General features: G+C 42.0%; 2 protein-coding genes across 4 annotated transcripts; one reads left to right on the top strand and one right to left on the bottom strand.

Moving 5' to 3' along the window:
* Window positions 1-27442: 27442 nt before the first annotated feature.
* On the bottom strand, window positions 27443-36150 carry DYDC2 (DPY30 domain containing 2). 3 transcript variants are annotated; one of them, XM_068548897.1, is made up of 6 exons: window positions 36062-36081; window positions 31983-32011; window positions 31411-31557; window positions 31098-31292; window positions 30631-30756; window positions 27443-27703 (listed from the first exon to the last, which is right to left on the bottom strand). In XM_068548897.1, the coding sequence occupies exons 4-6, from the start codon at window positions 31242-31244 to the stop codon at window positions 27443-27445; spliced, it is 534 nt and encodes a 177-aa protein (XP_068404998.1). In that variant the 5' UTR covers window positions 31245-31292; window positions 31411-31557; window positions 31983-32011; window positions 36062-36081. The 3 variants fall into 3 exon arrangements, with proteins under 3 accessions (XP_068404998.1, XP_068404996.1, XP_068404997.1); XM_068548895.1 differs by having other exon boundaries at window positions 31098-31245; XM_068548896.1 differs by lacking the exon at window positions 31983-32011 and having other exon boundaries at window positions 31098-31245; window positions 31411-31577; window positions 36062-36150.
* A 685-nt stretch (window positions 36151-36835) lies between these two features.
* Window positions 36836-56154, top strand: DYDC1 (DPY30 domain containing 1). The gene is made up of 7 exons (XM_068547988.1): window positions 36836-36975; window positions 39810-39979; window positions 41931-42032; window positions 49578-49670; window positions 53047-53103; window positions 53584-53685; window positions 56064-56154. The coding sequence occupies exons 2-7, from the start codon at window positions 39833-39835 to the stop codon at window positions 56091-56093; spliced, it is 531 nt and encodes a 176-aa protein (XP_068404089.1). The 5' UTR covers window positions 36836-36975; window positions 39810-39832; the 3' UTR covers window positions 56094-56154.
* Window positions 56155-68786: the final 12632 nt, after the last annotated feature.

Raw genomic sequence — 68786 nt, 5'->3', positions numbered from 1 at the left:
TTCAAGAGATTTGGGAAATTTTCCATTGCATTACAATCCTTTTGCATGGATCTTGTAGTGAAAGATAATAGACTTCATATGTGTGTGAAGGGAGTTTGGAGGTAGCTTTATTTCTTGGTTCTATAAACCTCTTGATTTTGCTTTGCAAGAAAACAGAAAAATGAAGTCATTCCCTTGATAACAAAATTCCCTTTACTAATATAAATTTATTTTCCACTTGCTGTTTCCATGAATTTCTGTGTTCACAATAACTTTTTCACTTTAGTGCCAAATCCTAATGTAATCTCTTAGAAGATTTTTATACAGCAATTAAACTCAACTCATGGAATATAAACAATGTGCACTTGCAACTGGAGGCAACTTAACTAACACAGAATCCAAGCTTTATAAGGAAAACAAACGTCTGAAAGTAGTTGTGAAAGTTACATGAAAAAACAGTGAGACAAAATTTGCCTTACCAAATATCAAAATACACCATAAAGTCATTGTAATTCAAATTAATACGGTATTTTCGAAAAACTCTGCTTTATCTATAACTATATCCCAATTTTCAATCCTGGTATCGATTTCCTTCTCACTTCTTTTGCTGGACACCAGGGTCCAGGTGAGCTTCTCTGGTTGCCAATACTCTATGCATATTGTCACACATCACTGCTGGAAAAGTAACACTTTTCATGACTCCATAGTTAGAGGAAGACCAGAAGTTCTGAGTTTGGTACTTTCTTAGACTCTGCCCTGTGCACTTCTTCCCTTGGCTAATTTCAATCAGTATCTTTTCCTATAATAAAAAATATAACCGTGAGCATAATGGCATTCAGTGAGTTCTATGAGTTCCCCTAGTGAATTATCAAACCTAGGTGTGGTCTCAGGGACCCTAAACTTGAAATTGGTGTCAGAAGTCTTGCTCCCTCAAACTCCTCACTGTCCTTGATAGGTTTAGGGGCATCTGGGTTATCTAGCATAGTAAACCCCGTTAAGAACTTTTTTGTTGATTCAGTTTACTGTTATATTTTTCTGAAAAAATTGTCCATTTCAACTAAGTTTTAAGATGTATTTATTTAAAGTTGTTCCCTAATGATTTTCTAAAAACTCTTCTTTTCCTGTAGTTATATGCCATTTCTCAGTCTGGTTAGCACTTTCCTTCTCACCTATTTTTGCTTGAATTAAAAAAATGTTTTGGGGACTTCCCTGGTGGCGCAGTGGTTAAGAATCCGCCTGCCAATGCAGGGGACCCGGGTTCGAGCCCTGATCTGGGAAGATCCCACATGCTGTGGAGCAACTAAGCGCGTGTGCCACAGCTACTGAGCCTGTGCTCTAGAGCCCACGAGCCACAACTACTGAAGCCCGTGCGCCTAGAGCCCGTGCTCCACAATAAGAGAAGCCACCGCAATGAGAAGCCCACGCACCGCAACGAAGAGTAGCCCCCGCTTGCCGCAGCTAGAGAAAGCCGGCGCGCAGCAACGAAGACCCAACGCAGCCAAAAATAAATAAATAAATAAATAAATTTATTTTAAAAAAACTTTCTGTCAGCTTTAGTAAAGTACAATTTTTTATGAAGTTAGAGTTGAGGTAAAATTCACCAATTTTAACTGCTGAATTTGAAGAGTTGGAACACATATGCAAACATCTACCATCACCACCACCATCATCACATAGAAGATTTCTATTACCCCCAATAGTTCTCTCATGGCCCTTGTGGTCAATTCCTTCCCCAGACCCCTAGCCTCAGGAGATCACTGATCTGCTTCCTACCACTATAGTTTTGCTTTTTGTAGAATCTCATATAAATGGAATCATGCAGCATGTAGTATTTTGTTTGGCTTTTTTCACTTAGAATAATGCTTTTGAGATTCACCCATGTTGCTATGTACAGCAGTACTTCATTACTTCTTACTGCTAAGAAGTATTCCATTGTATAGGTATGCCAAATTTTGTTTCTCCATTCACCAGTTGATGGATATATTTGGGTTGTTTCTAGCTTTTTGGCAGCTATGAATAAAGCTGCTGGGAACATTTGTATGCAACCTCTGGACGTATGTTGTCATTTCTCTTGGATCAATGTCTAGGAGTGGTCATATGGTCAGTGTATGATCAACTTTATAAGACACTCTCAAACTGTTTTCTAAAGTGCCTATATGATTTTCATTCTAATTCTAAGAATTCCAGTTGCTCCACATCCTCCCCAAATTTAGTATTTTCCATCATCCCCTGTGGTTTCCTCCACTGACAGCACACTTGCCATTAGACCCTTGAAGCCACCCTCAATGCTTTAGGGCATATGGTCAAGTTCCTACAAAGATCCTGCAGCAATCCAGGGACAGAGAGGGCTCAGGCCCTCCGTCATGTCTGGTAACCCTAGACCCATCTCTTCCGTTTGTCTTAGAAATCTCAACATCACCATGGGTCTGGCTTCTCCAGCCTCTCCTTCCTCCCAGGTATTGGCTTGTTTCCCCCAATGTAACTGCTCAGCTGCCTGGAAACAGAAAATGTGTACTCCTCACTCCCTGTTCCCAAGAGCTAAACTCTTCTATTCTCTGTTCCTGATGAACAGGAAAGGACAACTGACATCAGCTGTGTCTCTATCCTTATCTGTATCCCAGTTCTGCTCCTGTCTGTCTATCTCTTCATCTAGCTATGTGTAGGTCTGTATTGACACATGCTGACGCCCTATGGGCATAGAACAAAGTCTAGAAGGAGACCCCACAAATTGATAGCAATTGTTCCACTTTGGGAAGGAGGAAGGTGAGAGGAAGATATACTTTTCGACGTGTAGACTCATGTTGGTATTTTTAAAGCAATATAACTAAAAAGAAAATAGCTACAATGATTAAAAAAAAAACCTGTTTCCTCATACATCACACTTTGGGCATCCCCCTGCTCTGGGAGTTCTCTATAGTTCTTCCCAGCTCTGCCTACCTCTGATTAAATTATTAATTATTATTTTAAAAAATCACCTACAGTTTCTGGAGGCTAGAGAAGACACTCAGAACTCCCAGACAAAGAGAAATCTGTCTAGAGAGACAGGTTCTCCATATTCATTCAAGGTTCTCCCAGGAGACTCAGTTTCAGTCTAAAAATGTTTAGAAGGAAGAGCACCCCAGAGAGAGTCTAGGTTTGCCTAACACTGTCTAATTTTTCTCTCGTTTCCTAGTGTCCCGTTCAGTATAGCTCGTGTCCCAGATAGAAGAGCTGTGGTTGCGATGATAAAAAGCATTGTCTCCGAAACCACAGGTAACCTGCTTTGGACAATAGCAGGCTGCCATCAGCCAGTCCTTCTGAGAGAAAACGAAAGCTTCCTCCCCGCCTGCAGTCACCTTGCCTTATGTTCTCTTGCTGCTGTCTCAAAGTGTCACCTTCCCCTCGTTGGCATGCTGCCAGGACACCCAGGGACCTGGTGGGAGCCAGTGGATGCCGTTTCTGCATCCCAGGAATGTTGGTGAGCTTCAGGTCAGTGGCTGGGATGGCCAGGGCTGCTGCAGGAAGGAGCCGAGAGGTGAGTATTCTTCACACTCTCCTCAGCCTCACCGGAGGAAACCTCCCCTCAAAGCTGGCAAGGTCTCCTCTTTGGTGATTGAGTGCCTCCTCCCCACACATGGCCATGAACGTGGTGCCTGTGCCACCCATGAAGCAATGCCTTCTCCACCCTTGGTTCTGGGCACACAGCTGCACAGTGTAAGCTGTGGCTTCTCCCTGGTCAGACGCTGTGGGCAGCCAGGGAGACCAGGAATGGGATCGCATCCACCCAGAGCTCCTGGCAAGGGTACGGCGGGCCTGTTCTGGAGTTCTCACACTTCATTAAGAGGCCTTCCCAAGTCTCAACCTCACCCTCAACCCTCTGCTATTCAGCCATCATGCCATTCTTACGCATTTCTAAACATCGAGATATCTTTGCACACGTGCTGTTTCCCCCTGCCTAGACTGCCTTTCCTTGTGCTTTTCTGCCTGTAAAACTTCTCCTCATCCTTCAACACCCAGGTCAGAAGTCATCTGTGCGATGCTCTTCCTCACACTCTGCCTGAGTTAGTTCTGCTCTTCTGGGCTCCCAAGGCTTGTTCCTACTTCTGTTCCCACACTGCTTACTAACACACTGCCCACACCCCCCTACTAATTTGGGGGCTGCTCCTACTGTTTTACAAATGGTGCAAAGATTTGCCCAAGGTCATCATCCACTTTCAAGGTGACCTGACTCACGGCTGGATGCTTTCCATGCTCCAGCAGCCTGCCTCTTCAGCAGCTCTAGTGAGTTTCCCCTCCTCCTTCATTAGGGAAGGGAGGAGCCCAAGGCCCCCCATGGTGGTCCCAAGCGAGCCAGGGCAGTGGGGGAGGCCCTGCGAGACACTAAATTCTCATCAGTTCCACTGTCTTCTCCTCATCATCCTCCTCTGTCTCCCCCACTGGACTAGGACCTTGAGGGTAGAGACTGTGCTTATCACAGCCACACTCCCAGACAAGGGCTTGGCAACTGTTATTAAGAAGAATGGCTTGGCTCTCCCACTACCATCCTGAGATAGGCATTCTCATTGTGGAAACGAACCCAGGGAGGAGAGTTCCAATGGATCAGCCGGGTTTCACTACAGTTTTCTCTAAAGAGGATTCTGTGATTAGCGATTTAAGTTACTCCTGCACCCCAACCAGCAGGCACACCTACACTGAAACATTAATCATCTAACAAACGCCCACCACCCCACTGAGTCATCGTGCTGAAGGCAGAGGTCCCAGTATTTAGTAACATGCCTGCCAGGCTGATTGTTGGCCAGACCTTTCAACCATGCTATTCAGGAGAGGAAAAGCAAACCTTTCTTTCAAGGGAAACTGTATAGATCCTAAATGTTTTTCCCTGGGGGTATAGTATACGTGACTGAATTTGAAGAATGTTTTTCCTGCACACCTGGCATGTAATCTCCCGTATTTTCCAACAAGTCAATGCATAACTCATCCAGCAAATGATTTATATTAATAGATACCCATTATCTCCGCTGAAAGGGTTTCCTACATAATGTTGTGACTGAAGTTCATAATGATGCCGGGACTTTCTCTGCAAGGCCCCAGTTTAGGGCTATTCTAGCTCCTTCTGGTGGTGCAGCTTTGGGACTTTGTTGAGTGTCAAAATCTTAGCTTTGAGTGTCCAAACTTCCCACATTAACGTCACCCTACAGCATCTGGAGTGTTCATCTCAATTAGTTCACTCTTCAAAAGGATCCATGTTTGTTTATTTGTTTTGTTTGTTTAAAGAAAGCAGTAATAAAACACGCAACCGAACTAATTGCATCTTAAACCTGAGAGTCAAACTGGGTCTTGAAAAGATATTTGCACACCCATGTTCATAGCAACATTATTCACAATAGCCAAGAGGTGGATGCAACCAAATGTCTGTCAGCTGGTGACAGGATAAACAAAATGTGGCATATATATATACAATGGAATATTATTCAGCCTTAAAAATGATACCGAGCAGGGCCCTTTGGGGCTCCTGGGCACAAAGCCATTCTGTGTTCCCCCATTTCTTTGACTACAGGAAATATCCTTCAATCAGCCTACATGACCTTCCCTGAGTTCCAGTGGGCAGATTCAAGCAGTTGTTAATTAGGGAAGGGAGGGGATGCGAGACCAGGGAGAAAAAAACAGTCAAGAGAAACAATAGTGCAGCCTTGGGACAAGGTCCCCGTTCCCCATCAAAGGATACACACAACAATATCTTTGAGCTGTTTTGCAGATACTGAAACCCCTTCCGGGCGGGAGAAGTTAACGATTAACGATGGTATGCTGCCCGCAAGCATGTAGACCCCAGACCAGTTGGAACCTGAAGGTTGATGATGCTGACTCCTACTTACCTCACCACCAACCCATCAGAAGAATGTCCACGGGCTGATCATGCCCTCTTTGAACCACTGCTATAAAACTTCTCACTATCCTCTCCAAGTGGGGACACATCGTTTTTTGAGTCAGGAGCCCGCTGTGTCCCCCTTTGCCTGGCAAAGTAATAAAGCTACCCTTTGCTCCTTCACCCAAAACTCTGTCTCCGAGATTTGATTTGGCACTGATGTACAGAGAAGCTGAGCTTTCGGCATCAAAAAAATCCTGTCTCATGCTATAATATGGATGAACCTTGAGGACATTATACTAAGTGAAGTAAGCCAGCCACAAAGAGACAAACATTGTATGATTCCACTTATACGATATATCTAAAGTGGTCTAACTCATAGAAAGAGAACATAACATGGTGGTTACCAAGCAGAAGGGGGTTGGACACGGGAGTTCTTGTTTAATGGAGTTTCAATTTTGCAAGAGGAAAAATTCTGTAGATCTGTTGCACAACAGTGTGAATATACTTAACACCACTGAACTGTATACTTGAAAATGGTTAAGATGGTAAATTTTATGTTATGCATTTTTTTAACCACAAAACAACAACAACAAAACAAAGTTTCTTCAGGATCACCTGGTTTGTCCTACTGTTTTACAAATGGCGCAAAGATTTGCCCAAGGTCATCATCTACATTCAAGGTGACCTGACTCACAGCTGGATGCTTTCCATGCTCCAGCAGCCTGCCTCTCCAGCAGCTCTAGTGAGTTTCCCCTCCTCCTTCATTAGGGAAGGGAGGAGCCCAAGGCCCCCCATGGTGGTCCCAAGCGAGCCAGGGCAGTGGGGGAGGCCCTGCGAGACACTAAATTCTCATCAGTTCTACTCTCTTCTCCTCATCAGCCTCCTGGGTAGCTCATTTTTACTGGCAAAAATATGTATAACCATGGAAACAAGTCACATGGTCCTTTGGGTCTAAAGATGACAGAAGCCCAGACTGTTGTCCAAGAGTGGCAGAATGAACACACCCAGCACCTGGGAAGACTTCTCCTGTGCCCTGGATCTGGAGTCACACTCCCAGCAGACACCACCTTATCTCAAATCAGAGTTTTTCTGCTCCCCAGTTTCGGTTGTGTGTTGGCTTGGGTCTGCATGTACCTTTCTGCTCAGGCTTAAGGAGATTCCACCACAACCTTGGATATTTCCAAAATGTTCTCACTCCAGAGCTTGAGCTACCCTGAATGCAATATTCTTTGCTAGGTATTCAAGGCCCTCTCTGACCCAACCCTAAGGTACTTTTCCAATCATATTGGAAGCTAAGATTGCACAGTGACTTAAGCTGAGACTTAGGGTCAGGGATGAATTCCAGTTTAACAGGCTTTATCTCTGTAGCCTTAGATAGTCACTTATCTCACTCAGGCTTTCTTAAAGAAAAACAGAGATAACAGTATCTAGTGTGTGAGGACTTGATGAGATAAGGCATGCCGGACCTGAGCCTAGAACCCGGTACAATGTAAGCACTCTCTGAAGCACTTGGAAACGGGACTTATTGTCAACAGTACAGGTGTCCTCTGCTCCAGCAGAGTAGGATAATTTACCAGATGTACACTGTATACATGGTCTGTGCATTCCAGCCTCTGCCTCTGTCTTACTTCTCTCTTCTCTCTTTCTAGAGCATCTTCCCCAAATCCCCCCCAAGGCCCAGATCAAAGTCACCTCATTCTTGAAGACTTCATTGACCCTCCCAGCAGGAAAGTATCTGTGCTAGAGGTCGATTTGTGTAGCTCTGGGCTATAAAGACACTGTGTTACAGAGGGGGTTTGCTGAATGTGTCCTCAGGTGGTCATGAACGCAGGAGGCTCTGGGACCTGAGATAGGGGCTTAGTCTTTCTCTGGCACTTTGGAAATTTCTGTGAGCAGACCCACAGTTCCTCTCTTCACAGGGTGTCTGTGAGACCTTAAGGGGGCACCTATATGACCCAGTTTGTCAGCTACTGCAAGCCTTGGAGAAGAAGGAAGCTTTCTTGAGGATATTGCATGGGCACTCCTAGTAGGCTGCCGCCTGTGTTCTGTTTTTCCCAGTAAAAGCAACCCTGGGTGGTGGAGTTGGCTCCCTCCGCACCATCTTGGGTCCATGGGTCTGACCTTTGCCCTTCCATCCCCCACTTGTGTTTAGATCAAAGGTCTAGGCTAATTCTCCTTTCCTACATTCACAGCAACTCTCCTGCCTTGGATTCTCTTACAATTTGTGGTTCCTCTCTTGGCACATGATTCCAGTCAGTCTGTATGATCATTATTTGGTGTATTATTTGCTCCTCTATTGAATTAGAAGCTCTTTCAGTGCAAGGATTATGTTGGATTGATTTCTCTGCTCTGTGCAGAGCCAAGCACGGTACCTGGCTCATGCTTGGTGGTTTTGGGTTAACTTAATTGTTATAATAATGAAGCTAATAACTACCAATTACCATGTGTTCATGATCTGTCTGGCCCAGTGCTAAGTGGTCTATATACATTATCTCAGGTAATCCTCACCTCAGTTCTGTAAAGAAAGCCTTGCGATCCTCCACTTAAAGATGAGCACTGAAGGCCTAGAGAGGATAAGTGACTTGGCCAAGGTCATGGAGCAAGGAAAAGGTAGAGCTGGGGTTTCAATTCATCTCCACATGACTGGATAGATGCACGGATGACCAAAGGAAACACACACACAGACACATCATCGCATTTGCAAAATTTTCACCTCACATCTGAAACAAGTCACATAAGCCTGAGGATATCTGGCTCCCCCTAGACAACCTGACCCAGCGTCATGACGAGGGCTGCCTGTTTGGGGGCTGCTATCGGTTCAGACCCAGGTTGGGGCTGGCCAAATTTATAAGATCCTGAGCTATACAAGGTGATCTGCACCGTGGCTTCTGTCCTTCCTCTAGCTTCATCTTCATCATTGGCTCAGCTTACTCTGTAAGCTCCAGGAGGGCAGAGACTTTGTCTCTCCTAGGACAGTGCCCGCACCTGGCAGGCGTTCAATAAATTACCATTATTATTTTCAAGTTGCTCCTTGGTGTGCTTATAGCTTCTCAGTGTAATTAACAAGAAATATGGAGGCTAAAGCAGAGGTACTTTACACAAAATTCAGTGCTAAATACATCTCCATGAAAACACACATAAAAAGGAAATGTTTCTGCAATCCACGGAAAGATCTGTCTGATGAGGCTTGGCTTTTTGTATAAACAGAGGCATGATCCTGATACTCCTGAAATTAACAACCAGCCACTTCAGATGAACCTTTGTGAAGTGCTGGTGACACCACATGGCTGTGAAAGGAAACACAGGCTGGAACTTTCGTAAAGGGAGAAAGAAAAATCGTGGAAGTGGTGGGGAGCTGGGGGAAAGCCCCTGCAGTAACACAACTGCAGGTTTAGAATTACGTGGTTCTAGCACAACAGCAACAACAATAGTGATAATAGCAGCATCAGCAGCTGATGTTATTGAGGATTTCCTACGTTCCAGGCACACCACTCTGGGAGCTTTATGTGAATTAACTCATTTAAGTGTCGCAGGGGGTACTGGAAGTTGGAGGTGGATGTTCATGGGTGGAATAACCAGAGGCTGACTTTTTACAAAATTTATTTGATTGAAGTATAGTTGATTTACAATGTTGTGTTAGTTTCTGGTGTACAGCAAAGTAATTCAGTTTTATATATATACATATATATATATATTCTTTTTCATATTCTTTTCCTTTACGGTTTATCACAGGATATTGAATATAGTTCCCTGTGCTCTACAGTAGGACCTTGTTGTTTTTCCATCCTATATATACTAGTGTGCATCTGCTAACCCCAAATCCCAATACATCCCTCCCCCACTGCTCCTCCCTCTTGCAACCACAAGTCTGTTCTCTATGTCTGTGAGTCTGTTTCTGTTTCACAGATAAGTTCATTTGTGTCATATTTTATATTCCACATATGAATGATATCCTATGGTATTTGTCTTTCTCTGTCTGACTTACTTCACTTCACTTAGTATGATAATCTTTAGGTCCATCCACGTTTCTGCAAATGGCATTATTTCATTCCTTTTTATGGCTGAGTAGTATTCCATTGTATATATGTACCACATCTTCTTTATCCATTCATCTGTGGATGGACATTTAGGTTGCTTCCATGTTTCGGCTATTGTAAATAGTGCTGCTATGAACATTGGGGTGGGTGTATCTTTTCCAATTAGAGTTTTCTCTGGATATATGCCCAGGAGTAGGATTTCTGGATCATATGGCAACTCTATATGTAGTTTTCTGGGGAACCTCCATACTGTTTTCCATAGTGGCTGCAGCAATTTACATTCTCACTAACAGTGTAGGAGGGTTCCTTTTTCTCCACACCCTCTCCAGCATTTGTTATTTGTAGACATTTTAATGAAGGCCATTTTGACCAGTGTGAGGTGATACCTCATTGTAGTTTTGATTTGCATTTCTCTAATAATTAGTAATGTTGAGCACCTTTTCATGTGCCTATTGGCCATCTATATGTCTTCTTTGGAGAAATGTCTATTTAGCAGAGACTGACTTCTTGAGCATGAGACCCCTGAAGGACTATGCCTGGTAGGAAAGAGTTAGAAGCATTTAGCTAATGATGGTTATATTAGTGATCATTATACTATTCATGAGCAATGTATAATGGCAACTGCAAAGGCCATTATAATAATAATAATAATCTGAAGGGCAGTGTTATGACAAGAGAGCAGTTTCAATGGGTTCTCCTTGCATTTCAGTGGAGCGATAGTTTATTTAAGATTGTGTTCAGAGAGATAGGTAAGCTGCTGAATGAAGAATGTGGTAGTGTCTCCCATCTCCCTCCACAAGCCTGATTTTCCCACCAAATTGTAGGTGGAGAAGCCGAAACCAAGAGCGTGAAGACCTGCTGAGCCTCTGACAAGTACTGACAGGTTAAAGGGACCAGGGAGAAAAAGAAATCCCAAACAGTGTGACATTTAATACATTCCCTCTGCCCAGCAGAGAAATGTGACCCCAAGACTAGCAGGCACCTAAAGATCTCAACAACCAGAGAGGTCAATTTTCCTCCTAGAGGGAGGACTGCTGGAGCAAGTAACCAGAAGAGTTCACTCCATTACTGTCCCATCTGGAGGTTGGTCTAGAAGAATTCTGTGGAAACACAAAGACTGGGAATTAAGCATCCATTTAGCAATCACAGTGAAAGCTCAAGTTTAAATGTACATTTTACACTTAAAAAAAAATTTGGGCTTCTCAGGTTCATATTGATACATTTTACTCTTAAAAAATAAATTTTATTTCCCCAATGGAGAAAATAGTTTTATTTCTTTTTTTTTCTTTTTAATTTTATGAAAGATTTATGATCATTGTAAAGAAGTTTGTGATGCAGAAAAGTATAACAAAATATAAATTCAGCAGTATTCCTATCACTTAAATGACCATCGTTCTATATATTTCTCTATGCACAGACACACATGCACACTCTAAGATAATACATTTGCTATGCCAACACATATCTTTCTACATTATTGCTTTTAATGGCTGCGTAATAGTCATAGTGGAATGTTTCCATGATGAATTCCAGTAATGCCTTTTGTACTATCTATCTTTTATCTATCTATCTATCTCTGAAATATACAAGAAATTAAATACCAAATCAAAGTACTCTTTTTGTAATCAGCTCTCAAAATTGTTGTCAGTCTATGTTTGTGTGTTTTTGCTTTTGTTCTGTGAAGTTGTTTGGGAAATGTTCAAATCTTTAAGAAAAGTTTAGATGTTAAGCAGATTGGAACCGGGGATAGAATAACACAAGATTCTGGAGTTCATTTGGCCACTTATGTAAAACAAAACCCTTAGATGGAAAGGTGGGCAGGCAGGGCTTGAAAAAGTTCAGAAAGGTGGAGCTCCTCGCAGGCCCCCCTGCCCTTGTCTCTCTGATGCTGCCCCCTGGTGGTGGGCTATCAAGGTTGGGCCCTGCAACCTCCAGTCATGTCTGTCTTTTCGCCTCTTCCCCTTCCCTTGGGTTCTTGAAGGGCACTACTTAGGCAGGAGGAAGAAATATTAAAAAGGAGATAAGCTTTCTTTTTAGTCATGTAGATTCTGAGTCTAATAAAATAGTTTTCAAATAAGGAGAAGAAATCCACCCTTTTTTACAGCATCCTTTCAAACCCCTCTTATTTCTCCCACCTGTCTCTCTCTCTCTCTCTCTCACACACACACACACACACACATTCACACATACATACCAAAATCATATGATCATTTAACTGTACCACATTCTCCCTATTGGTGGACATTCTGATTGCTCCGGGTTTCTCATTTTTATAAACTTATTTTAATGAACAACTCTGTATACACATCTTTATACAGCTTGATAAATTAAAAAGCTCTTTCTCATGTCTTACTTACTTTGTGAGAGCAGAGGGGCTGCCATCAGAAGCTGGAAGAGCTATTTCCAAAGAGAATTCTTCCAGACTGGGGGCAACAATGACCAGGTGAAAACGGGTGGCACAAAGCGGCCAGAGGTCCACTTCTGCCAGAAGGCCCCACAGCCCCTGGCTCTGCCTCTGGGGACGCGGTGCTGTGTTAGCCCTTGGAGGGTGAGCAGAGCGGCGGCAGCAGCCATGAGGTGGAAGGGAGCAGCAACTGCTTTGGTGGCAGAAACCTTCAAACCACTCCTCAGAGAGCAGAGGCCTGGGGAGCAAACTCACTGAGTGGGAGAGGCATTACATGGCATTGTGCGTGAGCTCACCTGGCATATCACTAGGGATGACAAAAATAATCTAGGGAAGAGTCTGAACTAATAGGCGGAATAAGGCAATAAAATAACATATGCATAATCACTTTTAATGCAATGGTTTTCAGAGGCCAGTTTAGGCTGCGGAAACATGGCCAATAGCTATTGTGTATTGTATATACTGCCTCATGGAAACCCCAAAACAACTTTACGTGGTGAAGTTTATTAGAATTCTAATTTTAGGAAGGGCAGGCATATGTGGCATGGAGTGTTTAAGTAACTTGCTCATGGTCATACAGCTAGTAAGTGCCAGGGTGTGGATTTGCACCCAGGTCTTGTGGAGGCCAAAATTCTTGCTCTTAATCCTTAGGTTATGCTGCTTGCTTTCCAAATAAATAACAATTCACTTGAGATGAAAATCAAGTAGAAATTGGCCAATCTTATCATCAATTCTTTATTTTTGTTTTGTCTCCATTATTCACTGAGAGAAGGAGCTACACTCCTCTCATTTATCCGTTAGGTACCCATACAGTCATTTGCTTTTTCTTCTGGAGTTTCTGAAGTACTTGATGCATCTTTAGACCTGATATTTTGTTATATTTTTGGTTGATAATCTCTTAAGAAATAGCCTTTTAGATAATTTCACCATCATCTTTTATCTCTAAGGAATAACACTGAACCATAGTAGGAAAGTTACAGTTACCCATAAAATAATCACTTTCAAGAAGGAATTTGACTCAGATTGGTGGATATCAGGAGCAATTCAATTTTGATGAACAGCCTCCAGCATACTTGTCTCTTGTGATAAAACTTCCTCATGAAGTATGGCTGGATTCTTTTATCTCTCCTCCATGGTGTCTGTTCACCGTCTTTACCTTGATATTTACCTCTCCCCCTCTCAGCTACTGTCTTGTCTCTGAAGGAAGAAACACTGTGGGAACTTGACCACTTTTTCAAGGAAATTCTTTGGGAATCACTCCTTGGGTAACTTCATCCTGACTGACCTCATTCTCTGATGCTGTGACTTTCATTTCTGTTTGCTGTTATCAGCTTTGTTAACCTTAGTCTGGAGTTACCTCTCGTGATAACTTCTGAACAGATTTTTTTTGAATCACTAAAGGCAAGTAAATTAAACTTGAAGTGGAGAAAATCTTCATGCCTTCATGGCTCTCCAGAAATGGGTCATAGAATACAGAAGGAAGACCTAAAGCTTTAGCTTGGGTGACACTGATTACAGGGTTTGCACTACAAGATGACATCTGTGGAACTACTTGGCCTGGATTTACTTTACCTTGGCTATCTGTTTTTCCTGAAAAGAAATGAATTGAGATAATGGAGTTTACCTCAGGAGAGGTCATTTCTGCAGCAGAGAATGTGCAGAGCACTTCTTTCTGATGGGCTACAAACATAGGGCATCGTGAGCTCATGTCAGCTCAGCCTTGCTCCAAACTATTCCCAATTCCTAAGACGTTTTGTCTTGGCTACCTTTTTCTAAAGATTTTCTTCCTTTGAATAGTGTTTGCCAGGGAACTTCACTGAGTTGGATCCTCTCCATAGATTTTCTGACAGCATTTGCTGGGGAGAATTTTGTGGCTCAAAGTATGCATTACTTGTTCCTCTCCTAAAGAATTGCTTGCAAGATTTTTATCCTGACTAATCATACGCTTGAACCTTTTTTTTTAATCTCCAGATGGCATCATTTGACTAGACTTACCTACTATTATTTGTGATGACTTTTGCTGAGAAATGTGTTCTTTATTTAAGGTTCTTTATTTGGTTTGGTAGCTTTACCCATGACAATGATAATTCTTTTGATATTTTGTGTTGAAGGGATCTAGTGATGAATACTAATGTGCCCCAAGGCATGTTCTCAGGAATATCACCCTGCAGAACCTCTTCAGTAAACCTGACTACTGACTGTTCTGAGGAATAACCCTAACAACCTCTGCCCTGGGGCTTGCCCTTAAACAATTGTTAAATATCTCCAGATTTCAAGGTTTTCTTTCTTTCTTTTTTTTTTAAATTAATTAATTATTTTTGGCTGCGTTGGGTCTTTGTTGCTGTGCAGGCTTTCTCTAGTTGCAGCGAGCGGGGGCTACTCTTCGTTGCAGTGCACGGGTTTCTCATTGCAGTGGCTTCTCTTGTTGCGGAGCATGGGCTCTAGGAGTGCGGGCTTCAGTAGTTGTGGAGTGTTGGCTCAGTAGTTGTGGCTCACGGGCTTAGTTGCTCCTCAGCATGTGGGATCTTCCCGGACCAGGCTCGAACCCATGTCCCCTGCATTGGCAGGCAAATTCTTAACCACTGCGCCACCAGGGAAGTCCCTCAAGGTTTTCTTAGTTTTATCATTTCTCATTGAGTCAACAAACCATTCTTCAGATCCTGCCTCTTTTGAGGGTTTTATTCTAAACATCTTGACCTCTGGGCATTATTTTTCTATATGACCTTTCTGAGCATCTATTCTGGCCAATCCTCTTGGTAGAAACTTCTCTTTCTAAGGCCAGCAACTGATTTTTGAGGCATCTCATAAACACTGGTTTTATACACTGATTGTGACAGTGATGAATACTGAGGAATTTTTCCCCTGGTTAACTTTTCTCATGAAATTGCTTTCTATTGGCCATTATTCATGAGGATTTCCCTTAGCCAGGCTCATCTGCAGAATTTATCTCCCCTAGTGATAATTCTTGCAAAGTCTCTCCTCAGCTAGTTGTGTCCATGTAGTTCGTTTTTCAGACAAATGATCTGGAGGTAATTCATTCTGGCCCATTATGGTCTTGGAACATGTCCCCAGTGGTGACTTTTTTTGGGCTGTAGGGAATTATTGCAGTCTGGCTTAAAATAGACTTGTGTTTCATCATTAGGGGCAATGATTCCTGACCAGTTTCTCCCTTCTTGGCATTATGTATGTGGACTTTTCTTTTCTGGTGCCTCTTATGGAGCAATTTTTGTCCCAATAACCGGTATCCGTGAACTGTATTTCTCCTGAAATTTTTGATTATTTCATTTCACTTTAGCTAAACTTATCTACAGGTGTAATATTTTTAGACAATATTTTTGGATGCTATCTTTTTAGTCCTGGAGGTCATCCTTTTCGACAATGGCAACCAACTTCTTTTTTTCTTTTCTAATAATTTCTTTGAGGTGGGAAGACCCAAGAAATCCCTGACACTAGGGTGTCAGGATGACTTCTGACCATGGCTTCCAAAAGTCTGCTTTCTGGGAACACTTAATGGGACTTTCTGCCATCTGTGACGTTCAGACTTGCCTTTTGTTGAAAGGCATCAGAAGAAGTTTCTTCTTGACAAATAGAACTCAAACATGAACACAGAAAGACCCAGAGAACTTTCCCTTTAGTAATATGAGACATGCAACAGGGTTCAGAGCTGTTCCTTGAGGAACTGTTGGCGCAAGCATTGAACTCTCTTCATACAAATCATAAATTTTAATCCTGCCCAGAAAATCACTCACCAGTTTTTCTTTGCTGACAAGCATCTTCTTTTTTTCTTTTTTTTTTTTTTAATTTATTTATTTTTATTTATTTATGGCTGTGTTGGGTCTTCGTTTCTGTGCAAGGGCTTTCTCTAGTTGCGGCAAGCGAGGGCCACTCTTCACCGCGGTGCGCGGGCCTCTCACTATCGCGGCCTCTCTTGTTGCGGAGCACAGGCTCCAGACGCGCAGGCTCAGTAATTGTGGCTCACGGGCCCAGTCGCTCCGCGGCACGTGGGATCCTCCCAGACCAGGGCCCAAACCCGCGTCCCCTGCATTGGCAGGCAGACTCCCAACCACTGCGCCACCAGGGAAGCCCAAGCATCTTCTTATAACCACATTTTTAGTTGATCTAAGCCATTTCATTCTCAAATTCTGAAAATATCTGGTTGTGACATCACAGGTTTTGCATTTGTTCCCCCAAAGTCATTCTTCGTGTTCTCTTTCCAAAGATAGAAAAGTGAGATTTATCCACCCCACAGGATATTATTCAACCGTTTGAAAAATATTTACAATCTACATAAAAATATAACAATGATATTACTAGTTATTCAAAAGAATATTTTCACTGGATGGTATTACTCTGTCACTGGGAAGAGCTTTAGTGATGGACTTTACCACTTATATGGTTATCACAGTGTCCCTAAAGGGTCTAACATGAATTTTTGAAGTATCCTGTTTGGGATTTTAAATGTTTAGAGTGTTGGTTAATTTTGGCTGATAATCAAGACAATAAAATATGAATGAGTGAGCTTAAACGCATCTGGATGACAATGATCATTTGAAAGCTCTTTGAAGATTTGATTTCATCTGAGAGGTAAGAAAAAGACTGTAATTGACTTGAAGCAAAATATCCACGGACAGAGGAATTAAAATTCCTTCATTAGAAAGTGTTAGGCAGCACCGCCTGGCGGTCAAGTGTGTGGGCTCCTGACAGACAGACCCGAGTGCCACTGCCTTGCTCTCTGACCTTGGGCCAGCCATCAACTTCTGAACCTAAATTGTTTCCTCATCCATAACATGGGGATTATTCAAGTATCCAACTTGTGGAGTGTTGTGAGACATAAATGAGGTAATGCAATTAAGCACTTAGCATAGTGCCTGGCTCATATTCAACATCCAACATAAGTCAGATACTATTATTGAAAATGAAGATCATGCTTTTAAACTATGTCCCTTTCTTTCTTTAAACATGTGTGGAGGAATGAACTTGAGTGGAAAGTGGGGATTTCCATATTCCCTTTTGAAGGGTACGGAAAGTCTGATGAGCACATACCCTTCGGGGGAAGATGTGCTCCATCCTAGACCCCAGCTCTTTGGGAGACGCCCTGATTTTAAAGTCCCTTCAAAAGCAGACATTAGGGCTTCCCTGGTGGCGCAGTGGTTGAGAGTCTGCCTGCCAATGTAGGGGACACGTGTTCGAGCCCTGGTCTGGGAAGATCCCACATGCCGTGGAGCAACTGGGCCCGTGCGCCACAACTACTGAGCCTGCGCGTCTGGAGCCTGTGCTCCGCAACAGGAGAGGCCGCGATAGTGAGAGGCCCGTGCGCCACGATGAAGAGTGGCCCTCACTCGCCGCAACTAGAGAAAGCCCTTGCACAGAAACGAAGACCCAACACAGCAAAAATAAATAAATAAATTAATTTAAAAAAAAAAAACAGACATTATTTTGGGGTGAATTTACTCAGCCCCTTAATTTCCCCCTAAACAAATAAAAGCTGGAAGCCGTTTTGGACTTCTCTCCCACTCACTGTAGATTCCTCTCAGATCCAGCCCTTTCCCTGCACCCTGAGCCTCTCTGGCAGTTCCTCACACACACCCTGCTTATGCTTCAGAGAGTCTTCACTCCTGTCTTCGTGCCTTTGCACGTGCCCTTCTCCTGCTCTGAAATGCTCTTTGTGGTGTTGTTCACCTGCCTTTGTTTATGCCGTCATCTCTCCTTGCACTGGCCCATTACTGTGGTCATTGAACGTTTCCCATGCACTCAACACTGAATCCCTTACTGCTTCTGTCCATCACAGCTGCTCTTGATCGATAGACAGGATAAGTGAAGAAAGCTGCCAACCACAAGAGCCAGAGGGTGAGGAAAATAAGAAAGTCTTTCTTCAGTTGCTTGTCAGTTGCTCAGCAAGAGCAAAGCAAGCCTGGTCAGAGGTGAGACACATAATGTAAGCTTAGAGGGAGAAGTGAGAAAGACTAGAACCTGAGTGAAGGCATTCAGCTCCCTTTAGAAAGAATGTGTGCATCAGGAGGGGGCAGCACAAGCCCTGGCAGTGACCTCCAAGCATTGCCCTGCGTCGGAGGGGAGAGGGCTTGGTCATTTCACTTTGCCATTTTCAACCCCTGGGCCAGGCTAGCCCCGGGAAAGCCTGTGAGAGTCTGGTAACCAGTCATGACTTGGTCTGTCCTGGACTGCAGGGTAGAGCCATCTCAGCTGGGAGAGGACGAGGCTTCTGAGCCAAGTGCCCTTAACCCTTTGTTTCTGAGCCTGCTCTTCTGAGGACAGTGCTGGTGAGTGAGTTCAAGCCCTCCCTTTGGAACCAAAATGTTGGGATTTGAACACTGGCTCTCCCCCTCCTAGCCACACGGGCTCAGGCAGGCTACCTAATGTCTTTGTGCCTCAGTTTCTTCACTGGTAAAATGGGGATAATAACAGTATGTATTTGCAAAACCTATATCTGATAAGGGTTTAGTATCCAGAATATACATAAAGAACTTTACTATTTTTCATGTATGATTGGCAGAAAATAAAAGTAAAATAACTAGCTCAGCCTGGAGCCACAACTAAGGAGCCCACCTGCCGCAACTAAGGAGCCCACCTGCTGTAACTAAGACCCAGCACAACCAAAAAAAAATAAAACTAGCTCAGTGTAGCAAGAGTATAAAGAAATGGCCACTTTCATGTAGGAGTGTAAATTAGTCTAGACTTTCCAGATGACAACTTGGCAAAATTGATTGCAATTAAAAATAAAAGTTTATTTTAAAAATAAATAATAATAAATAAATAAAAGTTAAAATACGTTATGGGGATAATTGAAGATGTTTGAAAATGGACTGTACATAAGGTAAGCATTTTACAACTTTTAAATTTTTAAACTTTTAATTTTGAGATAATTATAGACTTACATGCAGTTGTATGAAATAATATAGAGAGATCTCATGTACAAATGGTAACATCTTGCAAAACTATGGAACTACTATGATACTGACATTGGTACAATTTACCAATCTGGTTCAGATTTCCCCTGTTTACTTGTACTTATTTGTATATGTGTGTGTTTAATTCTAAGCAATTTTTTTCAGATATGTAGCTTTGTGTATCCATCACCACAATCAAAATATGAAACAGTTCTATCATCACAAGAATTTCTCTTGTTGCCCTTTTATAACCACATCCATCTCCCTCCTTCCCCAACCCCTGTCCCTAAGCCTTGGCAATCACTAATCTAGTCTGCATCTCTGTAATTTTGTCATTTCAAGAATGTTATATAAGTGGATTCCTAGAACATGTAAAAACACTTAGCATAATTTCCTTCAGATTCATCCAAGTTGTTCATGTATCAATATTTCGCTCCTTTTTACTGCTGAGTAATATTCCATGATATGAATGTACCACAGTTGGTTTAACTATTCACCCACTGAAGAACACTTGGGTTATTTCCAGTTTTTGCCTATTATGAATAAAGCTTTTATAAACACTCACATAAAGTTTATATGTAAACATAAGTTTTAATTTTTCTGGGATATGTGCCCAAGAGTACAATTGCTGGGTTGTATGGCAATTAATTATATGCTTAGTTTCATAAGAAACTGCTAAACTATTTTCCAGAGTAACTGTATCACTTTACATTCCCACCAGCAAAGTATGAGTGATCTGGTTTCTCCTCATCCTCGCCATTGACATTTGGTATTGTCATTATCTTTTAACTTTAGCCATTATGACATATGTGTAGTGATATCATTGTGATTTTAATTTGCATTTCCCTAATGGTTACTGATGTTGAACATATGTTCATGTGCTTATTTGTCATGTGTCCATCCTCTTTGATGAAATGTCTATTCATTCCTGTCTTTTGCCCCCCAAATGCAAATTTTTTTGATTTAGCAATCCATAGATATATCAGTGGAGATTTACTCAGATACGTGTACAAGAAAGTTCACTGTAACAATTTTTTAGTAATAAAACAACAACAAAAAAGTCAATGTAAAGAACATTGGTAGTGATTGATTAAATTATCACCGCCCAGTGATATAATCCAAAATTGGGGCCAAATAATGTAACAAAGGCAAAAAAGCATGGAATCCTTTAAAGCAGGCAAAGGTTACACTTCCCTCACACAGATTGTGATGCCCAGGAGACAGCAGCTCCCAGATGGAGGACAAGCTACCTGGACTTCACCTTCCCACTGAGGTGCTGCAGATCCACCAAGGAGTCCACTGGGTCTTCTACAAAGCTGTTTGCTCTGTGTGGGGTTGTGGGATTCCTTGACCTTTTCCAGCTACTCTGGAAAGTCTGGCTGCATGCCTTCCCACCAGGTGCAAATTAGATGCAATGACCTCAGCACATGGTCAAGGTCACTCAAAGTTTCCCAGGGTTGTCCTCTGTAGCGGAGTCTGGCTCCATTTTTTTTTTTTTTTTTTTTTTTTAGTAAATTTATTTATTTATTTATTTTTTGGCTGCGTTGGGTCTTCGTTGCTGCTCGTGGGCTTTCTTCAGTTGCGGCGAGCGGGAGACTACTCTTCGTTGAGGTGCGCCGGCTTCTCATTGCGGTGCCTTCTCTTGTTGTGGAGCACGGGCTCTAGGCTCGCGGGCTTCCGTAGCTGTGGTTCCCGGGCTCTAGAGCGCAGGCTCAGTACTTGCGGCACATGGGTTTAGCTGCTCCGCGGTATGTGGGATCTTCCCGGACCAGGGCTCGAACCCGTGTTCCCTTCATTGGCAGGTGGATTCTTGACCACTGTGCCACCAGGGAAATCCCTGGCTCCATATTTTGATGTTCGACTTCTGACAGCTTTTGGTTTCAACTCTTTCTCTTCTCCTTGTGCCTGGCATCATCCGGGCCAGCTGATAAGCTCAGGTGCTCCCAACTTTGGCACAGCAGGAGTTTCAAACCACACAAGCCCCTCCCCATGTATGGTAGCTCCTACCTGGGCCCCTCCCCTAAACACAATACAAACCCCAAGCCGGTCTCCTTTCCTAGCTGTCTTAAGCCATTTTCAAACCTGTTTTGGGAAGCCTGAAAGCCTCATTACGTGAGTAATAAACCTTTTCATACCTTCTTGCTGTGTGGCCACAACATCCTGAAGGTGTTGAGTCCATGCCTCAGGCCCTTTTCCTATAACCCATAACTGAGATCTAGTCCTATAACCCATCCCTGACCTAGGATTTAATACTTTTTCACTAGGAACCAGTAGGTCTAATCATTTTTACACTTATTTATTTATTTTTGTTTTTATTTTAGAAGGAGGCAATTCTTTTTTCTTTTTTTAATAAATTTATTTATTTATTTTATTTTTGGCTGCCTTGGGTCTTTGTTGCTGCACGCGGGTTTTCTCTAGTCATGGTGAGCGGGGACTACTCTTCATTGTGGTGCACGGGCTTCTCATTGCCGTGGCTTCTCTTGTTGCGGAGCATGGGCTCCAGGTGCACAGCCTTCAGTAGTTGTGGCACGTGGGCTCAGTAGTTGTGGCTCGTGGGCTCCAGAGCACAGGCTCGAAGTTGTGGCGCACGGGCTTAGTTGCTCTGCAGCATGTGGGATCTTCCCAGACCAGGGCTAGAACCCATGTCCCCTGCACTGGCAGGTGGGTTCCTAACCACTGCACCACCAGGGAAGCCCTACATTTTTTATAAAAAAATAAAATGTTCTTGCATCTCAGGTAGAAAAAAAAGAAAAACACGTTGCCTTTTCATTACCACAGGAACTACCTGAAGTAAATGAGGAATCAATTATACAAATTATAGTATTTCACATTTCTTTGCCCATGAATGGTTTGTTCCTCCCAACCCCACTCCACCTTTTTTTTTTTTTTTTTTTGGCCACATGGCACAGCTTGTGGGATCTTACTTCCCTGACCAGGGATTGAACCTGGGCCCTTGGCAGTGAAAGCGCCCAGTCATAACCACTGGACTGCCAGGGAATTCCCCTGCTTCCCCCATTTTAAAAAAAATTTTATTTATTTATTTATGGCTGTGTTGGGTCTTCGTTTCTGTGCCAGGGCTTTCTCTAGTTGCGGCAAGCGGGGGCCGCTCTTCATCGCGGTGCGCGGGCCTCTCACCATCGCGGCCTCTCTTGTTGCGGAGCACAGGCTCCAGACGCGCAGGCTCAGTAGTTGTGGCTCACGGGCCCAGCTGCTCCGTGGCATGTGGGATCTTCCCAGACCAGGGCTCGAACCCGTGTCCCCTGCATTGGCAGGCAGATTCTCAACCACTGCGCCACCAGGGAAGCCCCTCCCCCATTTTTTATAAAAGAAAATGGCTACTGTAACCTGCGTTGGAAGATTTCACTTTCCTCTAGCACAGTGGTTCTCAAATGGAGGCAATTTTGTCTCCCAGGTGGGGTGACCAACAGTCCAAGTTTGCCTAGGTCTTTCCTGACTTTAGCACTGAAAGTCTGTGTTCTAGGAAAACTTCCAGTCCCGGGTAAACTGGGATCATGGGTCACCCTACCCCCAGGGGACATTTGTCAGTATCTGGGGACATTTTTGATTTTTAAACTGGGGTATATGTGTGTGTACTACTGGCATCTTTTTTTTTTTTTTAATTGAAGTGTAGTTGATTTACAATGTTGTATTAGTTTCTGTGCAGCAAAGTGATTCAAATATATATATATGTATATATATATATATCTGATTCTTTTGCATTATAGGTTATTATAAGATATTGAATATAGGTCCCTGTGCTATACAGTAGGACCTTGTTGTTTATCTATTTTATATATAGTAGTGTGTATCTGTTAATCCCAAGCTCTTAATTTATCCCTCCCACCACTTTCCCTTTTGGTAACTGTAAGTTTGTTTTCTATGTCTGTGAGTCTGTTTATGTTTCATAAATAAGTTCATTTGGGTCATATTTTATTTATTTTTCTTTATTTTTTATTTTTTAAATTTAGTTATTTTATTTATTAATTTTGGCTGCATTGGGTCTTAGTTGCTGCACGCGGGCTTTCTCTAGTTGCGGTGAGCGGGGGCTACTCTTCGTTGTGGTGCACGGGCTTCTCATTGCAGTGGCTTCTCTTGTTGCAGAACACGGCTCTAGGTGCATGGGCTTCAGTAGTTGTGGAACGTGGGCTCAGTAGTTGTGGCATGTGGGCTCAGTAGTTGTGGCACACAGGCTTAGTTGCTCTGTGGCATGTGGGATCTTCCCAGACCATGGCTTGAACCCATGTCCCCTGCGTTGGCAGGCGGATTCTTAACCGCTGTGCCACCATGGAAGCCCCTGGGTCATATTTTAGATTCCACATATAAGTGATATCATCTGATATTTGTCTTTCTCTATCTGACTTAACTTCACTTAATCTCTTGGTCCATCCATGTTGCTGCAAATGGCATTATTTCATTCTTTTTTATGGCTGAGTAATATTCCATTGTGTGTGTGTGTGTGTGTGTGTGTGTGTGTGTATACATATATATACACCACATCTTCTTTATCCATTCATCTGTCATTGGACATTTAGGTTGCTTCCATGTCTTGGCTATTATAAATAGTGCTGCTATGAACACTGGGGTGCATGTATCTTTTCAAATTACAGTTTTCATCTTTTCTGGATGTACGCCCAGGAATGGAATTGCTGGATCATATGGTAACTCTATTTTTAGTTTTTTAAGGAACCTTCCTACTGTTCTCCATAGTGACTGCACCAATTTACATTCCCACCAACAGTGTAGGAGGTTTCCTTTTTCTCCACACCCTCTCCAGCATTTATTATTTGTAGACTTTTTGATAATGGCCATTCTGACCAGTGTGAAGTAATACCTCATTGTAGTTTTGATTTGCATTTCTCTAGTAGCATCCTGAATGCTACTAACATCTTACAACATACAAAACAGCTCATTACAACAAAGAATGTCCAAAATGTCAGTAGTGCTAAGGCTGTGAGAGTCTGCTCTAGCATTTGACTACTCTAAGTGTGGTCTTTGGACAGACGGCTTGGGCATGGTGGAGAAAACTGTTGGAAATGCAGAGTCTCAGATCCCCCCTGAATCTAGTAAATCAGAATCAGCGACATTTAACAAGCTCCCCAGGTGATTTGTATGCACATTAAGGCTTGAGAGTGCTGTTTTTACACTTATTGTTTATTCTTTCTGATTGTCAGCATGACTGTATGGTTTTCCACAGGCTCCAAGAGTTCTGATTAATTATAAGCACCAGTTTCTGAGGAGAGCGCATTTCCATCTCAGGAGAGACGTGGGCTAGCCATCCACACCCATGAGACAGAGGGGATGTGCATTCCAAAGTTCTGAGCGCTTCCCTTAAGCTTGGCACGTGTGGGGTACTGCATGTGGCAGCCTTGGATTGATTTATGTGTGTGAGTGTGGGGGAAGGCTGGGGGAGATTTCACCCTGAAGAGGGTAGTAGTGAGATCTTTGATATACTTGATCTGCCCATCCTAAGGCCTAAACATATGGTTGGGGAAGACAAGCCCTTGTCATAGATATTCCATGTGGGCGGCAGCGCTTGCTGCAGCAGGGCCAACTTCATGAGCATGCAACCTGTACAGTCACACAGGATCTGAATTTGGAAAGGCTGCACACTTGGTTTAATGCTCTGCTGTCATCATCTTGAAGCACATAATTCTGATCGAGGCAGCCCACATTTTCATTTCGCATTGGGCCCTGCATATTATGTAGCCAATCCTGAGCTAGTGGAATGGGTCAGGGGTCTGGAATTGCAACCTAACCCTTGTGCCAATCAAAACTGGCTAGCTCGTCATTTTCACATGTCTGCTATGAGTTGCGAGCCCTTATATAAGTTCATTCATTTACTTATTCAGCAAATATTTACTGGCCACTTCTTGTGCACTGGACACTCTTTTAGGTGCTGGAGACACCAAAGTAAACAGACAAAATCCCTGCCCTCATGGAGCTCACATTCTCCTGAGGGGGACTGACAGGGAAGAGGGCATGAAATGTTGTGGGTTGCAGTACAAATAGGATGTATATATAGGAAATGTAGATAGGATGGCTGAAAAGGCCTCATTGAAAAGGCAACTTTTGAGTGAAGATCTAAATGAAGAGAGTGTCAACTTTAATAACAGAATAGACAGTTATTTTACCAGAAACAGTATTTATTAGGGAATAGCAGAGGAATTGCAATTCAGATCATAAGCAATTCCAGAGAAGAAGGAAAGGGAACTTGCTTTTATAGAGAAAAGGAGGGAATTGGGAGGGGCTGTGATAATCAAAGAGTCCATTGGAGGAAGCGGGGAGTCCAAAGTATGGAGGCTTCTCATTGGTTGTGCTACTACAGTCTCTTACTGGCTGGGCTGCCACTGGGTGGAGAGAAGTTTTATTCCCCCTGCTGGATAGTTAAGTAGAGGCACTTCAGTTGGAGATGTGGGCAAATTTTGTCTCTTCCTACTTGGAGCAATTGGTGATGCATGGAGGGGCATGAGAGCTCCCCCTACAGTCCTGTCCCAACTCCAACTTTGGCTGAGGTTTCTTTAATTCCACAAGAGAATCTGCAGAAATCCAGGGGTGTGGGGAGATGGGAGCTTTCCAAGTGGAGAGAAGAGAAAGCAAAAGTTCTGAGATTGAACCATGTCTGGCATGTTTGAAGAACAGGAGGTTGGCTAGCTGGCATGGAGAGAACAATACAGAGAGTAAAAAGGTGGTGGGGAATCACTCTTATAGTCTGGTAGGTCATGGTAGGGGCCTTAAATGTTTCTGTGACTGAGATGGGAAGCTGCTCATTAGACATGATCTGACTTAATGTTTTACCAAGATCATCCTGACTTTAAAGTTGAGGATAGACTAGAAAGGTCAAGGGCAGAAGAAGGGAGTTCAGTTAACAGGCTGTTGTAATAATTTAGGCAAAAGATGATTGTGGCTTAGGCATTCAAGTGGGTGAATTCTGTCTTTATTTTAAATGGAAAGCCAACAGACCAGATTTAGGGCTAACAAAAAAAGAGTAGAGCCAAGGATGGCACCACGAGTTTTGACTGAGCAAATTTTTAAAAATGGTAGAAACTGATTCAGGGAGGATATAAGGGATTCCATTTGGATTGCAGTTGACCCTTGAGCAACATGGGTTCAAACTGCACAGGTCCATTTATATGCGGGTATTTTTCAATAGTAAATACTACACTACTATACAGTCAGTGGTTGGTTGAATCCGAGGGTATGGAGGAACCTTGGGTATGGATGGCCAACTATAAGTTATATGTGGATTAAGCCCTGTGTTGTTCAAGCGTCAACTGTAGTTAGGTTTGAGATGTCCATTGGTTATCCAAGTAGAAAAGTCAAACAGGCAGTCAAGTTCAAGGAAATCTTGATTAAAGATATAAATCTCAAGTCATCAGCATATAGATGATATTTGAATGAATACAGATAGAAAATAATTGAAAAAAATGTCAAACTTTTAACTTTTACTGTCATTGGAGCTGTTTCAAAAATAAGGACATGTGTAAACACTCCAAGAGGCCGGATTGCAAAATTCAGCTAAAGTTAAGATATGAACACATGAGATGGATGTGTTTTCACTGTCTAGTCTCCAAAAAAATGATAAAACAAAAGGAAAAAGTCTCATCAGTTTGGTTACTTATTTTTTTTTTTCTATAAGTGTATTTTATTTATTTATTTAGGTTGTGTTGGGTCTTCGTTGCTGCGCACGGGCTTTCTCTAGTTGTGGCAAATGGGAGCTACTCTTCGTTGCGGTGCGCGGGCTTCTCATTGTTGTGGCTTCTCTTGTTGCAGAGCATGGGCTCTTGCACACGGGCTTCAGTAGCTCTGGCACGTGGGCTCAGTAGATGTGGCTTGTGGGCTCCAGAGCGCAGGCTCGAAGTTGTGGCACACAGGCCCTAGAGCACAGGCTCAGTAGTTGTGGTGCACAGGCTTAGTTGCTCCATGGCATGTGGGATCTTCCTGGACCAGGGCTCGAACCCGTGTCCCCCGCATTGGCAGGCGGATTCTTAACCACTGCGCCACCAGGGAGGCCCTGGTTACTTATTTTAAATCCTTATTATGAGTTATTTTATCCTATAAGTAGTTCAAATCTTCACATGATTAAGGGGTTTTCATGGCTATCAGGACAGGTCTTGGGCTGGAGAGTCCCTGCAGACACCTCCTTCCACAGCCTCTCATATCTTGGTTTAATCCACATAGTTAATCATCTTCAAGTAAGAGCTCTTCTAGCTGGCCATCTTCTCAGCTTGCAGCTTTGAGAGAAGCATAATTAGAATCATCCACCTTCTATAACCTAGGGAGGAGATTTGGAGCCAGGATGCATTTCAGGAGCAATTTCATGCTGAAAAGCCTGGTAATTTATGTCTTGTGGAGTTTCAATGTTCCAGTCAACCTGGACAGATGGCTCTGAAGAATGAATCTGTTGAGGCATTCCTGGAATCATACTGGAAGTTCCTGGCAGGGATTCCTGCTTCAAGGCTTCCTTCTCAAGGGGTTTTGTGTTCTCCTGCATAAACATGGTCTTCTTTGTGGAACTCGCTACAGGTATCAGTGGCTAAATAGAAAACAGAAGAGAAAAAAGTCATTAGCAGAGACTAAACATACTGGGCATGGCAAGAATACAATATTGCCATTTTCATGCCCAAGACTGAACAAAACTGAAAAAGACCTAATCCAGCAAAGCATAAAACAAATCTGATTGGATCAAGATAATTCACCAATAATTTAACTGCCTGACAGAACAAAATTCAACACCTTTTAAAGGAAAGCTACACAATCTAGATGCCCTATAAAGTATCATCTACAATGTTTAGCATACAGGTAATAATTTCTAGACATGTGAAGAAGTAGGAAAATGTGAACCATAATCTAGAGAAAAAGTATTTAATAGAAAGAGACCTCAAAATGACAAAGATGATGAGACTGGCAGACAAGAATGTAAAACAGTGATTATAAATATTTTTTAAAATTGAAAGGAGAAAAATGGCCATAATGAGTGAAAAGATAGGGTATATCAGCAGAGAAAATGGAAATTATAGAAAGGAACCAGATAGAAATTCTAGAATTGAGAAAATATCTGAAATGAAAAAAATTCATTGAATTCCTAAATAGGATTGGACATTGCAGGAGAACGGATCAGTTAACTTGAAGACAGATCAATGGAAATTATCCAAACTGAAGCACAGAGGAAAAAAGATGGAAAAAATGAATGCAGTCTCAGTGACCTATGAGATGATATCAAGCGTCCATGTAATTGCAGTCCCTGGTGAGGTAGGAAGCTTGGAGCTTGAGCTCTATTGGCCATCTCTACCCCCATCTTTGTCCATTGTCCACTCAACAGTGGACCCTGTGGGGCACTGCAGCGAGCTCTGTGGAGTACTTGCCCACATGATCTTTAAGACCTTCTAACTCCAAAGTGTTATGAATCTATGCAGCAAATCTGTGTATTGTTTCCATAAAAACTTATTTCTAAAACATCTGTATGGCTCAGATCTTTATATCACAGGGATTGCTTTCAGACTTAGAAACAGAATAATGGTTTACTTACTCAAAGCTGCCTCTGCTTAATGAAGAGAAATCAATACAAGGGCAACTTTTGCCAGCTTTCTTCTAGGTCTGACTCAAATGTTATCTCCTCTGTGAGTCTCTTCTTGATTCCCATAATTAGGTATGATCTCTACCACACATAGTGCTCTGTTTCTACTCCCCTTTTGACACATCCACTGGACCAGCAGTATTCAATCTGGGGTACTAAAAGCAATGATGGTTTTAAGATATTAAGGAAAATCTTGCAAAGCTTTTAGTATAGGCGTAAAAGCCCATCAGCTAAATAAGCAGGCCTGCTGAAATCCTGTGCAACCTATCCTGGGCCTATTTCAGATAAGTTTTACAGCTCTGGTGATGAAATCTAAAGATGACAGTAGCAAGGAAAAATTTGCTATTCACCTTGAGCCAACAAGAAACCAGAACTTAGAATCTCATCTTATTTGATGTACCTCCACCTCTTCGCCCTTTATCTAGCTCTTTCAGTTTATACTAGGAGAGCAACTTGCACTTGGATGATGTGGCTCCCCCTTGCCACATAAGCAATAAGCTTTGTTTTACATCACTGTCGGGTTTTCTCTATTTCCTTCTAACAAAGGGAATCGATTTCCATAACCACAATTTGCACATGAACTCTTTCCTAAAGCTGAGAACTTGCACATAGTGCAGGCATCAGGCTGGCTCTCATTTCCCATCTTCCCTTACAATCGCCGATTGTCTCACACTTGGCAAAAGAAGAACAAACCTTTTACTCATCCGAATCTTGCTAAGAAATACTGCTTCAGGGTATAAAACCTCCTGAGTGTAACACAAAGGGACAATTCAAAACGTTGATGTGAGCAAGGTGTTCTTTAACAAAGGCATCATAAAACCAGGGTAGAGTTTTGGGAGTCTTTCCCTGCCTTATATATTTATATTTCTATTAACAGTGAAGCATGGTGTTAGGAAAGGATTAGAGTGGGCAGCAAGGTGACGACGACAACTTTTGCTTAATGATCTCAAGTCTATCATCTCCCAACAACTGTTCCAAGAATGAACTGTTCCTGAGGGAGAGTTCCTTCAACTACTGTTTTCAGACTGTAGTAGGAAACTATCTTTCTTTTGATTTATTTATAAAACATCCAGACTTAAAAATATAAATCTATTAATTATGAGAAAATCTGAGAATATTGATATAAATGTACATAAGCTTAATATTTTCATGTCTTCACCAAAGTTGGCTTTGAAACTAGCAAAAGCTAGTAAATTGCATAGGACGACATTAAAGATTTTCATGCACAGGACAGATAGTTAAAAAGATGCCAGATATCAAGTTCAATAAGTGAATTCACTCTCCAGGTGTCATGCACTTTGCAGAAAGCACAAAATGACACAAGGTGTTTTTCAGAAGACTGTGGCAAAAATTGTGCGGGATAAAAGATATGCTTGTCAGACAAATGAATACACAGTTGTTTCCAACTATTCTAAGTTAATAATTCATGACCGCTATTAGAGCAACACAGAGGAGACATCTGTGGCTTGATATATAAATAAATAGCATATATTAAATTAAATACTTAAGTAAATAGTATATAATAAATTAAATAATATACCTGAAGTATCTACTAGAAACCATATTTGGTTTCTGAGAAATATTGAGTAATTTTTGAAAAGGATTCAAAGGATCTTGTATGGAAATATATTTGTTCCAAGTGACACATTAGATTTTTCTTAAAATCTGATTTTTTAAACCAGTAACATGTAATTTATTCCCTGACATCGAAAATGGAATTGCCTTTAAGCATTTTCTTTGTTCATTACAAGGATTTTATTGACAAGGATTGTCAATAAGATTGATTTACATACAAACATATGAATATGGAGGGAAAAGTGGGCTTTGGGAGCCTCAGTGCACTTTGCACTGTGGTTGAGCTGTCTTGCAGATTTTCTGGTACCCACCACGGGATGACACTTTTCACACTTCTGTTGAATCTCACACTCTTCTTGCATCAGCGTTTCTGTCACTCTGGTTTCTTTGAGGCTATTTTCATATTCTTCCTGCAGCTGGACCTTCTCTTGCCTATCCTGGGGCGATATGACAGAGTGGCATAAGGTCAGTCCTCGGAAGCAGGGACCCTCCCAGCACAGGCCCCGGGCCCTTCAGGCCTCCTGACTTTGCTCCTGTAACTAACCAGCTTCAACCTGCTAGTATCTCCAAACCCACCAACCCCACAACTTCTCTGAGTTGGATTCTCTCTTCAGCCCCCAGACTCCCTATACTTCAGGGATATCTGGGCCTAAGCCATCCTCAAAAGTGGAATAAACCATGACACTCCCCAGGCCAGCTCCAGAGTGGTGCCTTGGATTTCAAATTCCTCTGGGAAAGCTGAAAGCCCTCCCCAAGTCAACCCAGTGCACACACACACCTTTTCTTTTGCTATCACCGTTTTCTTGTGATGATAAAGCCAGTGAGCCAGGTACTCTATGGGGTCACTGGGCTGAACCTTTGCCACCTCTGCCAGTGCCTGGGCCAGGCAATTTCCAAAGCACCTCTTCAGGTATTCGGTTTCCATCCTGGTGGGTTTGGAAAACGTCAAACAGGGTCACACTATTTTACAAATCTAATTGGACATAAAAAATAGACACACTCTAACCAACGCAGATTCATTTCAGGACAAATATGAGATGTTTCTGGAGCCCATCTTTCCCAAAAGAACCAATAAATACATAGGTACTTACCAATAGCTCTTAATTCAAATGGACTTTTTTCTAAAGCTCTCCAGCTCTCCAAGGTCAGTAAATAGGTCCCGGGGCGCATCAGGCTTGAGAGGAGCTTGATGGATTGGTGCTTAAAAGTGGCTAAGGCCTCCACTACATGACTCTACCCTTGAGTAGGGAGGAAATAACTGAGCAGGCAGAGGGCCCAGGAGGGGCTCTGAGCACCCAGCAAGCTGCACTATTGTGAGGTTGGGAGCTACAGTCATCTGTGACGTAGATAAGACAGGCTTATCTATTTCACAATGGACCACCGAGAAGCCCTGAGGAGGAGAGGGAGGGAGAATGCCCAGCACTGTAGCTAGAAAATATTCCATTTTCTATTGCTTAAGCAAGAAACTTCTTTAGGTTGAGTTGAGCCCCTGGATTTACTCTTAATCAGATGTCAAGAATTGGAGGGAACGAAGCCTGAGTTAAACCATAAGTTAGGAGTGGATGTGTAGTGTAGCAGTAGGAATGTAGAATTTGAGATCAGACAGACCAAGTTCCAGTCCTGGCTCTGCTTTTTATTAGCTGTGTGATCTTCAGCAACTTACTAAGTCTCTCTGAGCCTCAGTTTCCTGATCTGTGGAACAGAATAACAAAAATATGTGTCTCATAATTGTGAGGATTAAAAGAGATAATGAATACATGTGAAGCACATAGCCTGGCGCGTAGTAAATGTTTAATAAATATTAGCTGTTACAGTGGAAGATTGCGACATGAAATGGCCTAGGACCTAGCCTATTCCTGAACATCTCTATGTTCCTGAAGCTGACAGATTTTAACTCCAAAAGAGCTAATAATAAAGTGAACAATAAAGGCTTAGATCAATTCCTAACATTTTCTGGAGGCATTTTTCAGTTTAAGAAGGGAAAGATAAGTAGATAGATAGATACGAATACAGAAAAAAAAATTCCCAGCTCTTTCCACTGCAAACGCCTAGAAGCAAAAACACCTCAGTAGCAATGAACACACAGAATTTGCTTTTTTAAAAAAATTGAGGCATAGTTGATTTACAATGTTGTGTTAATCTCTGATGTATGGCAAAGTGATTCAGTTATACGTATATATGTATTCTTCTTTATGTTCTTTTCCATTATGGTTTATCACAGGATATCGAATATAGTTCTGCTAACCCCAAACTCCCAATCCATCCCTTCCCCACAGAATTTGCTTTTATTTATTTATTTTTAACATCTTTATTGGAGTATAATTGCTTTACAATGGTGTGTTAGTTTCTGCTTTATAACAAAGTGAATCAGCTATACATATACATATATCCCCATATCTCCTCCCTCTTGCGTCTCCCTCCCACCCCTCCAGGTGCTCACAAAGCACCGAGCTGATCTCCCTGTGCTATGTGGCTGCTTCCCACTAGCTATCTATTTTACACTTGGTAGTGTATATATGTCCATATATACACTACCACTCTCTTTGTCCCAGCTTACCCTTCCCCCTCCCCATGTCCTCAAGTCCATCCTCTACATCTGCGTCTTTATTCCTGTCCTGCCCCTAGGTTCTTCAGAACCTTTTTTTTTTTAGATTCCATACATGTGTGTTAGCATATAGTATTTGTTTTTCTCTTTCTGACTTAACTTCACTCTGTGTGACAGTCTCTAGGTCCATCCACCTCACTGCAAATAACTCAATTTCATTCTTTTTATGGCTGAGTAATATTCCATTAGAATTTGCTTTTAAATAGGCTTCACCACTTAAAAAGAATCAAGGTTCCTTGGAGAAATGACTAATTCCAAGATCAGGGCAGGAAATGTCTAATAACCCTGGAAAGTTTTGTTGTCCCAGAAAGGAAATGCTAAAAAATAAAATGGTTGGGGACACAGGAGCCAGCTTGAAGGGGCTGCTACTAGCCAAATCTGGGGCAATTTGGCCTCCAAAATTAATAATGACTGTAATGGATTATAACCAATTGAGTAAAATAAGAATCCATGAGTCCATGTAGGAATAAACAAGTGAATGGGAGAGCAGGTAAGTTCTTTCTTAAAGTAGAATGCCAACTAATAAATGTGGAAAGAATAATGGAGTTAAAGAAACATTTTGAAACCATCACAGTATAACTGAAGCAGCTATCAACAAGCACTAAAACTTGGTGAATATTTGACAAGGAATAGGATATTTATATATATTCTCAAAGTTTCTCCCCACAAATTATGGATTAATTCCAAAGTAAACATAGAAACTTTACAGTGGTGAAACCTGGCCGACACAACGTTAACCAATTGATCAAAGTAAACATCACCAATAAAGGGACAAAATAACATCGTGTCTCCTGATGCGATGCACTTCTTAGTAGGACATAATACATTTCTGTAGATTCCTGCTCCAAATGCAAAACTAGAATCTGATTGAGGAAACATCAAACAAAGCCAAATTGAGAGACAGTCTACAACTGGCCTGTACTCTTAAAAATGTCAAGATCATGAAAGACAAAAGAAGATGAGGCCAGGAGTTCCCTGGTGGCCTAGTGGTTAGTATTCGGTGCTGTGCTGTCCCTGCTGTGGCCTGGGTTTGATCCCTGGTCGGGGAACTGAGATCTGCAAGCTGTGCGGTGCGGCCAAAATATATAAAAAACAAACAAACAAACAAAAGATGAGGCCCCAGTCCAGATCAAAGGAGCCTAAACAGCCATCACAACTACATGCAACACATGATCCTGGGTTGGATCTGGAACAGAAAATAGAATTCTGTAAAGGACGTTGTTGGAAAAACTGAATGTGAATTGTAGATTACATAATAGAATTGTATCAGGGTTAAAATTCCTGGTTTTGGTAATTGAAATATGAGTAAGAAAATGTCCTTGTCCTTAGAAAATACAGTGTGGTAGGGCTGAATAATGACTTTCCAAAGTGTCCACATCCTAATACTTGGAATCTATGAAATATGTTAACCTTATATGGCAAAGGGGACTTTGCAGATGTGATTAAATTAAGCATTTTGCTTGGGGGAAATTTTACTGGATTATCCAGGTAGGCACAATGTAATCCAAGGGTCTTTATAAGAGGGACACAGTAAAGTCAGACAGGGTAGAAGGAGATGTGGTGATGGAAGCAGGGGGAGAAAAGGTGATGTGATTCAGGGCCATGAGCCAAGGAGTGTGGGTAGCCTCTAGAAGATGGAATAGGCAAGGAAATAGATTGTCTCCTAAAGCCTCCAGAAGGAGCCAGCCCTGCCGATACTTTGGTTTTAGCCCTGTAAGATTCATCTTCGATTTCAAACTTCAAAAACTGTAAGATAATAAATGTGTGTTTAAAGTCACTAAGTTTGGGGTAATGGTGGAGGGTGGGGATGGGATGTGTGGTGGCTCCTTCTGCCAATCTGTGGCCCACCTGAACCAATGCACCTGAATAAACTATCTTCCACACCCCTTCTACTCAAAGTGTGGTCCACTGTCAGCGGCACTGCTTCACCTGGAGGTTGTTGAAATGCAGATTCTCAGGTCCCACCCCAGACTTACAGATTGAGAGTCTGCATTTTAACAAAATCCCCAGGTGACACACAGTTACAGATGTCCTCTGCCTTTATCGCAGTAGAACTACCCTTCCCAGAGGGTGGAATCACCAACTCTGCATTCCCAGGAAGCCTCTTCACTGCCTGGTCCTTGGTGGCGGCCACTCTGCAGTAGGTGTGGCAAACCCCTTCTGGAGAAAGCATCTGCACATTTTCAACAATGGTCTCAACAAAATACACTGACCTGACCGTCACTAAGACTTGATGTGAAAACAGCAGAGCCAGAAAAAAAGAGCCACCATGTGAAGCCTGGAAAGGGAGGAGCCAAAGGGATGCATTTTATAGCCCACTCCCCGCCAAATCAGGCCACACTCACCAGTGAGGAAGGGGCTATTTTTCAGTTTCCCAGGGTTCCTCTGAGGGTCTGCTTATACTGGACCTCCTTGCTCATGGCCTTGCATTCAGTAAGCGGGGCGCTAAGTATAGGGATTGTCTTTGTTCCCACCACATCCTTAGTGCTGGGCACTCAGTATTTGCTCAGCAAATATTTCTTGACTTAAGCAGTGAGGGCTCTGATGCTTGCGGGCCCAGGCAAGAGCTCATGCTCCCTTCCATTTGTCAGTGCCCACGCTGGCACTTACTAATTTCCTCAACTAATAGTTAATGAGGCATCTCCTGCCCAGCACTGCCCCACATAAATTGAAACAGACCATGGGAAATGCTAGCTGAGGACTGTGCACAAACCACTAGCCCAGGGAAGACTGCAAATGGCAAAGGTTAAAAGGCTTCCTGGAGGTGGGGGTACCTGTGCTTGTTCTGAAAGGAATGCCAACTAAAGAACGTCCCCAGCCAGCTGGCTATACTAGGCTTGAGTCATTAGCCACTGCAGTTGTTGAGTCACTAACACACCCTGGAAGGAGTTCAGGGTGGAGATCAGGAATGTGGAACTCTGCTCTCCGGGAAAATTGACAGAACAGAACTTCAAGTAGAAATTTTCAAGAGGAAATTTTATAAACCCAATTTCTTGCATCTTCCCATACTTAGAAAAGCACTAAAATAATTAAGCTATCTGTGCCTGGTGGCTAGCAGTGACCTTTTACCTAGATATGTGTTTGATTGCAGGTATCCCTTCTCCAAAAATCACATATATGCTGACCTCCCCCCTTACCTCTTCCAAGCAGAAGCAGTTTCTCAGAGTTGTCAGAGCAGCTGTCTCCAGGGCTAGAGTCCTCAGCTAAGTCCCCAAATAAAACTGAACTCACAGCTCTCAGATGTGCGATTTTTTTCAGTGGACAGGAACTAAGCAGAAATCACCAGCAAATGCAAAGGTGCTAAGTTAGGAAAATACCAGGCCGCTCAGGTAGCTAGCCTCCTCTGGCGTAAGGCTGTGGGACTTCACCTACAGGTAGTCTTTGCGGCTACTCCCCCCGCCACTCCCCCCACCCCGCGCAGGCCAGCCCTCTGCCCTTTCTCTCTCCCAGTGTGCGCCCACCTGCCGGCCCCGCTCGCTCGATTCCCCTTTTCGGCTACCCCCTCCTCACAGCCTCTAGGTTGCACGTCTCTGTTCACCTACCCCGGTGTTCCCTGCTCTCCACCCGGCACCTTGCACACCCCGCGCGCCCCCTGCTCTCAACTGCTCGTCCTACCCCTCCCCGCTCCGCCCGCCTCTGCTCTCTGCAGCACCTCCTCCTCCGGGCCCCGCCTCCGATCAACCCCCGCCCGCGCGCCCCCTCCCACGATCCCCGCCGGGCGCAGTCGGCTCAGCTCTCCGCGGGCGCCCCTTCCTCTCTGCCCCCGGCCGTCTCCTGCACCTGGAGCGCGCACGCTCGTTGCCTAGCGACGGGACGCGACTCGCGGGTAGGTAGGCGCGTGCGTCAGCCGCCCGCATTTAGAACGCAGGCGCAGTCTGGGAAGAACGGCTCCTGGTGCTGGGCTGGGTTCCGGCGGACGGAGACGGTTTTGACCGTTGGACCTTGCGAGTGGTGTAGGGCTCAGGCGACGTCCAGGCTCCAGAGGCGAGAGAGGGTTAGCTCAGCGCCAGACTCCGTGGACACCTCTGTGGCTGGGTCCTCCTCCTCGGTGGTGAGCGGCGCCGCGCCATTTGGAGGGGCAGGGGAGGCGGGCACCCTTCCGCGGACCCGGGATGGAAAACCTGCCGAAGCGCTCGGAATCCAGGGTTGACAGATAAAATTCGGCGTACGCAGTTAAAAATGAATTTCACAGATTTTGTGCTTTTTAGCACAAATATAGTATAATACAAAATTAGTCCTTGTTTATCTGAAATTTAACTGGGCATCCTGTATTTTTATTTGCAAAACTGGCAACCCTACCCGGTCCCTTCCTTTCCTACTCGGCCGGCTTTCTCCCAAGCATGAGCGAGGAACCGCCTTCTATTTCTTCTGACAGCTTCTCCAGGCTTGAGGCAGCTGTTTCTGTGGGAAGGGGCTTTCTTATGTATGAGCCAAGATGCCTGTTGCTGTGTATGAAAAATAATATTCCTTACAACAGGCTTTTGAGATGGGTATTGTCGCTGTTTCATGGGCAGGAAACAAGCCAAGCGAGGTAATGAGTTTCACCTGGGTTCCGCTGTTAACGAGATGCAGCCTGCGTAGGTTTGAGACCAATACTAGGGAGGTTTCTCCTTACGGACCACGGTACCCTTCCCATGTGTTTGTTATCTTTCTGGAGTAGCAGCAGTAATCTGTTCCCTTTTTAATTGTTACTCTGTTTCAGATGACATTGAGATTTGTCTTTAGAGTATTATTGAAGAAGTACGATGAGGATACTGTGTTCCATACTCAGTTGTAATAATTCTTTTCTCTGTGTGGTTAAGACACACAGCTTGACAGGGAATTAGGTTCGTTTGTGCCGGTTTTTAGTTTGTTTTTATGACTACATTTATGTATACACACATACACATTCCTTTCCCCACTGCTGTTGCTAATACAAACGACGGTATACTATACGCAAATTCTTCATCTTGCTTTTTTTCACTTCACATTGTGTTCTAGAGATCACTCCCAGTTCTGGAGATCTTCCTCATTCTCTTTTTATCTGCACAATAATTCATTGTGTAGCTGTATCTCATTAATCCTTTAATGATGAACATCTGCATGGGGTCCCAATTTGGCTATCCCTAGTAATAGTGCAAAACAACCCTGTGCATATATCACTGCATATTTTTGCAAGATAGGATCCCAGAAGTGAGATTGATCAGTCAAAGGGTAAATACATACGTAATTTTCTAGATATTTACAAATTTTTCTCCATGGGGTTATGCCATTTTGTACTCTACCACCATCATATGAGAGAGAGTAGTATTGGGGTCTGTGGATGAAACTCAGGAGGTCATTGTTTCTGAAATTTTGTGTAGAATGTTAGGTGGATTTGTCCAGGGACAAGTCTAGACACTGGCAGTCTGTCCCCTATAATTGCTCATGCCTGACATGTAATAGGTACTCAATATATATTTGTTGAATAATGAGTACATTTCATCAGATTCTCAGAGGAGTCTGGATTCCATAAGGGTAATTCGAAGGTGATCAGTTTTTTCAAAGCACCTTAAATAGAGTAGTTACTGCATTTCCCTTTCTTTCTTTCTTTCTTTCTTTCTTTCTTTCTTTCTTTCTTTCTTTCTTTCTTTCTTTCTTTCTTTCTTTTCTTCCTTCCTTCCTTCCTTCTTTTTCTTTCTTTCGTTTCCCCTCCCTCCCTCCCTCCCTCCCTCCCTTCCTTCCTTCCTTCCTTCCTTCCTTTCTTCCTTCCTTCCCTCCCTCCTTCCTTCCTTCCTCCCCATCTCTCTCTCTCTGTCTGATCTGAGATGGTTCGTGTCCATATTTGTAAATAAACTGGGACATTACTGAGAGAGTGGAGAAACTCATTCACTTGCCACCATGGAGAGCCAGCTGTGTCCACGCTGTGATTGAAACACGCTTTTTGAGGAGCTAGAGAAGTTTGTCCTCTAGCAGGAGGACAGACATGTGCACACACAGATAATGCTCAGATAGTGTGACAAGTACTGTGTGAGCTGCTTGGGGAAGGAGGAACGTCTTTGTGTTGCCTGGGAGATGGTTGTATTAGCCACAGCAGTGAGGAATTAGAGATGATTGATACCTTGCAGATGAGGAGATATTTTCCAAGCTGAGAGAAATTGAGGGGGCCATCATGTGCAAAAGTCATGGAGATGGAAACATGCAAGGTGTGAGCAGCAGAATGGCAGGATGTTCTGTGTAGTTAGAGCCCAGAATATGTTAGAGGCAGAAACAATATCTAGAGGTGAGCCTGGAAACAGAATTGGGGCCAAAGCATGAGGAGCTTCATATGCTGTTCTTTGAAGGTTGAATTTTTTTATTCTTTGGCCTTGAGATACTTGGATTTTTAAAAAATTTGAGGTGGTCTATTGTGATATTTTCTAGAAACGACTCTCATGGCTCGGGAGGAGCATCTTAGTAAGTCACTTAGGGTAATGACTCTGGAATCAGGAGTTGGGTATGAATCCCTCTTCATTATACGCCACCTGTGTGATCCTGGGCTGTTCACTTATGCCCTTTGGGCCTGGGCGACCTCATCTGCACCGTGGGGCTAATGATACCATGTTCAGGTATGTTGTAAGGATTTAGTAAGACATGCATCACTTGCCATATAGTCGTCTCACCATCAATAATGACAGTAACCCTTTTCTGACTCTTGGACTCCAGGGTCCTTCAGGTTTTTGAAACTATTTTAGTTGTAGTGACTTCTGTGGAGGCTTTTTGGAAACTGCTAGAAGTGTCCTGGAGCCAGCTTGCTTGTGCCATCCCTGATGGCAGGTGCCCAGGACTGGTGACAGGATGTAATGCTTTGTTGGCCTCACTGAACTCTACTTTGATTGTGCCTTCATTGAAAATTTCCTGCACTAATGCAAAACGTTTATCTTTTAGAGGTGTTTATTCAGCAGTGAGAAATGGAGTCGGCATATCTTCAAAAGAATCTTGGGACCTGTCTAACTCAAGGTCTTGCAGAGGTGGCAAGGATGCGCCCAGTGGATCCAATAGAATACTTAGCATTGTGGATTTACAAGTATAAGAACAATGTGACCGTGGAGCAACAAGTAAGTATGGATCTTCTCTTTTTTTAATTTATTTTTTATTGAAGTATAGTTGATTTACAATGTTACGTTAGTTTCAGGTCTACAGCAAAGTGACTCAGTTATGCATATATGTGTGTGTGTGTGTATATATATATATATATATATATATATACACACACACACACACACAATTTTTTTTCAGATTCTTTTTCCATATAGGTTATTACAAAATACTCAGTATAGTTCCCTGCACTGTACAGTAGGTCCTTGTTGTTTATCTATTTTATATATAGTAGTGTGTATATGTTACTCCCAAATTCCTGATTTATCTCTCCCCTCCCAGCCTCTCCCTTTTGGTAACCGTAAGTTTGTTTTCTAAGTCTGTGAGTCTGTTTCTGTTTTGTTAATAAGTTCATTTGTATCATTTTTTAGATTCCACATATAACTGATATCATATTTGTCTTTCTCTGTCTGACTTAATTCACTTAATATGATAATCTCTAGGTCCATCCATGTTGCTACAAATGGCATTATTTCATTCATTTTTATGGCTGAGTAGTATTCCATTGTATATATGTACCACATCTTCTTTATCCATTCATCTGTCAGTGGACATTTAGGTTGCTTCCATGTCTTGGCTATTGTAAGTAGTGCTGCAGTGAACATTGGGGTGCATGTATCTTTTAGACTTATGTTTTTCTCCGGATATATACCCAGGAGTGGGATTGAAGGATCATATGCACTCTAGTTTTTTAAGGAACCTCCACACTGTTCTCCATAGTGACTGTACCAATTTACATTCCCACCAACAGTGTAGGAGGATTCCCTTTCCTCCACACCCTCTCCAGCATTTACTATTTATAAACTTTTTGACGATGGCCATTCTGACTGGTGTGAGGTGATACCTCATTGTAGTTTTGATTTGCATTTCTCTAGTAATTAGTGATGCTGAGCATCTTTTCATGTGCCTTTGGCCATCTGTATGTCTTCTTTGGCGAAATGTCTATTTAGATCTTCTGTCCATTTTTTGATTGGGTTGTTTGTTTTTCTGATATTGAGCTATATGAGCTGTTCGTATAGTTTGGAGATAAATCCCTGTCGGTTGCATCGTTTGCAAATATTTTCTCCCATTCCATAGGTTGTCTTTTTGTTTATGGCTTCCTTAGCTGTGCAAAAGCTTTTAAGTTTAATCAGGTCCCATTTGTTTATTTTTGTTTTTATTTCCATTACTCTAGGAGATGGATCCAAAAAAGGTATTGCTGTGATTTAGGTCAAAGAGTGTCCTGCCTATGTTTTGCTCTAGAAGTTTTATAGTATCCAGTCTTACATTTAGCGCTTTAATCCATTTTGAGTTTATTTTTGTGTATGGTGCTAGAGAATGTTCTAATTTCATTCTTTTGCATGTAGCTGTCCAGTTTTCCGAGCACCACTTATTGAAGAGACTGTCTTTTCTCCATTAATTGACCATAGGTGCTTGGGTTTATTTCTGGGCTTTCTATCCTGTTCCGTTGTGGATCTTCTTTTACAAAATTAGAGGAGTGAAATAATTGGTCCAGCTTCTTTGCTTTTTAAAAAAAGTTCAATATTATCATTTCTTTCTATTATAAAAATAGTATGTTTATTATACAAAACTTGGATAACATGAAAAAGTAGAAAGAAGAAAATAAAGAAGACCTCTATTTAGATTCTTAGGTATTTTTAGGTATTCTAGTCTTTTTTCTACACATTTGCCTGGAGATTTTTTTTTTTACACAATTGTGACTGTATTTGCTGTGTAATTTTAATTTTGTGCTCTTTGTTGAAATAAAACACACATTTCCCCCAATTATTATACACTTTTCAAATGGATAGACTATAATTTGCTTAATCCTTTCCCTACTGTTGGAGATTAAGATGCTGTTAAGATTGTTTTTACAGATTGTTTTATCTGTAATTAGTCACATGATGTTGTTTTTTTTTTAAACCATGTTAGAGACAAGAGGAAATGGCCCAGTTGGAGCATGAAAGAGAATTAGCTGTGATGGAGCAGGAAATGATGGAGAGACTTAAAGCAGAGGAGCTCCTGTTTCAGCAGGTGAGACAAGAGAGTTCAGTGGTGATTGGAACTAGTGGAGTCACCCTTGGTGTGGTGCAACCCAAGTGTTGAAAAACCCATCTCTTGTTGCTTAGATGTAGCTTTCTTATATCTTCATCTTTATGTCTGTATGTGGCTTCTTTACTGGAGAAGAAGCAGTGGTGGTGAGGTAGGAGGAAAACCCAGAGAGTCTGCTGTCACAGAAGCCAAGGGGACAGCGTCTCAATGAGACCTGAGTGGTCAGCCATGTCTGTGGCTGGTTGAGTGGGAACAGAACTGCCAAGTCTCATTTAAGGCCACTGGTGACCTTGGTGGGAGCAGCGAATGTGGGGTGGGGTAAAGCAGGGGAGATGGAGATGGTGAGTAGAGGTAATGCTTTCAAGGAGATTTTCAGGGAAGGAGTTTTCTTTTGTTTATTTGTTTGGTTTTTTTAAGGAACAGAGTGGAGGGGAGTGGTTGATGTAAAGAAATAAAGGGAATGATTACTAGAGTCAACTTTTCATGGAGACCAGAGGAAATTGGCTCTGGAACACAGGTTGGGCAGGTGGAGGGGCCCTTCTTTGATTCTTTGATTCAAGGAAAGAGGAGAGTACGGCGTTAGGTACATGTGGTGTGTAGGTTTTGTGGCAAAAGTTGAAAGCAGTTTCTGTGTGACTATTTCTTTTTTATGAAGTAGGGACCATGATCATCTGCCCAGAATGAGGTGGTAAGGTAGGAGGTGTGGGGAGAGTGGGGAAGGTTTGAAACAGTGGCTTTGGAGAGGTAGAGTTGACCAAGGAAACTTAGCATCCCTCGGTAGCACTGAATTCCCTGAGACCAAGCAGTCATAATGGGGCCTTTTGGTTTGGTTTTGTGATGATGTGATTTTCTCCACCTAGGCCTGGATATTTGAGTGAGGATGTGGGGGAGACAGACCCTTTGACTGAAGTGAGTTTGGGTTAGCAGGATTGGGGAGCTAAAGATGTTGGTTTGAAAATGGTTGAAGAGGTGGGCCATGGAGTATAAACCAGAGAGGGGAAAGTTCTAGAGTGACTTCTGGACTAATTTAATTTATGGAGCTCTTCTAAACCAAGTTGGAGTCACCCTATACTTTGGTACTTAACTCTAGAGTCTCAACTCCAGTTTACATATTATAAAAAGGGAAAGAAGCCTATTATTTGGATGTGTGGATAAAAAAGGAAAATGTAGACATAGAAACTAGCTTCTCTGTCTTGTCTCCCATCCTTGATACTGGAGTAGATCATTCTAGGCACCTTAGATGGATATGGCTATTCTAGGCACCTTTACTGCTTCTGAGTCTTCATTTTTCAGTCATTTGGCTTATTTTTGTGGGGGAGGTTGCACAGTGTTGAGTTGGATGCCAAATGACCGTCCAAATGGGCAAGTGTCCGCTGCAGTCGCCCCAACTTTGAGTGAGGATCTGCCCTGCCTCTTCCAGCTCCTAGAGCTGGCATCTGTCCCCTGTCTGTCAGAATAAGGAGAACTTCTCAGCAGTTCTCCTTCCCTAAGATAGTTAGATCACAGATATGGAGCTGTTTAATTTGCTTTGACTCATCTTCTTTACCTTACTTAAATAAAATTTGGCAATACTAGAACCCAAACATTTTTCTAGCTGTATCAGTATGAAGCCATCCCCTGTGCATCAAACCCTAAGCATTGTATTGGGGGTGGAAGACATAGTGATATCCTGCAGAAGATGTGATGGCCCATTAAAGAAGTGGACTGGTGGGCAGAGATAGATGAGAGGAGGAGAAGGGACGAGTGGACCAACAGATGAAGAGAAAGAGAGAGGCCTCTCCGTGTCCCCCGAGTCAAGTGAGCTGGAAGGTCAGGACTCTGGTCACCTGCCTGTTGGTTGCAAGAGCAGGTGTCCTCATAATCAGTACCACTGAGTTGAAATTCCTTGAAATTTTAGGCATTCTCCAACAAGCCTGGGTCCTTGTGAGCAGGGAAACATTTTTCTTGCTGTTTTCTGCTTAAGAGTTCATTTTGGAAGTACTAGCTTTTGTATTTGTTTGAATGTTTTTCTAATGGTTTTACACACGTGTGAAGAAAGCGACTGGGTTTCGAACATTTCCTGAAAATGTTAAGAAAACGGTTATGTTGACCAATGTGGTTGGTATTTAGCAACTGCACTTTGTGTTATTGTTGAGAGATTAATTTCGCTTCCTCTACAAATATCTGAAAGTTGATTGAATGATAACGTTCCTGCATTTCGGCTACCTAGCCCATCACGTTTTTTTTTTTAAATTAATTAATTAATTTATTTATTTTTGGCTGTATTGGGTCTTCGTTTCTGTGCGAGGGCTTTCTCTAGTTGCGGCAAGCGGGGGCCGCTCTTCATCGTGGTGTGCAGGCCTTTCACTGTCGCTGCCTCTCTTGTTGTGGGGCACAGGCTCCAGACGCACAGGCTCAGTAGTTGTGGCTTACGGGCCTAGTTGCTCCGTGGCATGTGGGATCTTCCCAGATCAGGGCTCAAACCCGTGTCCCCTGCATTGGCAGGCAGATTCTCAACCACTGCGCCACCAGGGAAGCCCTATCACTTTTACCTTAGTGGGGATGATATAGGAATATGAAGAAATTACCTTAAACAGCCCTTTGTGAATAAATATTAATCACTGTTTATTATCTCTTTGTAAAAATGTATTTTTTTTTAAATGCGTTTAAAAATATAGTTTTAAAGTGCTGTTAATGGAATGAGCTTATATTAGGTTGTTTATGGAGTGGCACTGGACTGATGGTGAGAAATTATTTTCTAGCTGAGGTTGACAAACTCTTTCTGTAAAGGTGGATATTTTATGATTTTCAGGCCAAGAAGCAAAATTGAGGATGTTATGTAGGGATTATGGTATACTATGTAGCTATAACAGGAGAGAAAATAAATTTCTACAAATGTTTTATTGATGAAGTAAAAATTTAAAAAAATCAAATACAATTTTTTCTGCAGTGTAGGCTTATTATTGAGAAGAATTACATTCCCTTTTTAAAAAATAATTAATTAATTAATTTACTTATTTTTGGCCGTGTTGGGTCTTCGTTTCTGTGCGAGGGCTTTCTCCAGTTGCGGCGAGCGGGGGCCACTCTTCATCGCGGTGCGCGGGCCTCTCACTGTCGCGGCCTCTCTTGTTGCGGAGCATGGGCTCCAGACGCACAGGCTCAGTAGTTATGGCTCTACATTCCCTTTTTAAAGATAACGTTTCACTTAGTTGGAGTTCAAAGATAATGTTCCCTATCATCAAAATGTATTGAAAATATGTATCTGTTAATGCTGATCTATAATGAGATTTTATGTACGTCATCTTTGAAAAATGTCTTTTCCCTCATAGGTCCTGCCAAATATTGATATCAGTCCATGTGCCTATAGTTTTGAGTGTATTCATCTCTTGGAAGGCACTCGTAGAATTCTATTAGATTTTCCTCTTGATATTTGTCTTTTACCCACTACCTGGTAGATTAATCCCTTCCAGTTGAAGGTTGGTGAAAACTTCTCAGTTACACAGTTAAATGGATTTTGAAATGGGGGAATTTCCTTTGCACTTACGTCGAGGCCTAAAAACACTCTGGAACTATAGTTTGAGCTTGGAAAATGTATCTGTCACAAATTTGTGTGGGAATGGAAATCCCGTTTCTGACAGCACTGGGAGTGTATAAAGCAGCTTGACATTGTGATTCAGAAAATTAGTTATTGCTGAAATGACTTTCCTGCAGTGTAAGTTTTACATATGAGTGCTGTTTTGCCTTCTAGGCAACTTTTAGGTTAAATTGATTAAAAATCATTATTAAGTCTGCAGCGGAAGCTAATTTCCAAAGCTATTTAATGTTTGATAATTGTAGTTGAAAATGGTCTTCTCATTAAGAAAAACGTCAGTCTTGTCCCTGAGCTCAAAAATTCACAATAAAACATTACCACTGTTGAGCCGTGGAACTATGGGGTGGTAGGGCAAGTCAAGATATATTCAGCTTCTATTTCTGACAGAAATTCACAGAAATGATGCTTAAGTTCATGAGGGTAAATGAAGGTCACTGTTGACACCGTTACTGAACCAAACTCGGGTCTGCTCACCCAACGCACAGCAAAGCCAAATCTATTGACAGTGGGTTGTAGTGAAGGAAAGTACAGAGTTTATTGCAGGGTGCCAAGCAAGGAAGTGGGAGACAAGCCTCAGATCCACTCCAGCTGAGTCTTTGAGTGAGGGGTTTTCTTAAAGGGGAAGAGCAAAGAGGCTAGGATTAATCTTGTGATGTTTCTGTGACATTTCTTTTCTTTTTTTTTTAACTGAAGTATAGTTGATTTACAATATTGTGTTAGTTTCAGGTGTACAGCAAAGTGGTTATATATACATATATATGTATATATCTGTGTTCTTTTTTATTCTATTTTGTTATAGTTTATTACGAGATATTGAATATAGTTCCCTGTGCTGTACAGTAAATCCTTGTTGTTTATTTTATATATGGTAGTATGCATCTGTTAATCCCCTACTCCCAGTTTAATCCCCCCCCCTTTGGTAATCATAAGTTTGTTTTCTATGTCTGTGAGTCTGTTTCTGTTTTTTTTCAGTTTCCACATATAAGTGATATCATATGATACTTGTCTTTCTCTGTCTGACTTACTTCACTTAGTATGATAATCTCTAGGTCCATCCATGTTGCTGCAGCACTTCTGTTATATTTCTTAGTCATTGATTTTTTTCAGTCAGTGATCGATTTTTTCAGTCATTTTGAACTCAACATTGACTCCTTTGGAAGTCAGAATGTCTCCAGTTTACAGTTCTCCAGCCAGGTGGTCCATGGCTTGGAGGGTCTGTTAGCTCATCTTGTCCTAGAGAAACAACCTGAGTTTGTACATTAATGATGATATCTATAATAGCAATTTTAGTACATTAACGATGCTATTGACAACAGCAATTTTAGTCATCTGACTCTGGTTGATTAGTGTTCAGTTAGCACAGGATAGGGGTCAGAGGGGACAAGAAAGGGAATAAAGTTTTGGATAGAGAGATTAATCAGAAAATAAGGGAACTCAGCTTTAGGGGGGACTCAGTTTCAACACTGCTGGCTCAATAACACATGATAGAGTCAAATATTTTCTGCAGAGTAGCTGCTGTTGAATCATAAAATGAGAACTCATAGGTTTTAAACACTGTGTTTTCACCAGCTTTGTAAATTTTGTCCAATTAAGCCTCTTTCTGTTCCATAAACACTTTTATCACTGTTGGTTGTAACACATCTGGGCAGATGTCACATCTGGTTGTACTGAATTAATGTTCCTCAGCATCTTTGAAGATGTTCTTGCCTGTAGTACTGTTCATGAAGACTGTTCACAGCAGTTGATTTTTCAGTCACTGCAAACTCAGCATTGAGTCCTTTGATAAACAGCAACTAAGCAGTGTTGGGAGCATTTGTCTACTCATCAAGAGCCAAGGGAAAAAAAAAAAAAAAGAGCCAAGGAAAACCACTCAAAACCATTCGCCTTGTCTTTTTTTTTTTTTAATGTATTTATTTTATTTATTTATTTTTGGCTGTGTTGGGTCTTCATTGCTGGGCGTGGGCTTTCTCTAGTTGTGGCGAGCGGGGGCTACTTTCTGTCGCGGTGCACGGGCTTCTCATTGCGGTGGCTTCTCTTGTTGCGGAGCACAGGCTTTAGGCACGTGAGCTTCAGTAGTTGTGGCACGTGGGCTCAGTAGTTGTGGCACGTGGGCTCAGTAGTTGTGGCACGCGGGCTCTAGAGCGCAGGCTCAGTAGTTGTGGCGCACGGGCTTAGTTGCTCTGCGGCATGTGGGATCTTCCCAGAGCAGGGCTCGAACCCGTGTCCCCTGCATTGGCAGGCGGATTCTTAACCACTGCGCCACCAAGGAAGCCCTGCCTTGTCTTTAATTGACCATTGATTTTGCTCCCTGTGTAATCGACTCTTTGAGCAGCTGTTCTCACCAACAGGATAATAATCTTAAGCTTATGTTTCTTCTGGACATTGAATTCTAACTTGTTTTAATTGAATCACCAATGATAAATGTATTTCTTTGCTGGGCTAACAGAAGAGCCACTTGGGATCTTACTTTCGTCGCACCCTCCTTTTTTTTTTTTTTTTTAAATTTTTATTTATTTATTTATTTATTTATTTATGGCTGTGTTGGGTCTTCGTTTCTTTGTGAGGGCTTTCTCTAGTTGCGGCAAGTGGGGGCCACTCTTCATCGCGGTGCGCAGGCCTCTCATTATCGCGGCCTCTCTTGTTGCGGAGCACAGGCTCCAGACGCGCAGGCTCAGTAATTGTGGCTCACGGGCCTAGTTGCTCTGTGGCATGTGGGATCTTCCCAGACCAGGGCTCGAACCCGTGTCCCCTGCATTGGCAGGCAGATTCTCAACCACTGCGCCACCAGGGAAGCCCGCAGCCTCCTTTTCATTTTTAATTTTTGTGAAGAAATTCTGCTCTCATGAAATAATTCTGTTTTAAATTTCTTAATATTTCTGACCTTTGCATTCATGTGAGTTGAGAAGATTGTGATGAGTCCTTACTCTGGTAATGCTGATATTTACTGTATTCTTTTAGTACAGTGTGGTTGCATGAGAAACACTGTCCTTTGCTGTTTAATCTGATAATAAAGTAACCCACACTCCACTGTGTCTTAAAAGGACAACATTCAAAATCCACTTCTTTTCTTGTTTTGTTATGATGGGTAATGCACTGATTAAAAAAAAAAAAAAAAGTCCTGGTATAGTGGTACTGTGGCACTCCAAATGCTGTGAGTTATAATGGTGTCACTGAACTTGTGGTGTGCTGAGCAGCAGTGCAAGGCAGTGAGAGTACCACCTGTGGTCTCTGTTGCATATCCTCAGCTGTGCTGTCATGGGGCAGAAGCAGTCACAGTAAATAAGTGAGTGAGCGTGAGCATGGCAGTGTTTTAATAAAGCTTTATTTATAGACACTGACACTTGAATTTCATATAATTTTCATGTGCAATGAAATATTATTATTCTTTTGATATTATTCAACCATGAAAAATGTATAAAAACCATTCTTCACTTGTGGGCTGTACAAAAACAGGAGTTGGGTCAGGCTTGGCCCAAGGAATTTAGTCTACCGACCCCTATTCTCGCGTGGCTAGAATATATGTTGAGTTGGGACCAAGTATGTTGTTGATTATCTCTGGTTTCAGATAATATACTTAAAATGTTCTTATCTACTATTTTACAAACAAGGTTTGGCTATTTGAAGATCCATCTGTGCTTAAAGAGATTTTATCCAAAAAAAAAAAAAATCACTGCAGTCTCATTTGTAGCTTCAGGAAGAACAGACAAAACGACTTGATTTTGTACAAACTGTGCTTTTCTAAAATTAGCAATTAAGGAAGCTTCCTTTTTAATTTTATACTTCAGGAAATATTTGTAAAAGCTAAAGTACTGAGTGGCTGTGACCATTTATTTTTGTAAGTTTCTGAAATTTAGGTGGACATAAACTTAATTATCCTGGGACACTTCAGAGTAATAGAGTGAATTCCTTGCAATTGATCTGACTCTAATATGACTTATTTATTTCTAAATATTCAGCAACAGCTGGCATTCCAGCTGGAGTTGGAAATGCAAGAAAAAGAGAGACAGAGAATAGAAGAACTGCAGAGAGCTCAAGAACAATTTGAGAAGGTAATTTGAAGTTTTATAAATGTTTGTTTTATTCAAAACCTCTGAGAATCCTCAAACTGTTTCTTCCAGCTGTTGTAGCAGGGGATTCATAGTCTAAAGACCTGCCAGGAAGGTCTAATGTTGCCAGGAAGCCCTGGTCAACATTTTAGTCACGAAATAGTTGTTCCTAATTATGGTAGCTGATACTGAAGGTGAAGTTCTTTGTAGTATTGGGGGTATTCTGATCTCTGAGACAATAGTTTGTTTCTTTTCTTCATGTTAGATGTATTATCAACAATCCTTTACATTTAAAACTATGTTTTGGGGACTTTCCTGGTGGCACAGTGGTTAAGAATCCGCCTGCCTATGCAGGGGACATGGGTTCGATCCCTGGTCCAGGAAGATCCCACATGCAGTGGAGCAACTAAGCCCATGCGCCACAACTACTGAGCCTGCGCTCTAGAGCCCATGAGCCACACTGCTGAGCCCACACGCCGCAGCTGCTGAAGCCCACACGCGTAGAGCCTGTGCTCCACAAGAGAAGCCACCACAATGAGAAGCCCGCGCACCGCAACGAGGAGTAACCCCTGCTTGCCGCAACTAAGGAAAGCCCGTGTGCAGCAACGAAGACCCAACGCAGCCAAAAATATATATATGTATGTATGTTTTTATTTGGATTTTTCATGTCTTTCTTTAAATAAACTATTCAGTAACTTATGTCAAAAAAGTCCATCTCCATTGACTGTGTCTGTGTTTTTTTTTAATAAGTTTATTTATTTTATTATTTTATTTTATTTTTTTGGCTGCGTTGGGTCTTCATTGCTGCGCGTGGGCTTTTCTCTGGTTGCGGTGCATGGGCTTCTCATTGCAGTGGCTTCTCTTGTTGGTGGAGCATGAGCTTCAGTAGTTGTGGCACTTGGACTCAGTAGTTGTGGTGCACGGGCTTAGTTGCTCCACAGCATGTGGGATCTTGGACCAGGGCTCGAATCCCCTGCCTTGGCAGGCGGATTCTTAACCACTGTGCCACCAGGGAAGCCCCCAGACTGTGTCTGTCTTATGTCAAGCCTCCTGCTTGGCCAATGTTTCCTTGTGTCCGAAAGGTATGTGTCGTATAGACCAAACTTCTGCATGACTGAGTTATACTTTTCAACTGGATATTTCATATTGTTTCTTATAGGTAGTATCTGGTTACTCAAATGTTACTCCTCTATTTATTGTGTAATTAAAATTTTAAAAAGAAGCAGGTTTTGTAGAAGATGTTTATTAATGGCTTAGATGAAAGCATCATTATTTAAAGCAATTTTAAAAAGTAGGAAGGGTAAATTAAATTTTTTTAAAAGATGAGATTTAATTAATTAGTTAATTACTTTTTTAACTCTTGAGGTAAATTCTTTTCTTCTCATCAATGTACTATGCTCATCATTCTATAGAGATTAATCTATTAAGAATTGTTCTTTACAAAGTGAAATCATTTAGTCCTTTTGTAGCCCAAGTGTTGGAAAACTACTTTTGTGAGTCAAAAGGATGAGATTTTAAAAGGATAAATTAAAATCTCTGTACATAGTTTTTTTTTTTTTATTTAATTAATTAATTAATTTTATTTTTGGCTGTGTTGGGTCTTCGTTTCTGTGCGCGGGCTTTCTCTAGTTGCGGCGAGCGGGGGCCACTCTTCATCGCGGTGCGCGGGCCTCTCACTGTCGCGGCCTCTCTTGTTGCGGAGCATGGGCTCCAGACGCACAGGCTCAGTAGTTGTGGCTCATGCGCTTTGTTGCTCCGCAGCATGTGGGATCTTCCCAGACCAGGGCACGAACCTGTGTCCCCATAATTTTAAAAAACACCGATGCTGATCTATTTTTGTCTGAATATGATAGGACACATGGATACCCATGCATGCACACACACGTAAATGCATACCCCCTTCCTCTTCAGTTAAGATTCCGTGATCGCCAAAGAAAGAAGAACCAGAATACATCAAGAAGACGGTGATCAAAATAATAAGAGAATTGAAAATATTTTTTATTGAGATGCCTGATAGCTATATGTGAGTGCTGGGAAGTCTGTGATTTATAGAAGGGATTGGCTCCAGAGGGTCCCATTGATGTTACTCTATGGCCATTACCAGACTGTGTGATCAGAGCCATAGTAACTTTAATAAGTCATATTCCTACTGGCTTATCACCCCTCTCTTCCCTGCAACATACTGCTGCTTGACCCCTTGCTGAGAGACAAATTCATCCATGTCTTTTCGTCCTCACCTTTTTATGGCTTCAGAGACATAACTTAAACTATCATTTGCAAAAGGAAATTTATTGGAAGGATCCTGGGTTGAAGAAAGGGTTTTACAACTAAACTGTGAAGGGCTCTGGTTGAGTTGGGTCTTCCAGACCTTTGGGAGCAAGAGAATCAATGCTGCCAGGGCTCTTACCGCTGCTGTTGTCTCTCACTGTGGCCTGGTTTGCTGCACACAGGTGAGGATCACGGTCCTTAATAGTTCCTGGGTCTTGTAATATGGCTCCTACTGTCTGAGAGGAATAGATTCCTTTCTCTTGGGTTTCAGTTAAGAAAAGAATCTTGGGGAAGGATTCTGACTGGCTTAGTTTGTGTCAAGTATCCATCCCTTGGCTGGGGAACAGAGTCCTGTGAGAATATATGCTTTCCCACCAGAGCCATGTGGTTGTGGGATAAGACATGCCCAGGAGAAGGGAATGATCTTGAGAAAACCATATATGTACCATATATGTCCCCAATAATCAGGGTGACTGTATATACGGTCACAAGGTCACTAATCTTTGAACAGCTGAAATGAATCAGCTCAGGAGCAGTTAGGTCAGCCTGCTGCCTTAGAATGAAAAGATTGAGGCCACAGCAAGGTTTGACTTGGTTAGCAGATTCTACGTTTTCACATTCAGAAAGGAGTCTCCCATGTGTTCAGAGCATTATAGAGGGCATTGTCCAGGTACTGTGGAGACGTGTCATGTATTGGATAGTGCCTTGGGCCAGATTAATTCCCTCAGAAATATTTACTTCTTTTTTACTATGTATAAAATTCTACATAACTGTCAGTTCTTTCAAAATCTCGTATTCTAAGAGTTTATTAAAATTTTTATTTTGTCACTTTTCACATTTGCTAGTAATTTGGCTTCAGGGTTAGTGAAATAGTCTTTTTCATTTTTTAAAAAGTTCTATTTAATTATAGACAAAACATCGTAGTCACCTCTTAATAGAGTATTAAATGAGACTGTATCTGCAGTTTTGTATTCACATTGCTCCTTTAAGAGGGACAGCATTTTAGCTGTTAGATTGATCATAATGTAAAAATAAAATGCTTGAAAATTAAACATGGAATCAAAATGAAAAGTATATTCAAAGTATTTTTCTTCATTTTTATGTATTATAGGAGTTGAGAATGAGTATGGAAAATATAGCTAAGGGTGAAGATATTTCACATGGAGAGGTGAGAAGAAAAAGTTACTCTATGTTATGGGAAATGAATAAGTATCCTGGAATGTAAAGCTTAATTTTGATGCATTAATAGCTAAATTTTTAATAAGGAGATTATCAAAACTGATAGTCCAAGTACATAGTCTACTAATAACAAGTCACAAATATGATGTGCTTTAAAGCTAAATCTCAAAGTGGGTAGAACTGGGAGATTCGGTTTGTTTTTGTATTTTTAAAAACCAGAATATTGTGAGATTATTGACCACATGATTACATGCAATGATATGTTTTAAATTTCTGATGTGTTTTTTTAAACACGTTTTTGCGTTTATTCCTGGAATTCTCTTGTCATTAACAGGTATTGGTTCGTTCCATTAATTGACAATGTTGAATTTTGATGTTGTAATACAGAAGTGTCTTAGAAAAACTGAAAGCAAATTAATGTATTAATCTCAAAATCATTTGAAAGTGAAAATGAACTCTATGATTGTAGGATGGAACCGACTCAGGCAAAACACTAGCTGAAATTAGTGATCGATACGGAGCGCCGAACTTGAGCAGAGTGGAAGAACTTGATGAACCGATGCTATCTGACGTGAGTATCCTTAGGAAAGTGTTTTGTGAAAAGCAGATTTTTTTTTTTTACTTTGGGAGAGCCTGGTGTATCTCAGGCCAAGGTTGGATGGCAAAATGGGCCTTTTGTTTCCTAGAAAGAAAACCAGTGTTCTGGGTGCTGACTTATCCCTAATTGGCCTTCTGCCCTTCTGTGCACTGTGCTACTGGTCCTGAGGGTGAGGGCGGGCACTTGTCTGGCTCCACACAAATGTGTGGGCACTGATGGGGAGGTCACTGGGCATTAATGTGGAGGGAGCAGTGTGCCCTCCTGTGCAGAGGGTGATGTGTATATTTGGAAATGAGCCTTTGAAAATTTCAAAATCTCTTCAAAATATGTATTTAGAATCGTGGTGAAATACATAATCTTTAAATTAAATTTTGGGGGCCAACATTTTGGTTCTCAGTAGCAAACCGTGGAGCCAAGTAAATATCCTAATGAGAGTGCATGCTTTTAAAGTATATAAGTCCATTTGCTTATTTAATAAACATTAGTGTTTCCTATGCACCGCGTAAATTGTGCCCGATGCTTTTATGACCGAAAACAGGTCCTTCTTGACCTTGTCTAGGGCAGAAACAGACAACTGGACAAGCAATTGATAGTCATTGTTAGAGTGAGCAGGTAATGTCTGGTCCAGAGCAGTATGCTTGGAGAGCGAGAGGAGGGGCTGTTGATAACTGAGGCCCATCAGCAGCTGTAACCCGGGACTGCCCTGGCAGAGGGCTGCACTGAGTCACCTGCGTCAGTGGGCACTGACAAAGCGGGACAGCCACCCAGTTGAGGACCCTTGGTCAGGGAAGGCTTCCTGGAGGAAGTCAGCTTTGTCACTCAGTGGTGGGATGGGAGGCTGGGAAGGGGAGAAGAGAGAGTGGGAGACAGGGAGAGATCAGAGCTGAGGCAGTGGAGAGCAGGGGCCAGACCATGAAAGGACTTGTAATCTGTGCTCAGACGTTTATATTTTATCCTAAAGGTAGTGGAGGCCAACATGATCAGAACTGTGTTTTAGGAAGGCCATCTGGCTATAGCGTGTAGAAGAGAATGGAGTGATCGATTTGAGGAGACCCACCAGGAGGCTATTTGTAATCTACAGAGAGATGGCACTGATGGCCTGAAGTAGTGAGTGGTGTTTTTAAGAGCTGTTCAGAAAGTGGAGCTGGGAGGATTTGGTGCTAATCAGTCAGTGGATAGATTTTTATTTAATGGCTGCTGTGTTTTGGTACCATGCAGGGAGCTAGAAAATACCAGTGAACAAAACAGGGTTTCTGCCCTTTGGGGACCATGGGCCAGCGGGGAAGGTGGTCTGAGAGGACAGAGCAGGGAACCCTGACCTAGCCTGGGTGAGTCCTCCCCAGGAAATGACGTTTAAGGAATTAGCCTGAGATGAACCCAGTGGATGGAGAGAGCAAGATGCTTTCAAGGAATGCAAATAGTCCAGTATTTTGGCTGAGTTGTATGGAGCTAGGAGAATGGTGTGATTTGAAGCTGGAGAAGTAGATAAAGGCCAGATCACACTGGGCTCTGTGTGTCCTCTTAAGGATTTTGGACTTACGTGCAGTGGGAGTCATTGAAAGGGTTTATGTAAGGATTAGATATGTGTTTTTAGAAGGTGGAGAGAGGATCTGAGTGGACAGGAATGGAAACAGGAGACCACTTAGGAGGTTATCACAGTCATCCAGATGCAAGATGACCAGGGCTAGGACCAGACAGCAGAGATGGGGACAGCTGAGTAGATTTGATATCAGCTGGGAAGATAAGGGAGAGAAAGAAATCAAGGATGAAGCCCAGATTTCTGCCTTGGGCAACTGGACTCTTCACCATTTTTTGAGCTTTACCATTCGTTAAATTGAGGAACATATGAAGAGAAAGTAGGTTTTGTGAAAATGATGTCTTCAGTTGTGGACATGTTGATTTCAGGTCACTCTGAGGTATGCAGGTGAAAATGGCCAAAGACCCCTTGAAGTACGTTATGGGTCTGGAGGAAGGAGAGAGGTCCAGGCAGGAGAGATGAATTCAGCAGTCAGCATATATGCTAAGTGAAGCTAGGAGAGTGAGTCAGGTCACCTGGCTAACATGAGAAATTTCAACATTTAAGGGGTGCGTACGGGACCCCTGCAAGAAGGATATGGATAACAATAAGAGAGAATAGCAAGAGAAGTAGAAGAAAGGATGGGTTGATAAATACATTGAGAACACAGTTAAATTATTATTATATTGACTTTGGATTTTATTTGAAATAATCTGAAACTGTCAAAAAGCTTTATTTACATAGTCACATAGAAGTTACCTAAGCTTTAATTTTCTGTGGCTTGTACATTTCACAGTTCTAGTTGTATTAAAGCATATTTACTTTTTGTTTTTAGGTTGCATTAAACATTGATCAAGATTTGTAGGATCAACCAACCAAAGAACAATAAATTTTTCTTCTTCTTTCAAGTTTCAAAATAGGAGGTCCCCAATTGTTCTTTTTCCCTTCAAACTTGAACTCTGCTTTTCCTCCCTCTAAAGACAGCTTTATAAATGGGCTTCAAGAGTGGCCTTAAAATATTGTTTTGATTACTTGTATGACACCGTTTTGATTACTTGTATGATGCCAGTGAGAGAACAGGAGAGAGTGTTTCCCAAAGCAACCAAAAGGGGCAAATGGGAGACGAGCTGAAAAGAATGTGTGCATCTATTTGAGAACAAGATTGCCAGAGTTGAAAGTTACTGGTTCTATGAGAAGTGAAAGAGGCTGCCACTGTGTAGAGCTCAGGAATCGTCAACATGCTTTAGATATGGTGGTTCCTCCTGGGAGTGCACTGCAAAGATTCCCCCAGTTTGCTGGAGAGTGATGCTTTGTAGTACCACTTAATCCATGCTTATTGATGGGGCTGGGATGAAGAGGGATACAAAGGTCCCAGGGACAGGGTAGCATTGTTTTTTCTGGAACACTCACTGGGCAGAGGGCCTGTGCTGCTGTTGAAAGGAAGATCTTAGTGGACACAGGCCATGCAAGGTGCTTCCTTCAGTGGATGCTGGGTGGTCTGTGGACCTTGACTGCGCTCTTGGCCTCCTGGAGGTTTCAGGTCTAACTTTGAGCTTTAGGGAGATCTTTGCTTCTTTTATAAAATTCTTCCAAACCTAAGTCTATGTTATGAGTCCTTTCTGTTCCTTAAGGAATGGTGGAAGCATAAATGCCAGGAAGAGGCTTCTTTAAAAAAAAAAATTCTGTTTTTGGTTATAACATACCTTTCCCGAGGCAATGAGAACAGAACAGCCTAGTTGCTTAAATGGGAAAAGAAAAATGGAAAAAATAATGGGAAAAATATCTATTTAATTAAATGTTATATCAGTTCTGTACATTTTTTAACAACGTTCTTTTTTTTTTAATTTTATAAATTTATTTATTTTTGGCTGCGTTGGGTCTTCATTGCTGCACGCGGGCTTTTCTCCAGTGTAGCGAGCGGGGGCTATTCTTCGTTGTGGTGCGTTGGCTTCTCATTGGGGTGGCTTCTCTTGTTGTGGAGCACGGGCCCTAGGCGCGCGGACTCAGTAGTTGTGGCTCACGGGCTCTAGAGCACAGGCTCAGTAGTTGTGGCGCACGGGCTTAGTTGCTCCACGGCATGTGGGATCTTCCCGGACCATGGCTCGAAGCCCGTGTCCCCTGCATTGGCAGGCGGATTCTTAACCACTGCGCCACCAAGGAAACCCAGTTCTGTACATTTTTTTTTAATACATCTTTATTGGAGTATAATTGCTTCACAATACCATGTTAGTTTCTGTTGCACAACAAAGTGAATCAGCCATATGCATACATATGTCCCCACATCCCTTCCCTCTTGAGCCTCCCTCCCGAGCCTCCCTCCCATCCTCCCTATCCCACCCCCTAGGTCACCACAAAGCACCGAGCTGATCTCCCTGTGCTACGCTGCTGCTTCCCACCAGCCAGCTATTTTACATTCAGTAGTGTATATACGTCGATGCTACTCTCACTTCGCCCCAGCTACGCCCTCACACCCCATGTCCTCAAGTCCATTCTCTATGTCTACATCTTTATTCCTGCCCTGCAACTAGGTTCATCAGTACCATTTTTTTTTTTTAGATTCCATATATATGCGTTAGCATACGGTATTTTTTTTCTCTTTCTGACTTACTTCCCTCTGTATGACAGACTTTAGGTCCATCCACCTCACTACAAATAACTAAATTTCGTTTCTTTTTATGGCTGAGTAATATTCCATTGTATATATGTGCCACATCTTCCTTATCCATTCATCTGTCGATGGACATTTAGGTTGGTTCCATGTCCTGGCTACTGTAAATAGTGCTTCAGTGAACATTGTGGTGCATGACCCTTTTTGAGTTACGGTTTTCTCAGGGTATATGGCCAGTAGTGGGATTGCTGGGTCATATGGTAGTTCTATTTTTAGTTTTTTAAGGAACCTCCATACAGTTTTCCATAGTGGTTGTATCAGTTTACATCCCCACCAACAGTGTAGGAGGTTTCCCTTTTCACCACACCCTTTCCAGCATTTATTGTTTCTAGCTTTTTTGATAATGGCCATTCTGACCGGTGTGAGGTGATACCTCATTGTAGTTTTGATTTGCATTTCTCTAATAGTTAGTGATGTTGAGCATCTTTTCATGTGCCTCTTGGCCATCTGTATGTCTTCTTGGTGAAATGTCTATTTAGGTTTTCCACCCATTTTTTAACTGGATTGTTTGTTTTTTTGATATTGAGCTCCATGAGCTGTTTGTATATTTTGGAGATTAATCCTTTGTTGTTTCATTTGCAAATATTTTCTCCCATTCTGAGGGTTGTCTTTTTGTCTTGTTTATGGTTTTCTTTGCTGTGCAAAAGCTTCTAAGTTTAATTAAATCCCATTTGTTTATTTTTGTTTTTATTTGTTACTCTAGGAGGTGGGTCAAAAAAGATCTTGCTGTGGTTTAAGTCAAAGAGTGTTTTTCCTATGTTTTCCTCTAAATGTTTTATAGAGTCTGGTCTTACATTTAAGTCTTTAATCCATTTGGAGTTTATTTTTGTATATGGTGTTAGGGAGTGTTCTAATTTCATTCTTTTAAATGTAGCTGTCCAGTTTCCCCAGCACCACTTATTGCAGAGGCTGTCTTTTCTCCACTGTATGTTTTTGCCTCCTTTGTCGTAAATTAGGTGCCCATATGTGCGTGGGTTTATCTCTGGGCATTCTGTCCTGTACCACTGGTCTATATTTCTGTTTTTGTGCCAGTACCATACTGCCTTGATTACTGTAGCTTTGTGGTATAGTTTGAAGTCGGGGAGCCTGATTCCTCCAACTCCGTTTTTCTTTCTCAAGATTGCTTTGACTGTTCGGTGTCTTTTGTGTTTCCATACGAATTGTAAGTTTTTTTGTTTTAATTCTGTGAAGAATGCCATTGGTAGTTTGATAGGGATTGCATTGAATCTGTAGATTGCTTTGGGCAGTATAGTCATTTTCACAATATTGATTCTACCAATTCAAGAACATGGTATATTTCTCCATCTGTTTATGTCATCTTTGATTTCTTTCATCAGTGTTTTATACTTTTCTGAGTACAAGTCTTTCGCCTCCTTAGGCTGGTTTATTCCTAGGTATTTTATTCTTTTTGTTGCAATGGTATATGGGAGTGTTTCCTTAATTTCTCTTTCTGATTTTTCGTTGGTGTATAGGAATGCCAGAGATTTCTGTGCATTAATTTTGTATCCTGCAACCTTACCAAATTCATTGATTAGTTCCAGTAGTTTTCTGGTGGCATCTTTAAGATTTTCTATGTATAGTATCATGTCATCAAGAAATAGTGACGGTTTTACTTCTTCTTTTCCAGTTTGTATTCCCTTTATTTCTTTTTCTTCTCTGATTACCGTGGCTAGGATTTCCAAAACTATGTTGAATAAGAGTGGCAAGAGTGGACATCCTTGTCTTGTTCCTGATCCCAGTGGAAATGCTTTCAGTTTTTCACCATTGAGTATGATGCTTGCTGTGGGTTTGTCATATATGACCTTTATTATGTTGAGGTAGGTTCCCCCTATGCCCATTTTCTGGAGAGTTTTTATCATAAATGGGTGTTGAATTTTGTCAAAAGCTTTTTCTGCATCTATTGAGATGATCATATGGTTTTTATTCCTTAATTTGTTAATATGGTGTATCACATTGATTGATTTGCATATATTGAAGAATCTTTGCATCCCTGGGATAAATCCCACTTGGTCATGGAGTGTGATCCTTTCAGTGTGCTGTTGGATTCTGTTTGCTAGTGTTTTGTTCAGGATTTTTGCATCTATGTTCATCAGTGAAATCGGTCTATAATTTTCTTTTTTTTGTTATATCTTTTTCTGGTTTTGGTATCAGGGTGATGGTGGCTTCATAGAATGAATTTGGGAGTGTTTCTCCCTCTGCAGTTTTTTGGAAGATTGAGAAGGATTGGTGTTAGCTCTTCTCTGAATGTTTGATAGAATTCGCCGGTGAAGCCATCTGGTTCTGGACGTTTGTTTGTTGGGAGATTTTTAATTACGGTTTCAATTTCATTACTTGTGATAGGTCTGTTTATATTTTCTAATTCTTCCTGGTTCAGTCTTGGAAAATTGTACCTTTCCAAGAATTTGTCCATTTCTTCATGGTTGTCCATTTTATTGGCATATAGTTGTTTGTAGTAGTCTCTTATAATCCTTTGTATTTCTGCAGTGTCAGTTGTGATTTCTCCTTTTTCATTTGTGTCCTCTCCCATTTTTTCTTGGTGAGTCTGGCTAAGGGTTTATCAGTTTTGTTTATCTTCTCAAAGAACCAGCTTTTAGTTTTATTGATCTTGGCTATTGTTTTCTTCATTTCTATTTCATTTATTTCTGCTCTGATCTTTATGATTTCTTTCCTTCTACTGTCTTTGGGTTTTTTTTGTTCTTCTTTCTCTAGTTGTTTTAAGTGTAGGGTTAGATTGTTTATTTGAGGTTTTTCTTGTTTCTTGAGGTGAGATTGAATTGCTCTAAACTTCTCTCAGAACTGCTTTTGTTGCGTCCCATAGGTTTTGGGTCGTCGTGTTTTCATTGTCATTTGTTTCTATGTAGTTTTTAATTTTTCTTTGATTTCTTCAGTGATGTCTTGGTTATTTAGTAGCACACTGTTTAGCCTCCACGTATTTGTGTTTTTTACAGTTTTTTTTCCTGTAATTGATTTCCAATCTCATAGCGTTGTGGTCAGAAAGGATGCTTGATACGATTTCAGTTTTCTTAAATTTTCCGAGGCTTGATTTGTGACCCAAGATGTGATCTGTCCTGGAGAATGTTCCATGTGCACTTGAGAAGACAGTGTATTCTGCCACTTTTGGGTGGAATATTCTATAAATATCAATTAAATCTATCTGGTCTACTGTGCCATTTAAAGCTTGTGTTTCCTTATTTATTTTCTGTTTGGATGATCTGTCCATTGGTGTAAGTGAAATGTTAAAGTCCCCTACTATTATTGTGTTACCATTGATTTCTCCTTTCATGGTTGTTAGCATTTGCCTTGTGTATTGAGGTGCTCCTATGTTGGGTGCATAAACATTTATAATTGTTATATCTTCTTCTTGGATTGATCCTTTGATCATTATGTAGTGTCCCTCCTTATCTCTTGTAACTGTCTTTATTTTAAAGTCTATTTTATCTGATAGGAGTATTGCTACTCCAGCTTTCTTTTGATTTCCATTTGCATGGAATATCTTTTTCATCCCTTCACTTTCAGTCTGTATGTGTCCCTAGGTCTGAAGTGGGTCTCTTGTAGACAGCATATATATGGGTCTTGTTTTTGTATCCGTTCAACCAGTCTGTGTCTTTCGGTTGGGGCATTTAATCCATTTACATTCAAGGTTATTATCAATATGTATGTTTCTTTTACCATTTTCTTAATTGTTTTGGGGTTTTTTTTGTGGGTCTTTTTCTTCTCTTGTGTTTCCTGCTTAGAGAAGTTTCATTAGCATTTGTTGTAAAGCTGGTTTGGTGGTGCTGAATTCTCTTAGCTTTTGTTTGTCTGAAAAGCTTTTGACTTCTCCATCGAATCTGAATGAGATCCTTGTCGGGTAGAGTAATCTTGGTTGTAGGTTTTTCTCTTTCATCACTTTAAGTATATCCTGCCACTCTCTTCTGGCCTGCAGAGTTTCCACTGAAAAATCAGCTGATAACCTTATGGGGATTCCTTTGTATGTTATTTTTTGTTTTTCCCTTGCTGCTTTTAATATTTTTTCTTTAAATTTAATTTTTGTTAGTTTGATTAATATGTGTCTTGGTGTGTTTTTCCTAGGGTTTATCCTGTATAGGACTCTCTGTGCTTCCTGGACTTGGTTGACTATTTCCTTTCTCATGTTAGGGAAGTTTTCAACTATAATCTCTTCAAATATTTTCTCAGACCCTTTCTTTTTCTCTTCTTCTTCTGGGACCCCATAATTCGAATGTTGGTGCGTTTAGTGTTGTCCCAGAGGTCTCTGAGATTGTCTTCAATTCTTTTCATTCTTTTTTCTTTATTCTGCTCCTTGGCAGTTATTTCCACCATTTTGTCTTCCAGCTCATTTATTCGTTCTTCTGCCTCCGTTATTCTGTTATTGATTCCTTCTAGTGTATTTTTCATTTCAGTTATTGTATTGTTCATCTCTGTTTATTTGTTCTTTAGTTCTTCTAGATCTTTGTTAAGATTTCTTGTATTTATTGTCTAGATTTCTTGTATTTTCTCAATCCGTGCTTCCATGCTATTTCCGAGATTCTGGATCATCTTAACTGTCATTACTCTGAATTCTTTTTCAGGCAGATTGCCTATTTCCTCTTCATTTATTTAGTCTTGTAGGTTTTTACCTTGCTCCTTCATCTGTGACATTTTTTTTTGCCATCTCATTTTTGGTTTTTATGAGTGGGATTGTGTTCCTGTTTTACTGGTTGTTTGGCCTGAGGCTTCCAACACTGGAGTTTGTAGGCTGTTGGGTAGAGCTGGGTCTTGGTGCTGAGATGAGGAACTCTGTGAGACCTCACTCCATTGACTATTCCCTGGGATCTGAGGTTCTCTGTTAGTGCAGTGGTTCAGACTTGGAGCTCCCACTTCAGGAGCTTCTGCCTGACCCTGGGCTCGCGAATCAAGATCCTGCAAGCCGTGTGGGGCAGCCAAAAAAAAAAGAGAGCAATGACAAAGTAAAAAATAAAATTAGACTAGGAAACTAACAGATATGTTAGAAATAATGTAAAAATAAAAATATAAATGAATCAACAACTGGAAAGTACATCAGTACCAGAACAGTAAAAAAGAGGAGGAGGGAAAAGAAAAAAAAAACACAAAAACCAAGGGCAGGGGGGTGGGGGAAGGCCTTGGCTGTGGAGGGCGGGGCCTAAGCAAGGGCAAGGTTTGGGCAGTGGGCGGGACCAATGCTCAGGACCCACAGGGCTGGAAAAGGCCCTGGGGGCTGTGGGGGATGGGGCTTAGGCTCAAAGGACAGAAGGGGCCCAGGCGTGCCCCCCACCCCTGGTCTCGAGGGCAGGGGACCTCACCTGGGAGCCCAGCAGGCTTCCTGGGCTCGAGTGGGTGTAGTGAATGCCCTCCTCTCCTCTCCTGCTCCTCTGGCCTGGGGTCTGGGAGGTCCCCTCCCGCCTTCCTCTCCTGATCCCCCCCCCCCCCCCCGGGCTTCCCTCCTATGCCCCCAGGACCAATGCGGCCGGGGAGGTGGGGAGGGGGGCCTTGGAGGGCAGGGGACTGGCCTGGGATCTCCGCAGGCTCCCCGCGCCTGAGTGTGTGGGGCAATCGCTCCTCTCCTGCTCCTCCCAGAGGACCCCTCCCACCTGCCTCTCCTGGTCTCCCCGCCTCCGTCCTATGCCCCCAAGGACCCATGTGGCCTGGAGGGGTGTTTGGAGGGCGGGGGATTGGCCTGGGAGATCAGCAGCTGTAGACTGGGCTTGGGCCCAGTCCCTGGGCCCAAGTGGGCAGGGCAGTGGCCCTCTGCTCCTCTCCCACTCCTCCTGAGGGCCCCTCCCGCCTGCCTCTCCCGATCTCCCTGGCCTCCCTCCTATGCCCCCAGGACCCATGTGGCCTGGAGGGGGCTTTGGAGGCGGGGAAAGCAGCTTGGGAGCTCAGCAGACTCCCCGGTCTGAGTGGGCCAGGCAGTCGCCCTCTGCTCCTTTCCTGCTCTTCCCGGAGAGTCCCTCCCACCTGCCTCTCCTGACCTCCCCAGCCTCAGGGTTGCTGATCTTGTCTGGCGTCCACTTCTCCTCCCCCCTGGGTCCCCCTACGTCCTATCGGTTCACTCTGGGCTTCCTCCTGTCTCCTTGGGATTCAGAGTTCCCCACCAGCAGCCGGCAGGCACCCTAGTTGTGGGGAGACGCTAACTCCTTGTCTTCCTATACCGCCATCTTGACTCCTCTCCAGTTCTGTACCTTTTTGAGAAAAAAGTCTCAGGTGCCCTGGAGAGATGACTTCTGTGTCAGTCAGTCTACCAGGCACTGTGCCCCCCACATGGATGCCCTGCATTCACTTCACCCAGGTAGGAGTGTCAAAGGCAGCAAGAGAGTATCCTTCAAGGCCTCAGCCTCAGCCTATGTGGTACCATTGTGGAGGGCTAGGTGTGGAAGGGAAGGCTCAGAGGGCATCTTGGGCTCAGCACAGCTCATGCTGGTCTGCGAAGGGTGCAGTCTGGCTCTGGGATTTGACAGCAAGAGTCTCTGAGTGTTAGCCAACACTCAGAGTGTTAGTCACTCTTGAAGCATTGTGGTTCTGGGCAGAGGGTAGTCTTGTGTGAAGAGCTCCCAGCCAGAACTAGGCATAAGTGAGGAGGTAGAATGGGGTAAGAAAGGAGATGAAACATGTTCAACTTCTGTCTGGAGAGAGAGCGCTCATGAGGATTTAGCTGGTGATCAGGGTGCCTGGGAAGAGGCTCCCGTGCCCACAAGGAGATGACTCACAGATAGAGCAGATGCCCACTGCCTGCTGGGACTGGAGCAAGCCTGTTGTCTTTGGGCAGACACCTATGCTGAGTCTGGATCTAGGCCTTAGCGTTTTTTGCCAGTGGCAGCAAGACTTATTTTAGATGGCTCCTGTTCTGGTGGGCTTTTCTGTAGCTGGGTGACATCCTGGTCTTGGTTGAGGTATTCTGGATTTCCCTGTGGATCTGGTTCTTGTGGAAGGGAAAGATAACAAAAGAGGAGGAGGAAATGGATGAAAGAGTGGAGAGACCTAAAGGATCTAAACATAGGTAGTTAAACTACATCTCTCACTGCAAAAGGTGAGACAGAACAAACCATCAAAATACAGGTGCACCGAATAGACATGTTTTAATGTATTTTTTGTTATTGAATGAAAGATTCTTTAAATTCTGTAGTACTTTACAATTTTCAAAAGTTTCACACAAATTATTTTGTATAATCCCATAATAACCCTTTTTAAAAAAATCCCCTGCCCCTATATTGCCTCTCCCCACTGGTAGAACTAGTTTGTTCTCTGTATCTGTGAGTCTGCTTCTTTTTTGTTTTATTCACTAGTTTGTTGTATTGTTTTAGATTCCACACGTAAGTGATAACATACAGTTAAGTAGATGTTTTGGCTGAATCTTGAATGACCAAGTATTAATCTCACTGTTGAGCCAAAGTCAAGGCTGAAGTTATATGTTAACTTAATGAGATACAACAATTTAAAAAACTACACTTTCATTAAAATTTTGGTAGTTTAATATTATGGTGCTGGAGCAGTAATTTCTCAACATTTTTAACTGCTGTGGAACTTTTGTGGTCACTGTGCCACACATTTGTGATACTATGGAAACGTTTATTCTCTGCTAAAATGGAGGAGATAACTTTTCAATACTTTTTTTCTCTAGTATGTTTTTTTCTTTAGACTCTCTATTCTTTGTGTTTGATACTTTTGGGTACCTCATTTTTCTCCAATCCCACTTTCTTCTCTGTAGATGCTATATTTTTAATTTTGTTTGGATTGAAGATACTTTATCCTGGATATAGCTGTATATGATTTTTTGGGGGTGGTAACAGCTTCATTGAGAGAAAGTTCACAAACACACAATCACCCATTTAAAGTTTACTATTCATTGGTTTTTAGTACATTCACAGATTTGTGCAACCATCACCACATCAGTTTTAGAACATTTTTGTCACCCCAAGAAGAAACTCCATACTCTTTAGTGGTAACCACCCACCGTCCTTCCCTCTAAACTCTAGGCAACCACTAATCTAGTTTTTCTGTATTATTGTACATCAGAAGACACAGTATCTGACCCACTATCGGTAAAGCTAAGATTAACCACTGGGTTAGGGTGATGACAGTCTGTGCTTTCCAAGCTTTTGTGGCTCCCCTTGCAACTCCGAAGTAATTTGTGTGGTGTTACAATGTGACCGTCCAATTGTAATCATTTTAATACCAGTTGCTAATTTTTACCCACATCAAAATTTGCATTGGAGTTTGTGAAATGCATTTTGTTAATTCTATATTCATTTTATTTTTACATTTAGCATTCTTCTGAAAAGCTTTTCTTAATCATTGGGAATTACTGGGTTACTCTAAAATGTAATTCCTCCTGAAAAGCAAATGTTTCTTTTCCCTTAATTACTAATGTTAAAAGTAAGGAGTTTTTGAAGTAGTTATGAATAGTGACAGTTTTTCTTTTCTGGCTTTCTTTTAATTGATTGTCATTATGGACTCATGGTATTTCATTCATTTAGTGTTTTTCATTCCATTACAATTTTTTTTTTTTAAAGAGGGAAGACCTTTTTTTTTTTTTAATTTTATTTTTATTTATTTATTTATTTATTTATTTATTTATTTATGGCTGTGTTGGGTCTTCGTTTCTGTGCGAGGGCTTTCTCTAGTTGCGGCAAGTGGGGGCCTCTCTTCATCACGGTGCGCGGGCCTCTCACTGTCGCGGCCTCCCTTGTTGCGGAGCACAGGCTCCAGACGCGCAGGCTCAGCAATTGTGGCTCACGGGCCCAGTTGCTCCGCGGCATGCGGGATCCTCCCAGACCAGGGCTCGAACCTGTGTCCCCTGCATTGGCAGGCCGATTCTCAACCACTGTGCCACCAGGGAAGCCCCAATTATTTTTTATTGTCATAACCTTGGTAAGTGGGAGCTCCTTTATTCCTTATTTACAGTATTGTCATTACTCAGGACCCTGAATAATTGATAATATTCCCTATTCTACAGATGAAGAAACTGAGGCACAAAGAGAGGAGTTTTGTCTCATTTTATACAGTTGGTAAGTGACAGGGCTGACCTGGACTTAGCCTTTTTTGGGCCCCAAAGTCACAGTGACAGTATTTTCTGTCTCTTCACTATACGGCTTCTGGGTAGGGACAAGAAAATTGAAAGCAATAATTTAAAAAAAGATCTGAAGCAATTATATTTGTGTAGATCAATGTTCATAGAGAATTAGGCTTTTTAAGTATATGTTTTATTTCTTACTGTGGTAAAACACACATAACATAAAATTTACCATTTTAACCATTTTAAAGTGTACAATTTAGTGGTATTAAGTACAGTCAACTATCACTGTACTTGTTGTGTAACCATCACCACTATCTAGTTCCAGGACTTCTTTATCATCCCAGATGGAGACTCCACACACATTAAGCAGTTACTCCCCATTTCCCCCTCCTCCCAGCCCCTGGCAACCACTAATCAGATTTCTGTCTATGAATTTACCTGTTCTGGAAATTTCAAATAAATGGAATCATAATATATGGCTTGGGTTCTGTCACTTCCATAATGATTTCAAAGTTCATCTAAGTTGTAGCATGTATCAGTACTTTTTTTGTTGCTGAATAATCATTTATTGTATTGATATACCACACTTATCCATTTATCAATTCATGGACACTGGGTGGTTTCTACCTTTTGGCTGTTGTGAATAATGCTGCTGTGAACATGTGTACACAAACTTTTATGTGGACATATGTTTTCAGTTCTTTTGAGTATATACCTAGGAGTGAGTCATACAGTAAATTCTATGTTGAAGTTTTTGAGGAACCGCCAAACTATTTTCCACAGTAGCTCACCATTGTACATTCCTACCAACAATATGTCACCCCCACCCACACTTGGTGTTTTCCATTTTCTTTTTTTTGGCTGTGTTGGGTCTTCACTGCTGCACGCGGGCTTTCTCTAGTCGTGGCTACTCTTGATTGCGGTGCGTGGGCTTCTCATTGCGGTGGCTTCTCGTCATGGAGCATGAGCTCTAGGCACGCAGGCTTCAGTAGTTGCAGCATGCGAGCTCAGTAGTTGTGGTGCACGGGCTTCAGTAGTTGAGGTGTGTGGGCTCAGTAGTTGCGGTGCATGGGCTCTAGGGTGCATGGGCTTCAGTAGTTGTGGTGCGTGGGCTCTAGAGCACAGGCTCAGTAGTTGTGGCACACGGGCTTAGTTGCTCCATGGCATGTGGGATCTTCCCGTACCAGGGATTGAACCCATGTCCCCTGCACTGGCAGGTGGATTCTTAACCATTGCACCACCAGGGAAGTCCTTTCCATTTCTTTTTCTTTTTCTTTTTCTTTTTTTGTGGCCATCCTAATGGGTGTGAAGTAGTATGTCAGTGTGGTTTGGTTTGCATTTCCCTAATGACTAACGACTTTAAGCATGTTGACATGTGCTTGTTGGCCATATGTACATCTTCTTTGGAGAAATGTTCATTCAGGTCCTTTGCCTATTTTTAATTTTTAAATTTGGTTGTTTGTCTTTTTGTTGTTGAGTTTTAAGGTTTTGGTTTTTTAAAATATATATTCTGGATTCTAGACCCTTACCATTTATATGATTTGCAAATATTTTCTCCCATTCTGTGATTTGTCATTTCACTCTCTTGATAGTGTCCTTTGATGCCCAAATGATTTTCATTTTCACGAAGTCCAGTTCATCTATGTTTTTCTTTTGTTACTTGTGCTTTTGGTGTCATATGTAAGAAGTCATTGCCAAATCCAAGGCCATAAAGATTTACATCTATAGTTTCTTTTAATTTTAGCTTTTATTTGGGTCTTTGATCTGTTTTGAGTGAATTTTTATATATGATATGAAGTAAGGGTCTGAGTTTCATCTTTTGCATTTGCCTATTCACTTATCCCAGCATCTTTTGTTGAAGAGACTGTTATTTCTCCATT

Source organism: Eschrichtius robustus, chromosome 7 (genome assembly GCF_028021215.1).
Source record: "Eschrichtius robustus isolate mEscRob2 chromosome 7, mEscRob2.pri, whole genome shotgun sequence".
Taxonomy (NCBI): domain Eukaryota; kingdom Metazoa; phylum Chordata; class Mammalia; order Artiodactyla; family Eschrichtiidae; genus Eschrichtius; species Eschrichtius robustus.
Note: the sequence above shows the minus strand (reverse complement) of the source record. Positions and strands in the feature narration are given on the sequence as shown.

Excerpts from the sequence above, each read along its gene's own strand:
- DYDC1 (XM_068547988.1), top strand. The coding sequence starts at position 39,833 with ATGGAGTCGGCATATCTTCAAAAGAATCTTGGGACCTGTCTAACTCAA. Across the intron at positions 39,980-41,930 it reads ATGTGACCGTGGAGCAACAA|AGACAAGAGGAAATGGCCCA; the intron begins GTAAGTATGGAT and ends AAACCATGTTAG. Across the intron at positions 49,671-53,046 it reads CTCAAGAACAATTTGAGAAG|GAGTTGAGAATGAGTATGGA; the intron begins GTAATTTGAAGT and ends TATGTATTATAG.
- DYDC2 (XM_068548896.1), bottom strand. The coding sequence starts at position 31,244 with ATGGAAACCGAATACCTGAAGAGGTGCTTTGGAAATTGCCTGGCCCAG. Across the intron at positions 30,757-31,097 it reads CGGTGATAGCAAAAGAAAAG|GATAGGCAAGAGAAGGTCCA; the intron begins GTGTGTGTGTGC and ends ATATCGCCCCAG. Across the intron at positions 27,704-30,630 it reads GTGAAAAGTGTCATCCCGTG|CCACTGATACCTGTAGCGAG; the intron begins GTGGGTACCAGA and ends TTTTCTATTTAG.